At 39.2% G+C, this 60,948-nt stretch overlaps 8 protein-coding genes and 1 pseudogene across 9 annotated transcripts; 6 read left to right on the top strand and 3 right to left on the bottom strand.

Annotated features, from left to right (window-relative positions):
• The first annotated feature begins 279 nt into the window (after nt 1–279).
• Nucleotides 280–3,494, top strand: LOC121783879 (ethylene-responsive transcription factor RAP2-7-like). Its single transcript, XM_042182062.1, has 9 exons — nt 280–1,319; nt 1,607–1,632; nt 1,728–1,758; nt 1,841–1,928; nt 2,007–2,152; nt 2,329–2,420; nt 2,502–2,632; nt 2,738–2,827; nt 2,938–3,494. The coding sequence occupies exons 1-9, from the start codon at nt 823–825 to the stop codon at nt 3,160–3,162; spliced, it is 1,326 nt and encodes a 441-aa protein (XP_042037996.1). The 5' UTR covers nt 280–822; the 3' UTR covers nt 3,163–3,494.
• A 2,854-nt stretch (nt 3,495–6,348) lies between these two features.
• LOC121785368 (protein RETARDED ROOT GROWTH-LIKE-like) lies at nt 6,349–9,312 on the top strand. Its single transcript, XM_042183767.1, has 7 exons — nt 6,349–6,824; nt 6,916–7,027; nt 7,287–7,446; nt 8,037–8,185; nt 8,278–8,429; nt 8,803–8,917; nt 8,996–9,312. The coding sequence occupies exons 1-7, from the start codon at nt 6,472–6,474 to the stop codon at nt 9,131–9,133; spliced, it is 1,179 nt and encodes a 392-aa protein (XP_042039701.1). The 5' UTR covers nt 6,349–6,471; the 3' UTR covers nt 9,134–9,312.
• A 1,614-nt stretch (nt 9,313–10,926) lies between these two features.
• LOC121785225 (NADH dehydrogenase [ubiquinone] 1 alpha subcomplex subunit 8-B-like) lies at nt 10,927–13,753 on the top strand. 2 transcript variants are annotated; one of them, XM_042183610.1, is made up of 3 exons: nt 10,927–10,962; nt 11,962–12,150; nt 13,303–13,753. In XM_042183610.1, the coding sequence occupies exons 2-3, from the start codon at nt 11,963–11,965 to the stop codon at nt 13,430–13,432; spliced, it is 318 nt and encodes a 105-aa protein (XP_042039544.1). In that variant the 5' UTR covers nt 10,927–10,962; nt 11,962; the 3' UTR covers nt 13,433–13,753. The 2 variants fall into 2 exon arrangements, with proteins under 2 accessions (XP_042039544.1, XP_042039543.1); XM_042183609.1 differs by lacking the exon at nt 10,927–10,962 and adding an exon at nt 10,981–11,884.
• Nucleotides 13,754–14,932: 1,179 nt separating this feature from the next.
• Nucleotides 14,933–18,979, top strand: LOC121783889 (nuclear transcription factor Y subunit B-1-like). The gene is made up of 7 exons (XM_042182072.1): nt 14,933–15,045; nt 15,276–15,498; nt 17,763–17,892; nt 18,100–18,105; nt 18,186–18,269; nt 18,385–18,447; nt 18,677–18,979. The coding sequence occupies exons 2-6, from the start codon at nt 15,305–15,307 to the stop codon at nt 18,445–18,447; spliced, it is 477 nt and encodes a 158-aa protein (XP_042038006.1). The 5' UTR covers nt 14,933–15,045; nt 15,276–15,304; the 3' UTR covers nt 18,677–18,979.
• Nucleotides 18,980–20,174: 1,195 nt separating this feature from the next.
• LOC121784562 lies at nt 20,175–25,680 on the top strand. Its single transcript, XM_042182722.1, has 4 exons — nt 20,175–20,278; nt 20,541–21,527; nt 21,603–24,136; nt 25,395–25,680. Exons 2-3 carry the CDS (start codon nt 20,552–20,554, stop codon nt 24,122–24,124), a joined length of 3,498 nt encoding a protein of 1,165 aa, XP_042038656.1. The 5' UTR covers nt 20,175–20,278; nt 20,541–20,551; the 3' UTR covers nt 24,125–24,136; nt 25,395–25,680.
• Nucleotides 25,681–32,460: 6,780 nt separating this feature from the next.
• Nucleotides 32,461–34,794, top strand: LOC121783435 (desmethyl-deoxy-podophyllotoxin synthase-like). Its single transcript, XM_042181505.1, has 2 exons — nt 32,461–33,375; nt 34,035–34,794. Exons 1-2 carry the CDS (start codon nt 32,485–32,487, stop codon nt 34,650–34,652), a joined length of 1,509 nt encoding a protein of 502 aa, XP_042037439.1. The 5' UTR covers nt 32,461–32,484; the 3' UTR covers nt 34,653–34,794.
• A 379-nt stretch (nt 34,795–35,173) lies between these two features.
• On the bottom strand, nt 35,174–35,947 carry LOC121784451 (F-box protein CPR1-like). The gene has a single exon (XM_042182586.1). The coding sequence runs from the start codon at nt 35,945–35,947 to the stop codon at nt 35,174–35,176; it is 774 nt and encodes a 257-aa protein (XP_042038520.1).
• Nucleotides 35,948–40,945: 4,998 nt separating this feature from the next.
• LOC121783750 (F-box/kelch-repeat protein At3g06240-like) lies at nt 40,946–42,183 on the bottom strand. Its single transcript, XM_042181919.1, has one exon. The coding sequence runs from the start codon at nt 42,115–42,117 to the stop codon at nt 41,098–41,100; it is 1,020 nt and encodes a 339-aa protein (XP_042037853.1). The 5' UTR covers nt 42,118–42,183; the 3' UTR covers nt 40,946–41,097.
• Nucleotides 42,184–55,014: 12,831 nt separating this feature from the next.
• LOC121783747 lies at nt 55,015–58,714 on the bottom strand (annotated as a pseudogene).
• Nucleotides 58,715–60,948: the final 2,234 nt, after the last annotated feature.

Here is a 60,948-nt window from a genome sequence, read left to right as displayed (position 1 = left end):
TGGGTGTTGTGCTCTTGCCAGAGAGCAGACATGAATAGTACCGCCCGGGCCCACAACCGTGCCGCTGGCAAGAGCACGGTTGTGGATGCTCTAAGAATTTTCCAATGTGTGTGGTTATATGACATTTATGGGCCAACAGGTAAGAAGTGCAGCTGTCTTTGTACCAATCTCATTATGGTGTTACAACTTTTTCGAACTGTACTTATTTTCCGAAATAAACTTGTACTATATATTACGGCTATCATATGACTTTAATTGGGTGATTTAATAATGTCTTGTACCACCATCACTATTGCTTCAAGTTGCACAAGTTGTAGTGAATGCATATTGCTTCACTTCCCACTCCATTGCTTCACTTCCCACTCCATTGCTTTTACATTACCTATCAACCCTTATTCAATTCATCTTCTTCATCATGCATTCCTCTCTCTCTCTCTCTCTTAATTTTTTCCATAAAAGTAACCAACCAATCAACGCCCGCCAGTCTTAAAATGCAACTCCTCTGACCTCGTTTTTTCAAACACTTGAAAACCTCTCTCTCTCTCTCTCGATCTCGATATATATATATATAGTATACACACCTGTATCTAGCTTCTCTTTTGCTTATTGTGTTTCTTTGCTGATTTCTCTCTTCTTCTTCTTCTTTCTCTGGTAGAGATAAATTATATGTAAAGAAATGCATACACAGATTCCGTTTTCTCCTCTCTCTATTTCTCTCTCGCCATTCTTCATTTGAATTGCACAAATATCTGCAAATACACATAGCGAGTGTTTGTTGGTAGCTATTTTTTTTTTCGCGCACAAACACGCACTGGGGGTGAAATGTTGGATCTGAACGTTGACGCCGCCTCCTCCGGCGACGAGGTGGACTGCGGCAAAGCGGAGGCAGCAGCCGATTCGGTGGCGTCGACGACGACGACCTCCGCCACCAATAATGCCGCCGCCGACGAGGCCGATTGCAGCAGCTGGAGTCGCGACAAATCGGCGTCGACGCTCAATTTCGCAATCCTGAACAACGACGTGATCGAGATCGAGGACGACGCCGACAATGACGCCGGGAACGAGCTGCAGCTCTTTCCGATCGCCGATTCGCCGCCATCACGGTCGCCGGCGATGGTTAGGGCGAAGTATTGGCTGAATCTGTCTGTGCCGGAGGCCGGCGGGTTGGAATTGGGGGTGAATAAGGCGGCGAGTACTCCTGTGCAGCCGCCGCCGCCGCCGCAAGCGAAGAAGAGCAGGCGTGGGCCCCGCTCCCGGAGCTCGCAGTATCGAGGGGTTACCTTCTACCGTCGGACTGGAAGATGGGAATCGCATATTTGGTTCGTCTATATATATAATTATATATATATGCGCACACATATTGTATGCATGCCTATTTGGGGGAAATTCTATTTTTTGTAATGTTGATTTTTTTCAATTCTTTTCCGATTAAACCCTAGAGTGATGGTAGGCTATGATCAGGAAACTGGGGAATATATTTTGACCTTGTTGTTGATGAATTTGAGATCAATTGAATCTACAGATGAGATCAGTGATTGTATGAAGTTTGGTGGAGAATTTTGTTTATTTTGTGGCTCTTTTACTGAATTTTGGCCTTTTCTTGCAGGGATTGTGGCAAACAAGTATATTTGGGTAAGAACAATGAATGAGCTATTTTTTTGGCTTAGGTTTGCAAATATCAGTTTATGTATCTGTTTTAGTGATTGGTTTCTTGAATTTTACTTCAGGAGGGTTTGATACAGCACATGCTGCAGCTAGGTAAAAATCATGATTCATACTGAATTTTTGGATGTTTTCTTGATTAAGTTAGTGCTGATCGTATTTCGAAATGTTTATTCAGGGCGTATGATCGCGCTGCAATCAAGTTTCGTGGACTCGATGCTGACATCAATTTCACCACCAGTGATTATGATGAGGAGATGAAACAGGTTTGGACTTTGGAGGTGTATGGCCAACATTTGGATTCTTGTGATTCAGTTTGTGCTTATGAAGTTGGTGATTTGCAGATGAAGGGTTTGACGAAGGAAGAGTTTGTTCACATCCTGCGTCGCCAGAGCAATGGGTTCGCCCGGGGCAGCTCCAAGTACAGAGGCGTAACCCTACACAAATGCGGCCGTTGGGAGGCAAGGATGGGCCAATTCCTTGGAAAAAAGTAAGAGCCTTCTTGGATCTTCTCATTGCTTCATTACTAATCACAGTAGCTTGATTTACTTCCTTGTAGGCTTGTGGTCATGAATTCATACGGCATTAGGCCTCCGTGTTGTGCTAGGACGAGTTTCTCTCTGTTACCTTTCGTAATAAGCTTTCCGTTTCCTGTTGTGGATTCAGGGCTTATGATAAAGCAGCCATCAAATCTAATGGGAGAGAAGCCATCACAAACTTTGAGCTTAGTAACTATGAATTTAATTCTGGAAATGGAGGTATATGGCAAATCACTCTCTCTCATAACAAGAGATGAACTTTGGTTTCTTACTAAAGATTGATCTTTCTTGCATGGGCAGGTAACGGCAGCAGTCTTGATCTCAACCTCGGGATGTCTTTATCTTGCGAAGGTCAACAGGGGAACGAGGCTACCAGAAATCCACACTTTCCTGTTCAGTCGAGCGAATTGCCTGATGGGAAGAGGTTAAAGGTATATAGTCTAAATGAAAGCCTTCTATGAAGCTAGAACAGTTGGTTCCACCCCATCTTCGGATCTTTGATCATATCGAAATGATATCTTTGCGTAATTTTATAGGTCGAGCCGAGCTCTGCCCCTCAAGAACTAATGCAGATGTATCCTCCCATGTGGGCTTCCATCTATTCTGGTTCTGCCCCAAACAATAAGGTGAGTTTTGATTGTCAAACTTATGTAGCAACTTTTCAAGCTATCAGAAACTTTTATTTTGAGTTATGAAGCTTCTGATAAATAACAGTTAGAATTGTATTTTTTGACAGGAATTAGCTTCATTAGCAAGTGGTGAAGCTGTTCCTTTGCCTGGATATAGCTCAAACTGGCAATGGAAAATGCCGAGCCACGGTATGGCCACCCCTGTCCCCATGTCGGCTTCTTCTGCAGCATCATCAGGATTCTCTCCCGCGACTTCTCCGTACTTCACTTCAGCCGTGCCATTGACAAATCGTGCACAATTTCCTTCAACGGCTTTCCACAGCCTCCAGTGACCCTTGCAAGTCCCAATTACAACACTGAGAAGCATCATCAGTGACAGGAATGGAACGGCATCGTTTTAGTCCGTTTGAGATTTGGCTAGCAAAAGAAGCCATGCCAACCGGGGTTATTCGTCTCAGCAGCCATACACGTATAACAGAAGTAATAGATTGACCAAATTATATGATGTGTATATTTGGAACAATGCTCATTAGGATTCTGCAGAGTCTGAATATTGTGTAGATTCTTTACTTGAAAGAATAATTTGATTGCTATTCACAACCCATTATGAACTCTTCAAAGTTCAAAATATTGGATCAGCTCAAGACTTCATTGTTTTGTTCTAGTGATGACACCTACATACTGAAAAATGCAAGCAGTAGTGATATCTAAAGTAACTCTCATTCACAAAATGTTTGTACCTTGTTTTCAAGATTTTATTTTTCTTGAGACCACTACGTTAGGGTTTACTGTATTTTTGGACTAACAATAGATGTAATTTTCCCTTCACGTGTGGCAAATTTGAGGTATGAACAGAACTGGGATGAAGTCGGGGAGCCAAAAGGAGCCAGAGCACGCACTCGATCTAGCGGTGTGACATCACAACACACTCGACCGAGCGTGAAGGCGAGCCCCATGGTCGACCCTAGAACACACCACTCGACCGATTGGTGTGTCCGTGTGTACAGTTTAGCGAATTTCATTATAAGCTTATAAAAACAAAACATTACAATTTCATTATAACAGAATGAAGCACTGGATTTATGGCCACCAAATTAATAGAACTGCTCCTTACATCTTCATCAGCTAAACTGAGAGGTAGTCCAGTGACATATGCCATTTTCCGTTGAATCACTCTTTCTCTGCCATATTTACTATTTGATGCCAACACCAAACACATATCTGTAATATACATAACTATGTGCATATACATTTCCTCCCTCTCGCCCCAAACTCCAACCTCACCCATTTCTACAGGAAAAGAAAAGAAAACAGACGAAACACAAACCCTAACAGAAAGGTACAATGCCATTACCACGACTCCAAGAAGAAAAAAAAACACAAAACCTAATTTGTTCTTGCAAATTCCCTACCAGAAATGGAAAAACAGAGCTGCTTACTCCGAAAAGATTCTCAAAAACGCCGTGTGCAAGTCATCCACATTAAACAGCTACATAGTTGATAAAACACGTACACCGCACCACACACAGTACACACACATTTATTCACGAATAACCAGAATGAAATGCACAATAATGTAGGGTTTTGAGATTACGTTCAAAAAAAACAAAACGATACAAAACAAGTAAAATTGCAGGGAGATTTTACCCAAAGGGCAGGAAATGGCGGCACAAGGAGTGATGATTGAAAACCGCTTTAATGGAAAAAATGCTGTAGCTACAGAGCTCACAATTTTTATGATTGGCGCCCTGATACATACACCTACAAACACGGGTACGTGCGTGTGTGTGTGTCAATGTGTTTCAACTTTCAACTTATCAGTTCCATTGCGAAATCAGGTAGTTATATTTAGTTTGTTATAGTGGGAAAGCTAGTCAAATTTAATTCAACTCATCCGTTTGTTAGAGTGAAATAATTGGATTACTATTTTTATAACAGATGCGAACCTTCTGATTAGAGTGTCCACTATAAAGCGGACACCTCAATAGCCCCGCCCTAGTTTTTGTCCATATCCCCAGTTTTTTTTCCATAGCCCCAAAATTTTGTTTCCATCACTATGGTGGACACCTCCAATAGCCCCCAAATTTTATAATCAATTTTCATTTTATAAATGTTTCAAGTAATTATGAATAAATTTATCGGACTATACGTAATTAGAAGACGACGACTATACGTGAAGAAATTAAAATTAAACACTAAATTTTCGTCGTATTAAAGTACATGAAAATTTATAGCCCTGGTGTTGCACCTGTTGAATCAAAGCATTCCACGTGTCTCTCCACAAATTGTCCATTTCTGACCACAAAGTCTAGTGAGAGAAATTTTTAGTGATGAAGAGTTGGAATGGTGTGAAAATAATGAATAGAATGTGGTGTATTTATAAGTGAATTAAATTAAATTAAAAAAAAATTGGGCGTCCACCGGCGCGGCGGACACCACGCTACTATAGTCGCCCCGCCTATTCGCCGCGTCCGCCCCGGAGGAGGCGCGTCCTCACCCCAGAGTCGCCGAAGGCCCTTCCGCCGCCTACCGCCCCCATTTCCTTGTCCGCCCCGGGGCGGACGCCAACTCCACTATAATTCGCCTCGGGACCGCCCCAAACTGCGGCTATAGCCGCGGCTAACCATAGTGGACACCCTTACCGATCTCGAATAATTTCGAACAACTAAGGCCATCCACTACGCTGTTTCTATACCGTCCCTTAACTACTATTTGACCACTATTTGAGGGCCCCATTGTCCTTTTTTCCTCCATCCCTTAACTAAGGGACGGAATCTGCAACGCTCCGTTCCTTAATTACTATTAATTCAATTTCATTTTTTTATTTTTTTTCCCAACCCAATTCAATTAAAACAAACATACTTTATTAAAAAACACACTTTATTAAAAAACACACAACATAATTTAAAATACAAATTTAAAGAAAATTTAGATGATAAGAAGAATAGATGTGTAGTTGTGTGTGAAATGAGGATGAGTTTAGGAGTATTTATAGAGTAAAAAAATTAATTAAAAATAAAAAAAATAAAAAAAAAAACAAAAAAACGGTATTATTACCGTTAGAAAAAAAATTTTCTTTTATTTTTATTTTATTTTTTTAAAATTAGAATTTTTTTTTAAAAAATATTTATTGCGTCAGCATGTTACGACGCCCACTCGCGGGCCGGCGAGTGGGCGTCACGCACGACGCCCACTCGCGGGCCGGCGAGTGGGCGTCACGCACGACGCCTAGGCGCGTGGCGAGACAGCCCGTCTCTTGGCTCGACGGGACGCGACGCGGGATGGGGCGGCGAGCTGCAACGTGTCGCGCCGGGGTCCCGTCTCTCCGGGACGGGACGCGAGACGCCGGCGAGACCCGTAGTTGATGGTCTAATAACTCACTCGTCACTCCCACTCAATTTTTTTAAAATTTAATTATAAAAGTAAAATAATATGTATACATTTATTTATATTTATTGTTTATAATAATACTGGCCAAAATTATCATCATCACATTATAGCATAATCACCATTGAACCAATAATTAACCGTGAACCATAGCATAATCACCATTAAACCGTGAATTAAACCCTAAATCACAGCATAAGAGCGTTATATGATTCTAGAAGAAAAGAGCTCACCTCGCCCCAAATCGCGCAGAAATGAGGGTATTCACATTCACTTCCCGCAGCAGAGGTATGTTTACATTCCCCTCCACCGCCGCACCGCGGTGCTTCTCCGCGCTCTGCCGGAAACCTAATCCCGAGCTCAAAATTTCATCCTACATCATTCTTCACCGGGGCTCCGGCTCCGTCGAATTCGGCCGTTCCTCTCCCGCGGCGTCGTTTTTGAAGCTCAATTCCGGTTTCGCGGCGTCGAGATGCGTATCCTCGCTTTCGCATTCTGCTGCCGGAACACTGGAGACGGGCGACGCAGTCGTCCGAGTGGAGGAGGATGACGTTAGTGAGGCATCAAAGGCTTGTATTCCAGTTAGGGCTTACTTCTTCGCGACTAGGTTTGTGGAGATTTTAATTTAAGAATGGTGGATTAATTTCGTATTATAAATGAGTTTTTGTTAATTGTGTGTTGAAATGATTGTGTGGCAGTGTGGATTTGAAGGGCTTAGTGGAGCATAATAAGCAGAATTTTATTCCACCATCGTCTAGAATGACTAATTATGTGGTTCTGCGGTTTGGTGATTTGAAACCCGATCCTAATGTAAGCTCTCATCTAGTATTCGAGCTGTGTTTGCATTATTGGGTATCATAGTTGCGGGGATAATGCATTCTTTTGATTTTGTCACGACTGTGTAGCTGGAAAAGTCTTTTAGACCATGCATATGCTTTGAAAGATAATTTCTATTGACCGATACTTGTAATACTTGTGGAATGATTTTGGTGGATAAATTTGTTACTGATATTTGTACTGTATATCTTTAATTTGTAGATAATAAGTCGTTGAATGTTGCTGTTTTAAGGGTTTAGGTTATAGTTTAAGTGGAAACGATTGCTGCTTCGTCGTAGTTTTCCAGTATGGTTCAATTGTCCTATTCAATGTCCACGACCATGAAATTGATGGATATCTTAAAATTGTGGAAAGGCATGCTTCAGGATTGCTTCCTGAGATGAGAAAGGATGGTAAGCTCACCTGTAAGTTCTGTCTTGAATTTTAAATTGTATTCTAGCGATTGCCTAATTATTGTGTTGGTAATATATATTCCTTCCAACCTATGTTTAATGCTAATGCAGTACATAAACTGAGAAGGATCTGATTATCTAATTTATGAGTAAGGATTGAATGTTTCAACTTTGTAAGGACTACAAGCCTACAACCGTGGTTTTACATAGCAACGCAAAAAGATGTTTTAAAATATCATATTAACTAATAAAGAATTATCTTACTCTACAAACCGTACAGAATGTGAATAATGTGATAATCAGGGTTCTGCCAAGTTAAAAAAGTGATTTGAGAATTAAGTTAGTAGTTTTGGACTGTATGTTAGAGCTTAGAGGAATGTTACACTTAAATTACTTATTTTTTTTAGATGCCTGGTCCATTTTCTGCTGTTATAGTTTAAGTTCTATCATCTGTTGAAGTATGTATACTTCATTTGGTAGCGTCGATGTGCATATGTAGAAACTAGTGTTTCAGTTATAACACACTTTCAGTCTTCTCTCAACCCATTCCTCCTGGCTTACTAGTTTCTTTCTTCTCTCTGTGGATTCAGAATACGAGGTTCGGGAGAAACCTACTTTACATACATGGATGCAGGGGGGACTTGATTACATAACATTACAATACTTGAACACTGACGGAATCCGCACAATTGGCAGTGTTCTTGGCCAAAGTATTGCTCTTGACTATTATGTTCGCCAGGTCGGTTTTCTATCTACCTTCACAATCAAACTATAAGATCAGGCTATTTATGACAATCTATGTGTATATGCTCTTTCCAATTGTTCTTTTAGGTTGATGGAATTGTTGCTGAATTTACTGACATCAATCGAGGAATGGAAAAAACTGGAACTTTTACAATGCAACGCAAAAAGCTTTTTCAACTGGTTGGCAAGGCAAATTCAAATCTTGCTGATGTAATACTTAAACTCGGACTTTTCGAGAGGTATGATGTGAATATTAGTATTTTGTAATTGTTTGATTCAAGATGGATTGTTATACCTGGAATACTCGTATCTCTCTTCCTGTTGTACGCCATGAGATTTTTGTCTATTATGAAGCATAAATGACACACACACACATGTTAAATAACATAGCTAGCATGCTTGCTGGCCTGATTAGTAGCAGAATCGTAAAATTGGATAAAATGACACACACACACACACAAGTTTTGAGTTGGGAAGTTTATTTGATATTGATATTTCCTATATGTATCCGTAGAAGATTGTCTTTTTTGGACTAGTTAAATAATACGAGCCCGTCACTTCTTTCCTTATGCTCTAACTTGAAACTGAGATGAAGTTGTGTATCTGATCCAGATCAGATATCGCGTGGAAGGATGCCAAATATGCTCAGATTTGGGAGTACCTGAGGGATGAATTCGAATTGACTCAGAGATTTGCGAGCCTTGATTTTAAGTTGAAATTTGTCGAGGTATTACCTTTTACAATGCACCCAACGTTTCCATAGTAATGCTGGGACCAAATGATTCATTGTCTTCTTTACGTGCAGCATAACATTCGTTTCCTTCAAGAAATTCTCCAGAACAGAAAGTCAGATTTCCTCGAGTGGCTGATTATCATTCTGATTGGTGCTGAAATCCTCATATCTGTATATGACATCGCCCATAGGTCCGTTACAGCATTATAGAAGCTACCAGTCAGTTCGAATAATATGAGTTCGTGAATACTTGCAGATATGCTGTTTATACGAATCTGGATTTATAATTTTTCTTGCTCCGTGCAATTTTGATAACGGTCGCAGAATTTCTGATGTAAATTTTTACCATATTCTAGCTGTTTTGAGTTCTACAATTCTTTTATTTTGAATCTTTGAGTCTTGCAGTAGTATAGACAAATTCGTGTTTTTGGACTCCAAGTTAGGAAGATGATGCAAATTAATACTAGCATATGGCTATAATTCTCAAGTCTCAAATGTTTGGTTGAACTGTTACCTTTTTCCATGGCCCTCGAAATGCACCTAGACCTGACCCCTGAGTTGAAAAGGCTGCATCGTTGATTCGTGATCCCATCACATCTCGACAACCTAGAAATCACGGGTATTAAGAATAACGATTAATTCGACATTGAATACAATTTGTCTTGTTACAATGTGATTTCGCAGGCTAAAACACTCAATTTTTAACTAGGACTCAGTTACGGTCATATGAAGGTCATCGTAAAATATCGAAATATCTATACTAATCTAAAGTGCAAGTTTGATGAAAAGTCCTTAATACCCCTTTTTGGAGGGAAAATGGAAAGATAAGGTGTCTTCTATTCAAAAATAATTTTTTAAAGCAAAAACAATTGGACAAATAATAGTCCAATAAAATGCTAACTTCTTGAAGAAGTGTTAAAACACATTTAAATAGTGCACTACCATTAAATTTTTTTATAATTAAGTTATTAAATTTATATATTAATTAGCCTTATATTTGAGTTAAATTGGAATTGTGCTAGAAGTGTAGGTTGCCTTCCATTTATTTAGGTTAAAATTGAAATTTAATCATTTATTGCAATACTTTTTAATATAAAGAGTAGTGTAAATTCTCACATTATTCAAAACAAACAAGATGCATAAAATATTATCGTTATTTTAAGTGATAGTAGTAATTTACTTTTTATACGTATATGTGGCGGGAAGTAAGAAATTTATTCTTTCCAATATAAAAAATTCATTTAGTATTTGGAAATGTATATCAAGTTATGCTATGGTCTGAAATTAAAAGAAAGAAATAAACATTCAATTAAAATGTTATTATTGGATAATACAAATTTTCTAACTTGACTTCTCAAAAAGTTTTAAATTTATATGATTTAAATTATTCATATATTTAATGTGGATATGTTTAATATTCCATATATTTTTTTCAAATTAATTTTTTTATAAATTAAGCTATTAAATTTATATATTAATTTACCTTTTATTTGGATTAATGACTTGCATAGCACTTTGAATAAACATCTTTACTCACACATATTTTCTTTATTTGTATATCTTATTCTAATTAATTCATACTCTTTGATCATTAGTCACACATCTTATTTTTGTCATTAATTTTATTGTTTTTACTTTACTTAGATTATAAATTAAAATTGCATAAATGTTTCATTAACTGTGGAATAGTATATTCTTCATTTTTAGTGAGACAAGATAGGTACATTTATGTTTTTTTAAATCTCCATATTTCTTTCAATTCTTATTTTCTATATATTTATTATATTTTATATTCATTATTTGAAACTCTTATGTCCCGTGCATAGCTCGGATGTTAATACTAGTTCTGATAATGGATGAATTTAGCTATTGCATAATTATGGGCCTTAATTGACATCTAATATTTTCTTTCGTTGGGCCTAAATGGGCCAGTTTGATTATAACAAAGCCCAATTAAAGGGCCCAAATTTGAAAGATGTAAATAACCTTTAATCCATGATAATGAAATCGATAAATCGAACGCTTTTCGTCTGGAGAAGGTGAGTGATCTCACCATTTTTTCGGGGATTAATCTCTATTTAATTTCAGTTGAAGAACACATGGAACCTCTTTTATATACTCTACTTGTGTTTGGCTATTGGTGAATGTCCGTTAATTTTGGGTGTATTTTCAGCTAGCTAGGGCTGCATTGTGGCAAAAGTTTTTTGTTTACGGATTCTGATTGATGTATTTGATTTTTCTAGCTTCGTCTTACTTTCAATGTAGATCGAATGAGTTTATGAAGAAATGTAGCGTTTTGATCAATCTCAGTGATTGAAAAATAGGGATTTGAGGTTTGCAGGTTAAGGTTTGTTTTGTCTTGCAAAATGAAAAGCACCATGTTGCTATGTAGCTTGCAGAATTGTTAATTTCATTTGAAGGTTAGGGGAAATGTAAAATGTTGGATCAATTGAAATGGATATCTTGTTCACATATTGGAACTTGGAAGTAAGTATGAGATGACAATTTGGAATTCACGAATGCTCACTTTATTTTCCAATTTTTGTTTGGGCATTGGGATGGTATAAGAAGCATGGGGACGAAAATGAAATTATTATATGATATGGTTCGGGTACTTAAACTACATTGATTTTTAAAAAATGAAGATTCAATTAATCAAAAATACAGCTTTATTTCTGTTTAACATGTATAAAATCCATAGTTAATTAAGAAAATATGCGCTCATAATACATGATAATATTAAGCAAATAGTGTCTAGGGTTTAGATGCTATCAGCGTGCAGAGAAGGAAGTGGATGGCAGCGGCGAGAGAAGATGACAGAAGAAGAGAGTTTAGGATTGAGAGGGTGGTTTTGTATGAATGTGTGAATGGAAAGCAGGGGCTGCAGTTTTCTGAATAATTAGAGTTCCAGCATTATTCTTGGATGTATTTTTCTTTGTCCCGGGGTCGTCCCTGGAATGAGTACGTTGACTAGTCGTGAAAAGGCAGGTATATATTCATTGAGTTGAGTGCTGATAGTTTTGTAATTGTTGGTCTAGGATGGATAGCACCATGGATGCGTCAGGAGAACCAATCCCAACATCGTCGGTGTTGATGGCAGCTGCGAAGCATATAGGGACTAGGTGCCGTGGTGAGAACATAGCATTTTTGAAGTGCAAGAAGGATGATCCCAACCCTGAGAAATGCCTTGATAAAGGACGTCAAGTGACTGAATGCGTGCTTCACCTGTAAGTTAAAATCTGTGACTTGTAGAATGGTTGCAAGACAGACTCTTTCCAAGTCATGTTTGTTTGCTGCCAAATTATGATCTGGATTTGTTCAAGTGTCGTGTCTATGGAAAGTGTGTGCCTTGTCCTATCTTGTTAATGCATAGATGTCTTACTTGAAGTGAGCTATAATGCTATAAAACTTAGGGTGACCATTGGATTTATATTACTTTGGTTTCTGGTTCATAAATCTTGATGATTATGCTTCCTTGCCAGTCTGCATTGTGATTGGAATTGGATAGTCATTAATGTTATTATGTTAACTTGTTTGGTTGAAAACGGGCACTCTGCTGATAGTATAAAAACTAATCTTCTCACACCTCTTCCTGCTACCTTCTCATCAATCTTTTCCCTATATTTTTCTTAAACCACTTATCTCTATGCTCTTTCTCATCTGGTAGAGATTCTGTTTATATGTGTTCTGGGGCTTTCTTTGTGGCCCCTACATCGAAAGACAGTTATAGTAGAAACGCAATACGAAACCCATAATGACAAGTTAGAATTGACATTAAAGATTGAGCTAACACTGACTTTTGAATGCTGTTGTAGCACTACTAGAGGAAATATGTGCTTCTCAATCACCATTATTGATGCTTGATTTGTTTTCTTCCCGAATATGTGCTTCTCAATATGTCTTAAAGGTCTTACATGCTCTAGACTCTAGTATTGAGCAGGAACTCAAAAGTTATACAACAAGCTATCAGAATATAGAATTAGTTGGTCCAAATATTGATGGTTTATATGTGTAGCCTATCTTGACAGCCATTGTCCTATTCCAGTTTTGTCTTCTTCTGCGTTTCCATCATCATCGTCGTCATTATTGTTTTGTACTATGTCCCATTGTTAGGAAACTGCCCTGAAAAAATCAGAAAGGGAAACTTTTTCATGATGCAATGCTGTACAGGCTGGACAGAACTGAGTGGTTTTCCTGACAAACCTCACTACTTGTGAATAAAGTGTCAAGACTATTATTGAAGAAATCATATACTTAATCTCATTTCTTGTGAAATAGTTAGTTACCAGTTTCATCCATATATTTTTTACTGTTACCATCTTGAGGGCTCCTGATTGTGTGCTAATCAGCAGAAAATCTAACTATAAATGTGTTTGTAGGCTGAGAGATCTCCACCAGAACTGCAGCAAGGAAATGGATGCTTATGCCGGATGCATGTATTACCACACAAACGAATTCGAACTTTGTCGCAAGGAGCAGCAGGCGTTTGAGAAAGCATGCCCCTTCTGATAACCAGCAAGAACCTCCATCCTGTGAGTTTGTGATAATAAAATCGCCCTGCGGATTATCTGTCAAATGTACTTTAGATCGATCTTTTTCCCTTCTATATGGTGTTAGACAACTCTTTCTTATACCGTGGAATGCCATGCTCGGGGAAATCTTTTCGCCTTTATCTTCGTGTTCAACTTTATGTGCCCTATTTCATTGCTATTATTCTCATATAGTACCGTTTTGGGTATGAAAGATATAAACTCTGTTCAACTTGCTTGTATTAGTTGCTCAAATTTTCAATTATATATCAATATTGAGGATCTGTGGTTTATTGAATTATACCCAAGTATTGGTATATCAGACAAAATGTACATCTTTTTTTCCTCTTATATCTGAAGGGCCCTTTTCTCTATACATTTCCATCTTCATTAAAAATACTAACAATGTATACGAGTTAGAGATTCTGAAAATAATTTTCTTATATGCGTTGTACTCCTAATTTCGTCAAATCAAAATTACTAAATAAAGGGAATTAATAATCAATAAATCGGACTAACTCTGGATAAAAAAATAAGATGATTAAAAAAAATGATGGTAGTCCAATAAGATAAATTGTTTTTCTAAAATACTCTAGGATAGGTATAATTAACAAATTATACCAAGATTCTTGACTATTGTTATACTCTAGGATAGGTATAATTATCAAATTATACCAAAGCTCAAAAGTCAAGACTTATTATCCCAAAATAAGTAATGTGGTATCTACCAAATCAAATAAAAGCAAACAATATTCGTAAGACTCGATCTCGATCGTATTTTTCCATCGCAACAAATTATACAAAGTTTCTTGATTATCGTTCTTAGTTTAGGTTAAATATAATTAGCAAATTATACCAAAACTCAAAAGTCAAGACTAGCCAATAACACTATTATCCCGAAACAAAGTATCGTGTTGTATCTACCAAATCAAATAAAAGCAAACAATATTCATAAGACCCGATCTTATCTCTCTATCAAGACTAACCTATATATTCTTATCCCAGATAGAGTATCATGTCGTATCTGTTAAATTAAATAAAAACGAACAATCTTAATAAGACTCGGTCTCTATTCCATCAAAACGAACAATGACGTCAATGATGTAATAGTATTAAATTAACTTTTTTTCCACGCCTCAAATGTAACAATTTATTAAAATTGTGTTAGAATCAATTTATCATCTACCTCACACATTTTTTACCATATACATTATTTTGAACCTTTTTTCCAAAAATACACCACACAATCTATATGAACAGCAATCAGTACGTTAAACAAAATAACACTAAGTAAAATAAAATAGAATTTATATTGGATTAAAATAGTTACATGAAAGGGTCCAATAAAGTATTCATGTAAATTTACTGGACACAGTAAAAAATTAAATGAAACAGTAACCTCAGCAGTCAAAATCGTAGTAGTAACAAACACTGATTAATAAATATATTTATTTTTTACTGCCGCAGCAGTAATAAATAAGCCTCCTTCCTCAGCTCTCCGTCGTCCGATCTCTCTCTCTCCCCTCTCAGATTTCTCCCTCTTCGCCCAATCACACTTCTCCCTTTTCTCCCCGCCAAATACAAATCCTCGAGGTAAACTCACTGCTCCTGCTCCTAAATATCACATATATGTATATTCGTGTGAGAATTTCATACATATAAGCTTATGCGCACAAAAAATATGCGTTTTATTTGATCATCTATGAACGTTTCGGCATGAATTCCAGCTTATTTCTCCGGAGCATCGATTGCTTGTGCCTGTTTCGTAATTCCTCGATTTATTTATCGGTTTTAGTTCGGTTTCGTTTGGTGTGTGTTTCTAGGGTTTTTTTTCTCCTTTTTTGGAGGAAGAATGTCGGACGACAACGGCGGCGGCGGAGACCACAGCCCGCAGTCCAGCGTTCGGGAGCAGGACCGTTTTCTTCCGATTGCGAACATCGGCCGCATAATGAAGAAAGGTCTGCCGGCGAACGGGAAGATTGCTAAGGATGCTAAAGATACCGTTCAGGAGTGTGTTTCGGAGTTCATTAGCTTTGTTACCAGCGAGTATGAGCTCATTCCTTTTTCTGTTACGCTTGAATTTGATTTTTTTTTATTGAAGTTTCTGTTGTTTGATTTGAGTCTCTGCTGATTTTTGTGATGTTAAGCCTTTGCATTTGGTGTACGGTTGATTGAATTTGTGGTCTGTTTGAATTTGGTGTTGAGTGCTTTGAGTTGTTGCGGCATTGATTGGTTGAAAGTTAAAGCTGTCCTTGTTAAAGATATGAAATTAGGTTTTTCTCTACAGTCATGATGCTTTGTGCGTAAATTGTGCTATACGATATGTGAATCTACTTATTGTATGGGTGGATTGTTGCTTCATTTTACTGCTAGTGAAACTGATCCTTTGTTTGATTTTTTAAACTAAAATCTCAACTGATTAAAGAGTAGATCATAAAACTTGTACATGTCATAAGCCATTACCTACATAACAAAATTGGAGAAGCGAATAACATAAATGAAAGTGAAACCCTAGAAACGATGCGCTGTGAAACTCTAGTTGGGGAATCGCCTTTTCGAACACAAGGTGGAAATTGGATATGGCAATGGATCCTTTGTTTGATAATCAGTTATTATTTTCGAAAGGTGTGGTCTTGTTAATGTCAACATTTGTGTCTGTTATCAAATTCAATTTATTTATTTGACGCTCTGAGTTTGCCTCAAGAATGTGTACTTGGGGAGTGATTCCTGTAGAACTTGGAATACTTTGTCTCCACCCGATAGGTTTTAAGCATGGCCATTAGACATGTCAGTCGGAACTGCTATTGGCTACCACTTTTGAATTTTTAAAGGGTTTTGTTCACAGTAAGTTGGGATATGAATTGTACGTTTGATTATGAATGCTTCATTATGTGATCCTACTGGGTTTATGCATATGTATCTCTCGCATTTATTATGTGATTGTATGTTTACTTTTCTGTTATCTATCTGGATCTTTTCCCAAATAATACTTTTCGATGAAATTAAAGACAATAATGACTGAAAAATGCAGTGAATCACACGTATAAATAAAATGAGGAGTTATTTGTGATATCCAATTTGGGAGCTTTTTGTTTGTGTAAGTTGTTTTAAATCTTTGTGGATCTGTTTCCATAAACTTCAATCTCCCAAAGGGATTTATAAGGAAAAAAATTAGTCCTTTTAACAACTACTTAAGATTGCTTTCCAATAAAACATCCAGTATCATATTCTTTGAGTTGTTGCATAGAGCATTAGCGAAAGTGCCAATGTACATTCATTATTTGCGCCAGCACCTTTAAATTTTTGGCTACCTGGAGATTCTCATGTTTAATAATAATGATGATGCAAAGAATGATAATTTGAAACCTTTTTTACTAAAACCCTCGCATTCTCCAACACCTTATGCTGTTGCTAAGTCAGTTTATTGCACGTGTCATCATAAAGTTGTCGTTTTCTGGTTGCACGTTAGCAATGTTTCTCTTATCTTTCATACATTATGAGCAGCATTTCAAACTGCTTTACAATTGTCAAATGACTCAAATGTAAGCAAACTTCTATTCTTTGTTTGCACCTTCTGGCTGATGCATTCTGGATTTGGTTGCCAGGCAGCCACCATCATCTGGTCCAACTCACCACCTTGTCCTCATGTTAATGTTGTTCATCCTTTTCCACGATGTGTTAGTTTTCATTCAGTTTCCTTTCTTTCGTTCCTCTTCCAATCCGATTGAACTTTGTATTTCATTCTGATCAATTCAACAATGGTTGTGAAATGAGCAGTATGTTCATGCATAGCTAAAGCTTGAGTGTATATAAACATAGCTTACACCCTCGGTACTGCTGCTTGTATTTACCGGACTGGTTCATAGCTGACCCATTACAATTGGTTTTTCTCAATAGTAAATCCTCATTATTTGCACTTTTCAGTCGACCCACTAATCCCTTCTTTGTAAAGAGATTTAAGTAGTACTATGTTGATTGGTAAAATCCCTGTTCTGCACTGAAATTGTTTTGTCATAAATAATTTGAAGCTTCAAATTACTCTTATTGCTTATATTTTTGCTTGACATTTTACTTAGATTAGTACTCCGTATTAAATTTGTCAACTTATTATGGTATTTCTAATGTATATAAATGGCTAGCTAAGCTCCTTGTGCAAATATTTGCACAAAGGTATGATGAGATATAAGTGGCTCATAATTAGATTTATATGAGTGCCTCATAGTTGGTTGCAAGTGATATGTAACTGAAGATCTATTTTGATGAAACTTTTACTTTATCGAATAACATGTCAATTTTTCTGCTTCTTATAGAGCTAGTGATAAATGCCAGAAAGAGAAAAGAAAGACAATAAACGGGGATGATTTGTTGTGGGCTATGGCGACCTTAGGTTTTGAGGATTATATTACTCCACTGAAGGTCTACTTGGCTAGGTACAGAGAGGTATCTGAATCTCTCCTGTTTTTCAATCCCTATTCCATATACTTTGATTATTCCCTTTCTCCTTCAGTCCTGATATTTACTACACTTCCATAATCTGTTGGAAAACAAGATAAGAGTAATGATGCACGAGTCTTAACTAACCGTCTTTCCTTTTTGTTCCTTGTTTTTTGCCTTGGTTGATGATATGGAACGGCCTTGATGTTACAGTTAGAGGTAAGCAACGAAACAGTTTTTCGTTTCTTCTAAGCTGCTAATGTTTCATGATATCATTCTAAAGTGTGACCTATGGCCAGGGTGACACCAAGGGATCTGCTAGGGGTGCAGATGGAGCTCCTAAGAGAGAGACAGTCGGAACTCAGCTAGGTTCTGATGCACAGGTAACTTTCAAATTTCCTTAGATACCACCATTATTTATCTCTTACACTCATGAATTATGTCACTAAACACTAGTGCATTTTCCTCAACCTCTAAACCCATGGATGACTATGACAGTTTGCTCATCAAGACTCGTATGCTCAAGGCTTCGGCTACTCAAACTCCCAAATCGAATACTAAGTAAGTTTTCCTTCTCCAAACCAACCCCTCCTCATAAATAAATACAAGAAGACCTCTTTAGTCACATCTCATGTTTTGCATGTAAATATGTATGCATATATGTTTTGCTGATATGAAAAATGTCGATACTGAGCTAAAGATACAAACAGCATGTGTTTTCTATATATTTAGAAAGACCATACCTCCGGAAAGCACATATCACATAGTAATATCTGTATTTGTTGAACAGGAAGCATAATGTTGTTTGGTTCTCTAAAATCGCGAGATTGTTGCAAAGTAGAGCTCCCATTTTGCTGAGCCTGTCTCGGGATACAATGTCGAGCTGATATAGGTTCGACGTGGCTGGGATTTCTATAGGAAAATATATGTAAACGAAGTATAGTTTGTGCGATTATGCATGGCTGTTTCTGGTATTGTATATCAGGGAATGCTTCTGCAATCTCAATATTCTACTCTTTGTAATTGCTTTCGAGTATTTAAAAACATATTTGATGCTGCGAGTGATCTCAAAGGCATTAGGGTTTCATTTTTAGCTGCTTATGACTGCTTTTTGCGCGTGTGTTGTGTGCAGCTCGATCTTTAAGGTGTTGGTTTTTTAAGATGATCAATAATAGTTTCGTATTTACCTTGTGGTCGTAGTGACTTGAATTTCTGATCTTTTAACTAAGTGGATGCATCTTACCAATTAAGTTTGCCATCTTGAAAGTGTTTATATCACAAATCTGCCAACTCCTCTATGAGCATAAAGCTACTAATATTGATATGGGCAAAATATAGAATAATCATACTCCTCCAAGAGCATAATGCTAATAATATTGATATGGGCAATATATCTTTAAAATTAAGTTTGATTAAAAATATTGATATGGCAAAAATATCTTTAAAAATCAATATGTTTGGTTAAAAATATTGATCTGAGCAAAATATCAGAAAAAATATACTTATATATAAAAAAATAACGCTGATTAGTTGAAAATATCAACAACGTGCTACACAAAATGATCCATTTTCTCATCGAGGAATAATAATTGTGAGCAAGTTTCTAAATTATCAGATTTTTTTTTTATCAAAATTCATACTACTAGTTTTTTTCGGCAGTTTTACCCTATTAATTGATTTGAGCCTAAATTTGAATTTGAGATTACAACCAAAAAACAACATGGAAATTGAATTTGTCAATCTTAAATAAGTACTTATAATATCAACAAATTACTCCATATACTGAAATTTTCAGTCGCTTCCTTATGTGCCTAAGTTCAAGTAAACACATAGGATAGTGAATTTTTGGCTCAAATAATTTGCATTTTAAAATTATTAGTCATCCGCCAAAAAGATTAAATTATAAATTATAAAATAATGACATACTTGTATTTTATATAGACTTTGCAGTTGAGTACTATCATAGATTACATAAAATAAATATTGCAAAGAAAACAATATTTGCCTTATTTATACCATATATTTGTGCACATACAATTTGTACACAAAAAAATGAAAAATTAAAATAAGCAAACTTTTAAGTTTATTACAGAAAAAACGAAAAGTTTGGTTTTGGAAAAATTGACAAAGTTACCCTTGAAGATTATCTATTAAATCACCGTCGAATCCTCAACTGACACGCAATCAATTATCAGTGGCATAGATGACCGTTAGGTGAGTTTAGCACTGTACTTAACATACCAGTATTTACACCCCTCGTGCTGTAATTTTCGTATTTTTACATCAAATCTCAACTCATAGAATAGTTCTTATTGTCTCTTTCGCCACTCTCTCTCTCTCTCTCTAAAAACCCTCAAACAAATCCCGCTTGCTGAAGAAAACACAACTTGAGGTACTCTTCTTTTACTCTATCAGTGTTCTTGCTCGTTGATTTTCGCTATTTTTACCGCAAAATTCACATCTTGAATTTACTTATGCATCTCGCTGTTCTTGCCCAAAATTAGTTCTTTCAGCTGAATTTTTCTTGATTTTTTATGTATCTGTTAGATTTTATGCTCTATGGATTTGAGTTTAGTGTTGGGGTTTCGTTTAATTATTGGGATTTCATGTCAAGGTCAAGTCTTTAATTCTTGAATTATGAAATATTGATCCAGAAATCTTGATTATGGAAGATGAGCGAGGTGGTGGGGGTCATGATGGCGGCCCGGACCTGGGTTTGAGTGCTAAATTGGCTGTGGAAAACATGGGTAGTGAAACTCAGGCTGCAGAAGTTTTTGGGGACGAAGATGGTGAGGAAATAATGGTGGAGGTTGTGGGTTCGGATGTTTATGTAGATGGGATTAGTGGCAGCGGGGAGGGTGATGTAGAGATGGGAGAAGCCGGGGACTTGGAGGTTGGTGTGGTTGACAAAAACGAGGAATCAGCGAAGGTTTCAAGTGAAGGGGATGGGAAGAAGACGGGGGAGGAAAAGAAAGAAACTGCTGAAGGTGATTTGGGGGTTTCTAAGTCGAGGGATGAAAAACGTGGTGCTACTGAGAAAATAAACATCAATTTGAGAGATTTTGTTGGTGTTGAGATGAAAAAAGTTAGTGCATTGCTGGCAGGAGGGGTTAGTAGTGTCAAGGGCGAGGAGAGTTCAAGGATTAAAAAGCCGGGAGGGTCTTCATTAGTGGTTAGTGAGGTTCCTACAGAAGTTTCTATGGAGATTTGTGAAGAGGAGAATACAAAGGATGAAACGGTTGATAAGGAGAGTTCTGAGGAAGTGAGGCTTCGATCTTTAAAACGTCCCGTTGAAGCTATTTCTGATGAAAAATCTGACCCTGTTGCTGCGGATTCAGTGAAGTCTGAAGGGAAAACTGAAGAAACATGTCATGGTAATGATGGGGAAATTTTAGGCTCGGATGGTCAGAAAGATGGGGATATGCATCATGATGATTCGGGTGTGGAGGAAAAATCTATTGGTGAGAAAGATGTTTGTGCTGCTGAAAACACAAACTTGATTCCTAATGAGAGTGAAAATAGATCTGACAAAATTGGTGATGCTAAGGTTGAGCCGAAAGATCAAACTGATGATGTTTCTCATGCTGGTCCAGAATCTGTTCATGAGAAATCTTTTGAGAATCGGGCAGGAGAAACCGAAGGTGAGAAATTTGGTAATGTGCTGGATATTAAAGGTATATCATCAACTGCTAATATGCTAGTTTTATTTTGTGCAGGTAAGGATGATTTAGAATCACATAAAGCTCAAAACGACGTTTCCTCTGTTATACATACTGAACTTTCTGATGGTGGTGATACTACTGAAGCAAACAAAGGGAGAGGCCTCGATGTTGAAGTTAAAGACGAGGCCGAGGAAACCGTGCAAAGTAAGATGGGGGCAGAAACGGGCGACCAGAATGTTGTGATGTCTCGCGTGAAAGCTGTAGACGGGGTTGGATCCGGTGGAGAAGGCAAGGAGATTGATTCAGAAAATTTGGGGAAGTCGGTAGCTGGCCATGAAGATGCTAAAATTCCTTCAAAAGAAGATGTACACGGAGACGTTGTGGACGAGGGCATGGAGGTTGATTCAGAAATTTTAGAGGGATCCTCAACTAGGCACGGAGGTGCTGAAATTCCTGCCGAAGATGATTCTGCTGAGAATGTTCATCTTCCAGAAAAAGGTGCGAATGCAGAGGTTGAAACTGCTGATGTGATGGTGACTGAAGGGCTGGTAACAGAAATATCTAATCCCGAGGCTGAGAATACGATTGTGGTGCAAAATGAAGTGACTGATGTGGCAACTGATTCTGGTATTGCTGGGAGTGCAGAAATGCTTAGCGAATCTAATGGATTTCATATGATGGAGGCCCCGGGGGATCATATGTCCGAGGCAAAACCTATGGATGTCGATGATGGGCGGGAGGTCAATACAGAATTAGCACCCGAGGAACCCCTTTTGGAGAGTGATAAATCTAAGATATCAACTGAACCACTGTTCAATTATGCAGGCGCGTTGAGGATGAAGCAATTTGGTTACTTGATGCCCCCAGAAAAAGACGGTTGTTTTGCCCCATCAGATTTGGTCTGGGGTAAAGTCCGCAGCCATCCGTGGTGGCCGGGACAAATATTCGATTCAGCAGATGCCTCAGAGAAGGCTGTTAAGTATCACAAGAAAGACTCTTACTTGGTAGCGTATTTTGGCGATCAAACGTTTGCTTGGAACGATTCGTCTGCCTTGAAGTCTTTCAGGGCGTATTTTTCCCAGATTCAGAAGCAAAGCAATTCCGAATCATTCCATAATGCAGTCGGCTGCGCCTTGGAAGAGATCGAGAGACGAGTACAGCTAGGGTTGTCGTGCTCTTGCACACCCAAGGATGAGCATGCTAGGATTGAAACTCAGGTTGTGGAGAACACAGGGATACGTGAAGAATCAAGCCTGAGACGTGGCGTGGATCAGTCGAGCTGTGCATCTTGTTTTGAACCCAAGGAACTCATTGAGTTCATCAAAGGTGTGGCGCCACGTGCATCTTCTGGAGCTGATGGACTGGACCTTGTGATTGCTCGAGCGCAGCTATCTGCGTTTTGTTGTTTTAAGGGGTATCGTTCCCCTCCTGAATTGTTTCAGGAAAACCATTCCTCGCCTGAATTTCCTGCATCCAATGAATTGCTCGAGATAGATGACCTAATAGGTGACGGAACAGCTGCTTCCCGCAAACACAGACTGAAGGAAGGTGCTCAGTCGCGGAAAGAGAGAAGCTTGAATGACCTAATGGGCGACGGGGAATACTGGCCAGATGCTGAAGACGATTCAGTCCCTGGAAAGAAACGAAAAGCTCTCGATCCTCTAGCGGAAGGTTCAGACAAAAGGGTAGCAAAAGTGCCCACACCAACAAGTCAAGCTCCGAAGCCTTCCTTTAAAATTGGTGATTGTATACGTAGAGTAGCGAGCCAGCTAACGGCAGTCGATGGTTCTCCGAGCGTATACGAGCCTTCGGAAAAGCAAGGTGTGGTGGTTTCAGTGGAATCTTTATCGGTGGACGAGTTGCTATCTCGACTTGAGCTGGTGGCGCAAGATCCTAAGAGAAGGCCTAGCATCCAGCCCGATATCCGTGCTTTCTTCATGCGTTTTAGAAGCTCGATTGCTTTAAGCAGAAGAGGTAGAAAGAAAAGGTCCGAGCAGGCAGTCGGAGGATCTGGTGAGGAATTTGAATTTGATGATGTGAATGATTCCTATTGGACGGACAGGATCGTGCAAAATTACTCAGCTGAGCAACTGATGCACGAACGAATGAACGGATCTGGGAATCTCGAGCTAGTGACATTTGGTGCGGAGAAACCTGCAAAGCCGGGCCGCAGACCTTACTCTAGAAAGAGATTCTACCTTGGGAACTCGCCGACTTCAGCCCCCGAACCTGATGAGAGCGCCAAAAGGATCAAGCAAGAGACATCTCCAGCAGAGCTTATATTGAACTTTGAAGAAAGGAACCGTGTCCCTTCGGAAATCAATCTAAACAAAATGTTTAGACGTTTCGGGCCATTGATGGAGTCAGAGACGGAAGTTGACCACGAAGCCGGCTCTGCCAAAGTGATCTTTAAGCGGGGCTCGGACGCTGAAGTTGCTCGCAACAGTGCTGAAAAGTTCAGCATATTCGGACCAAATCTCGTTAATTACCAGATAGGCTACTCGCCCGTGATCTCTGTACGAATTTCACCAGTTACAATTTCCCTGCCGCAGGAAGAGGCAGCTATCGCGCTGTAGATTTGAAGTATGGTTAGTATCTCCTCATCACCAAAAATTCATCACAAAATGCTTCCTTTATTTGTCGCTTTACAGTTTCTATTTCCATGAATGCTGATTGCTATTTAATGGCGGGTAAGTTTTTATTACGATTGCTGAGACTTTGCCATGATTAAAGCTTACATCTTTTGCATCTATTTCAGAATTTTTGGCTTGTTTATGCATTAGCTATACCACTATACATTTTAGGGAGCGTATGTTAGATTGTTTTGGAGTCGAGATCAAATATTGAGCATTTTAAGGATTACATGATTTAGAGAGCGTGTGTAAACGGAGGGAGTATTATTATTGGCTGAGACTTTGCCATGAACAGAGCTTTTACCTCTTTGCCATGAACAGAGCTTTTACCTCTTTTGCATATATTTGGGAATTTTTGGCTTGTTTATGCATTAGATACAGTGTTGTCAAAATGTCGTTCGGGTCGCTCGGGTCGCCTGGGTCGAGACCATTACCGCCCCAACATGGGTGGGTTGATCGAGATACAGGGTCGCCGCTGGGTCGCCTGGGTCGCCCTAAACACATGCTATCTCTGATTTCTCAAATCTCTCACATGTTTTCTGACTCTCTCAATCACAATTCTCTATATATATGCATGCACCACATCAAACTTTTCAAACCTACTTTCTACACTTTAGAATTCGACCTCTTCACTCCTAAACAAATAAACAATTCAAAGATCTTTTGCTTCCACCCTTCATATATTCCTTTGTTTTGATATTTTCAGACAATGGTTTCAATTATTTATTGTGTTATGACTTATGAATTGTTTTGATATTTTGATCATTTCTATTTTCCATTTTATTTCTATTCACATGAATTGCGTCTATATTTATATTATTTGATATATTATAAACATTAGAGCAATATATTTATTTTATTTAATATTAAAAAGCAAAAAAATTAACCTAGCTTTGTGGGTCTCTCGACCCCGTCGACCCGCGACCCGAATTTTCACCTCATCGACCCGGTGCGCCCCTCGACCCTAACAACACTGATTAGATATACCGATATGCATTTAGGGAGTGTCTGTTAGATCGAGACTGAATGTGAAAACAAGGCTATTTGTAAACGGAGGGAGTATTATTTTAGGGTGCGATGGATTGATGAATGTATCTGTTTAAGCTATCGGCCAATTAGGATGATCTTTTCAGCAATGAATATCGTTTCGCCAAACTTTTATTTATTCCTCTCTCGTATATCCTTAGGATTGTTGTTGTTTTCTCATTTGCAGGCACTGTTTTATCAGAAACTGTGGCCGTCTAACTTTAATCCGAGGGATGCACGAGCACGAATCCCAGAAGAGAGGAGAAGCTGCGGATTGGAGTCGGGATCGGGTGGTGGAGAAGTCGTATTTTCTTCCCGGTATCGGTTGTCTATTTGCATTGTAGTAGGAGAGATGTTACTTTGTTGTATTCAAGGAAATATTTGAAGGTGGTTCTTTAATTTGTATCATCACATGCTACTCTGTTGAAGATCTTAGCGTTTAATTGCATTTAGATTGTCTTCTTTCACGTCAATTCACTACCTATTTACTGTCACTTCTCTGCATATTCATTCATATGATATCGGATAGTTGCGGACAAATTCAAACTTTATGGATTTTTTTCCGTCAATCTTCCCATTATTTAATTATTATTTTTGACTGATCAATTCGGAGGTGGATATGCGGCGTAGTAGAGCTGAGCTGCCGAAATCCCAAGCCTCGGATTATCCACCCCGTGAGTGTCGATTCCAGTGAAGACGGCGGCAGCCTCTTCGTCGCAGCTGAGCATGTTGCGCAGGACTCTCCTCTCCCGCAGCTCCTTCACGTCTTCAGCCCCATCGATGAGCGACTTCATCAAGTTGATGTACGACGTCACCTCCATTTCCGTTGGGCTGCCGGGGCTCAGCTCGTAGGCGACGAGGTTTTTCAGGCCCACACCGGGAGGTGGATTCTGGCGTAGAAGAAGTATCAATCGATTGTTCGTCGTAGAATTCTCGGATTTCGTCTTTGATTTGCAGAATTCCGTCGGGATTTGCAGAATTCCGTCGGGATTTATAAAATCATTATTCTATCATTAATTTTACAAATAACAAAAAAACCCAAATTCAATTTATAAAATCAAACTTCAATATTTATAGCTAGTAGTATTATTTATAAAATTAGTAACGCCACTAATAACTCTCGGTAATTTTTTTTGAAGTGATTGGAAAAATAACTAAATCGAAATTTAAATCTATATTATTTATAATAATAACAATGATTTTTAATGTATTGGAACGAAATTAAATGGATAAAATAAAAATAATACTAATGTGAGCTTAATCACACCCAAAATTGATCAAATAAATGCAAATTTGGAACTACACTTCATTGCGAGTAGAGAAGTATACAATACATAAAATACAAATAGCTAAAGAAATGCTACATGGCCAGCCTAGAACTTAAATGAGATTTACAATAAGAGCTTTGAATATTGAGAATCACATTGTACTATATACTCTAATTAAATATGGCGAAATGATTAAACATCTAATTATAAGACCATTATTTATTAAACATTTTTTTTCTATTGCAGCTAGAAAAGTCATGCATGGAAGAGACGAACATTTGATTATGAACTTCAATTGCACAGAGCCTTCGAAAATCATTATGTACAGAACGAGACCCATTCGCCTCCGGCCACCGTATCGGTATCGGCATCGGGATCGGGATCTATATGACTATGACGTATATAGCGTATAGTATCCCCGGTAAGTACCCCAAGATCGTTAATAATAGATCTATCCAAAATTCTATCTGCAAAAATAAAACATGATGAACGTGTTTGGTATAATGATTTTGTAAGTGTGTTGCAATTGCAATTGCAATTTCATGTAATTGAGCATAATATACTAATAGAATGAAAATTTACAATTTAAATTTAACTATCACAAATAGAAAAAGAGAAAAAAAAAGCTAAAACTAAATTTGGGGGAGAGCCGGGATGGATGTCAACCAAATATTTGAATTTTGAAATTTTTACCGAAAATCATGAATTTTAAAATTAACACTAAAAATCATAGTAGTAAAGTTTTCTACGGGTATAATTTGAATGAAATTATATGGAATATGACATTCAAATTTTTCTATAAACACGAGACTATAGTTAATTTTATTAATATTAAATAACTCAAGAACATCATCAAAATTATTCATATTATATATACAAAATCATCATTTTTTATTCATGCAAAAGTGAAGATGAGAGAGAAATACTCCGAGGCCGTATCTGAGGAAGACCCCAACCGGCGGCAGAAATATTGCCAGAATCACTTCGAGAAACGTCTCTGAACCCATCAATTTTTCTTGTTTTTTCCTTTCACAAAATCAAATGAACAAATTTTTTTTTAATTTTTTTAATTTTTTTTTCTTGTGAAAAGAGGTGAATTTGGACGGGAAGAAAAACAATGAATAAAAACTAGCCACAAAAAGAATAACAAATAAACAATATAAAAGAGAGGTGTCAATAAGTTGAGAGCTAATGCGTTCAAATCGGAACACGTCGAAATCCAGGTGGCTATACATACACTTCACATTACGAACTTCTATTAAATTAATTAACTCTTTTGGTGATACTCCCGTCCGCGAATATGAGTCTAGTTTTACCATTTTAGTCTGTCTGCAAATAGGAGTCCCGATTCACTTTTACCATAAATGGTAATAGGGTCTCACCTTCCACTAACTCATTCCACTCAAATTTCATTTAAAACTAATATATATAAGTGAAACCCTATTCCACTAACTTTTTTTCATTCACTTTTCTTAATATTTCTTAAAACATGTGCCACCAAGAAATGACCCTCCTAATGGCGGATTGAGGGAGTATATTTGTTAGGTACTGTACAATTTTGTTAGCTCGAAAAATTGGAAAAATGGAATTTTTCGCAAATTATCATGTAAGGAAAAAATTTAATCAATATAATTGCTAATACTTTTAATCAAATAATGATTTTGTTTAAACTCATCAGCTGCTATAATTTCCTGGCGGCATTTGCATTACTAATTTTTATTTAGGAGTAAAAATTCCATAGTCTTGATTATGCATTATCAATAATTAAAATTAATTAGTAGTTAATGTGAAAATCAAATCTATTGATTCAGCGTTGCAATATGATTGTTGTTGGTATATGATTCAGGGTTACAGGTTTTCTGTTCTCATTTAAAATAAAAATTATCTATCAAAGGATTAATTTGCTTGAAAATGAGTTAGTGGCTGAAAATAAATTTTCTTTTTAAGTAAAAATATATATTCTCTCGTGATAGTTGGGTCATTTCCTTTTCTGCATTCATTTTTAAAAAATAGAATATTCCATAAAAGTTAAAGTAAATTCATCATAAATAATAGTATCATAAATAATAGTACTATAGTAGTAGTACTATTCCATGATAACTACTATTTGTGATGAATTTGCTTTAATTTCATGGAATTTGTTAAATTCAACATTGTACTTTATTAATACACGTTTTATTTGTGCTATGTATAGATAATGTAGCTATGTCAACGGAGTGTGAAAATATACACGATGTTTAATTATTGTTTAATATCCTATGTATAGAATATTAAATATTGTTTATATTTCCACCGTTCATTGATAGCTACTTCAAACGTTAAGGTCTCCTTTAATATTTATATACACCACTCCACCAAAAATTCCATATATTTAACCCATATTATATCGAGACACACCAATTAAGATTAATTAAGCATGCAAAATTAAGTATACTTAAGTGAATTTATTTTCACTTATCAAATATTTATTTTCTTCGGGGTAGTTTTTTCTATCACTTCATATATCAAATCATTTAGTAAGATTTATTAAGCATGCAAACTTAAGTATACTTTCTTACGATAAAAGTGAATTTGTTTTTCCACTTATCAAATATTTATTTTCTTCGCTGGTTTTTCTGTAACTTCATTTATCAAATCATTTACTTTTTCTATCATAAGGGATAATCAATTACAAAAAAGAATTAGAATCTAATGAACTCGTTTGGTGATACCATTTCGAAAAATTGGAAAAATTGGATCGTTTGCAATTATCATGTAACGAAAAAAATTGATCAATATATTGCTAATACTTTTATTTAAATTATGATTTTGTACGACGACATCGTTAAACTCATCAGTCGCTATAATTTTCTGGGAGCCATATCATATACTCCTACAATTTTACCAAAATTTTCATCAATAATGAATTCAAATTTTATAATTTTTATTGTTAATTTTAAAAATTGTGTGACAAACAAGAATTTGATCATGCCAATTTCTCCTTTTTTTTAAAATTTTTTTTGCATCACTAATTATTATTTGTGTTATATGATGTAAACCTATGGCTTATATTAATTAAATTAATTAGTACTAGTAAATATGAAAATCGAATCTATTGATTCAGCGTTGCTATATGATTGTTGTTGCTATATGATTCAGGGCAACAGGTTTTCTTTTCTCATTTTAAAAAATCATCTATCAAAGGATTATTTTGCTTGAGAATAAATTTTCTTTAAGTCAAAGTATAGTATTTTTGATAAATTTGCAAAATTTATATGGAATTTGTTATATTCAACATTATACTTTATCAATGCGCGTTTTATTTGTGCTATGTATAGTTAATGTAACTATAATAACTATAATAGCTATTTCCATAGGATATAGTTAATAGGGGAGATATCCTATGTAGGGGTGGGTCGATACGAGATATCGTATCGAAAACGTTGTATCGTATATCGTATCAAAAATATCGATATGAAAGAATTTCATATCGTTATTGTATCGAAAGTTTCGATATATCGAACTTTCGATATGGATAATATCAATAGCGTTATCGTGTCGATATTTCGATATATCGTACCGAAATTCGATATATCGATATATCGTACCGAAATTCGATATATCGATATATCGTACCGAAATTCGATATATCGAATTTCGATACGATATATCGAAATATCGATATCATATCGAATACCTGTATATCGAAAATTATAATTTCAAAACTTAAAATTCACACAAAAATTAGTAAAACTTCAACACAATAAAATTAATAGTGTTCTTATCTCCATAATCAAAATACAACACAACCAAGTACAATTAAATGGATTTATATATATTTATAATTTTAAATTTTAATATGTATTGAATTTCAGTATGTTTCGATATATACGATATATATCGTATATTCGATATAAAACGATATATCGCGATATAAGGAAATTCATATCGTTATCGTTCGAAAACTTATGATACGGTATCGTATCGAAAATTATGATATATCGAAAATTCGATAATTTTTCGATATTTTTCAATACGATACGAACGATATATCATTTTTTCGATATTTTCCCCCAGCCCTAATCCTATGTATAGAATATTAAACATTGTTTATATTTTCACTGTTGATAACTACTCCACGTTCCATGTTAATAGAGTCATTTTTCTATTTAAGGAAATTCCAAGTTAATTGAGTCAACTCGATATTTTTCCCCAGCCCTAATCCTATGTATAGAATATTAAACATCGTTTATATTTTCACTGTTGATAACTACTCCACGTTCCATGTTAATAGAGTCATTTTTCTATTTAAGTAAGTTCCAAGTTAATTGAGTCAATTCCATTTTGGCAAAAAGTAATTCTCAATTTTACTTTATTCTCTCTTCATCTCTCATACTTTTTTCACCATCCATTTAACACACTATTCTTAAACTCCGTGCCGAAAAGAAATGCATCTATTAACAAGGAACGAAGGGAGTATAATACTAAATGTTGAGGTTGTACTATAAGATACTCTTTCCGTTCCATAATAATAGAGACATTTCTTTTCGGCACGGAGATTAAGAAAAATTGTATTAGGTGAGTTAAGTAAAAGAATAATAAAGTAGGAAATGAAAAAGGTAGAGAGATGAAGAGAGAATAAAGTAAGAGAGAGTAAAGTATGTGAGAAGAAATGTGTTGACTTTACTAAAAAAGGGAAATGACTCTATTACTTTAGAACAGACAAAAATGACAAAATGACTCTATTAATATGGAACAGAGGAGTACTAAACATCGTTTATATTTCCGCCGTTCATTATAGCTAGTACCTCAAATGTTAAGGTATCCTTTATATACACTACTCCACCAATAATTCCATATACTTTACCCATATTATATCAAGACACACAAAGACTAATCAAGCATGCACAATTCAGTATATTTTCTTATTATAAAAGTGAATTTATTTTTCTGTTCATCAAATATTTATTAACATTTGTGCCAAGAAAAAAACGACCAACCCTAATTAATGCTGTAAATATATTTGTTATACTCCATTAGGCCTAGCTACAAATATAGTCCAAATTGTCCAATACTCTCACTTGAACACTTCAAAGTGAAGTTGGCCTATTAATTAGATCAAATTTAAAGTCAAATAATGTTATAGTTCTTTAAATAATCCATTATACTAGTACTATTTGTTTCATTTTTCTACAAGAATTTATTCCGTCTGTCCTATATCTACTTTTTAGGAGTAACACAATTTTTAGGTAAAGTTGTTTCATTTGTAGTAATAATTTGATTATTTTAATAAGCAGAGAAAAGAGTAAAATAGTAGTAAAAGTTAATTTTAAAATAGAAAGTGACTACTTTGTTCGAGACAAACCGAAAAAAAGAAATAAATTACTCCCTTAGTCCTTCATTACGAATTTACGTCTCTCAATTTTCTATTTTGATCCGTCTCTGGTTAATTGTCTCCCTCCATTTTTAATATTTTTAATAATGAATCTCATATTCTACTAACCATAATAAAACTAATATATAAAAGTAGGACACATCTACCATTAATTTTTTAACTCACTTTTTCTTAAATTTCTTAAAACGTGGCAGATTAAAGTTGGACACATATTGAGAGACAGATGGAGTACTATTTTGAATGAGATGAAGAAAGTATATTTAGTTAAAAGAATTTTGAATAGGGATGTAATAAAAACAAACTCTAAATACTGTACAAACTCCAAAGTATGATCTGGACCGTTAGAAAATGTCAACATATGACAAATTAACAGTAACAAAAAATATCAACACAACAACAAAAAATGTCAACAAAAAAAAGTCTCAACGATAGATACTGTGTTGACAATTTTTTGTTGCTATTATTTTGTTATCTGTTGACATTTTCTAACGATTCAGATCATAGTTTATACAATATTTAGAATTTGCATTTTACCGATACCCATTTCAAATATCTATAAAAGACCCAATTCAAGAATCAAAATAAACCCAATTCCAAAAATATAAATCCCTTTTACAATTTGTAGCTAGCCCTAAATGGAGTTCAATACATCCTCCATCATCCTTCTTATTTCCACCTTGATGTTCGTGTTCGTGTTCATGTTCGTGCTATTCAGATCAAGCAAGTCAAACACAAATCTCCCTCCGGGCCCCCGCAAGTTGCCTATGATAGGCAACTTGCATCTCCTCGCGGGCTCCACCCCGCCCCACCAAACCCTCGCACACCTAGCCACCAAACACGGCCCCTTGATGCACCTAAAACTCGGCCAAGTCGACGCCGTCGTGGTCTCCTCTCCAGAAACCGCCAAGCAAATCTTCAAAACAAACGACGTCGCATTCGCCTCCCGCCCCTCCCTCCTCGCCACGGAGATCAACTGCTACGGCAACACCGACATCGCCTTCTCCCCCTACGGCGACTACTGGCGCCAGCTCCGGAAAATCTGCAAGCTCCGCCTCCTCACGGCGCGGCGCGTGCAGTCGTTCCGGCCAATTAGAGAGGCGGAAGTCTCAGATCTCTGCAAATTGATTGCTCTTCGCGAAAATTCAACGATCAGTCTGACAAAAATGGTCAGAACCACGAATCTTAATGTGATGATCATGGCGGCGTTTGGGGGAAAGAGGGGAGAAGTGGCGGAATTGAGAGATATGATTGAAGAAGCTCACGATTTTTTCACTTTCTTCAGCATTGTTGATGTGTTTCCTTCCTTGAAATTCCTGCGGTTGTTCAGCGGAATGAAGAGGAAGATCGAGGAGCATCACCGCCGGCTGGACAGGATAACGGGGAGTATTATTGAGGATAGACGGCGGCGAGAGCGAGATGGCGGCGGCGGTGATGAAGGTGATTTCCTTGGTGTTCTGCTAAATTTACAAGGTGATGGATCGCTTGAGATTCCGTTAACAACTGACAACATCAAAGCTGTTTTGCTGGTTAGTAGTAATTTGATTTTGGATACATTGTTTATGATTTATGAGTATTATTTTGATGGATTTATTTTGATAATCTACTAGGCATGTGATCAATATAAAACGTCCATGTATTATTTATGGTCAACATTAAGCATAAAAGTTACTCTATAATCATAAAAATTTGAATATTTTTCATTTTGGGATGTCCCATAAAAATAGCCCATTCAGCTTTTTGTCTATCTCCACTAATAATACTCCCTTCGTCTCTCTGTAGTAGATGCGTTTCTTTTCGGCGCACGGGATTTAAGAAAAATTGTTTTAAATGAGTAAAGTAAAAGTGGAATAAAATAGAAAGGAAAAAGACAAAGAGATAATGAGAGAATAAAGTAAAAGAGAGTAAAGTATTTTTTGCCTAAATAGCTCAACTACAATGTGACAATCTAAAAAGGAATATGACTCAGCTGCAGAGGGAGTACTATAATTACTTTTTTATTTCTATCTATTATTTAAAATATTTTATAGGATAGAGGAAGTGAATAATACTCTATTAAAATTGATTAATAGGGTATAATTATGCATCTTTTTCACTTTTCTTTATTTTATACTCCACAATTTTTCACTTCGATTCATTTTGAGAGACAACTAACTTAAAATCATTCATTACATGATAAACTAAACAGGATGGTGCTGGGATTGAGTCATCAACCACAACTGTGGAATGGGCATTGGCAGAAATGCTCAAGAACCCAAGGGTTCTGAACAAGGCACAAGACGAGGTAAGAGGCGTTTTCGATGGCCAAAACTATGTAGACGAAAGCCGCTTTGATGAGCTAAACTACCTCAAATTAATCATCAAAGAAACTCTCCGTTTGCACACGTCCGGGCCTCTCCTGCTCCCGAGGCAAAGCAGAGAGACCTGCGTGATTGGAAAATACCAAATTCCGGCCAAAACATGGGTTCTGGTGAACGCGTGGGCCATTGGAAGAGACCCCGAGCATTGGGAGGATGCAGAAGCCTTTAAGCCAGAAAGGTTTCTTGAAAAAAGTGTTGATTTCAATGGGAGCGCGTTGGAGTACATCCCTTTTGGCGCGGGCAGAAGGATTTGCCCGGGAGTCGGGTTTGGGATCGCGAACGTGGAACTAGAATTAGCGATGCTACTGTACCATTTCGATTGGATTCTGCCTCATGGAAAGGAGCCACAAGAATTGGATATGATGGAGAGCTCAGGGCTTTCAGGTCGGAGGAAATTCAGTCTTAATGTGATTCCTGTTATTAGGAGGCCTTTGCACTTGACATGATCGACAAAGCTCGTGCATCAGTCGAGCAAAATTACAAGTTCTATTTCGGGTTTTCTTTATCGATTGTTTTTCTATATTAAGAGAGTCGAATCATGATTAAATAAGTATAGTATGAGATAAATCAAAACCATCTCTAATAAAAGAATGTTGGTAGCCAAATTAGAAATCTAGTCATAGTTTGGGATATTAGTTAATCGCCCAATAATACTTAATAATTTATGCCATATTATTATCAACTTTTAATTAGATAAAACCAAATCATACAAGAGATAACAACTAAATATGCGCAACTCCATCAGATCCTAAACTAGTAAAATTAAATATGAAAATCAAACTAAACTAAATTAGGTCATAAAGATATTTCATACCAACAAAAAGAAAACAAAATTAAATCAAATCAAACCCTAATAACTTAAAAGTTAAATATGAATACCAAACCAAACCAAACCCTAATACTTAAACTAATCTTGAAATGAAAACATAAAGATATCTTGTACTACCAACCTAAACAAACCAAGAATCTACTCCCAAACTGGTAGCACCAAACTCTCAACGTAGCAACACGCTGGACCACAATCGACAATGTTGTCACGTGGATATAACTTCATCTCTCCCTTCTCAATCCCCCAAGCCATGTAAGTTGATTCCGGTTCCTTCAGATGAGGAAGACGATACGACACCCATGAATCATCCACCCCATATTCCTTCATCTCCCAAACTCTTCTCATTGCATCATCACACTTCATATCCCAGTACACTAATCTCAGGCACCCCTGTATCTCGGAATCCAAATCTACCGTCGGAAACAATCCATCCACAATCTCCGGAAGCTCTATCCTCCCAAACACCCCGCTCTTCAAGTCGAACGTCTCAATCCATCCACTTTCCACAATCCAATGCATCTTCCCATACACAAACACCCCAATCCAATTATTCAAATCAACACTCCCGTACTCCTCCATCGCTTTCCATGAATTCGTCTTGCTGCTGTAAATGCTACCCATCATTTTGCTCTCATCATTCTTCATACACAAAACAGCAAACACCTTGTGCGCATCACTCTCCCCATCCCAACCTATCCCGCCTTTTACGATACCATCGCAGCAGTCTAGCTCGGCCAATTGGACGGAGATTCTAGTGGCGGGGTTCCACAAAACGAGAGCCATCGGTTCATTATAAATGCAAACCAGCCCACTCGAATGGCCTACGATCTCACTACTATCGGTGAGATGGCCGTTGATCGGATCGTCGATGGGGAGAGGATTAACAGATGGATCATCCGCGTAGGATTGCATAGATCATCGCTTGAATTCGGAATCAAGGGAGAGAAAGATGACTTGACGAGGCTCAAAATTTGGGCGGCGGCTTGATATCTCGAGATGGTTTTTGATGAAGTGTTTGCTACCAATTAAACGGCGCCATGATTTCGAAACGCACCTGAATTTCAACAGCGATTTCACCGGAAGTCTCGATAGTATTGCTATCACGATTTCCTCAGGAAGATGGAGAGTATCCATCTGCGGCGGCGGCGGTGGTTTAATTTGCTCCCAACTTTTTTTGATGATTTATGATATTGATTTTAAAATTTTATAATACATTATTTTTATAAAAGGAAAATATTAGTAGTATTAATATTTATTTACTTTGAGGACAAGATACCAAATAATGAGAGTTTTATTGATTATGAGGTTGTCTAAAATCTTTCTTAATTCTTGATCCAAGGCTGCAGACGTCCAGTGTTGATTTCGTACATGTATAAGGGAATTTTGCTACTAATTTTTTTTCGCATTTATATATCTCGTCGGGTTTTTCTTATCTTATTATTCGGGACTTATTAGTTACTTTTATCTTCATCAACATATTCCCTCCATCCCAACTTAAAGGGAACATTTCTTTTATAGCATGAGATTTTATATAGTGTTGTTTTGTGAGTTTACCGTGTATAAAATAAGAGTGAGAAAAAGTAGAGTTAAGAAATGTGCATTTATGGGTGTCATCACAAAAGGAAAAAATGTGTCACTTAGTGTGAGAAGGAGAGAATATAATATAACTAGGGCTAGGGGAAAATACCGAAATACCATCCTTATCGTACTGAAAAAATATCGAAAATATCGAATTTTCGGTATATCGTAATTTTCGGTAAGATATGATAACTTATCGAAATTTTTCGGTAAGGTAGCGGTATGAATTTTCATATACCACGATATACCGCGACATACCAAAATTCAGTATATACCGTAAATTAAGGTATATACCATGAAATATAAATATAATTATATATAAAATACTATATTTTATATATCTTTAAATTATAAAATGTATGGTGAAATATAAATATAGATATGAAAAAAATATATTTAATATATTTTTTAAATAATAAAATATATATAATATTATAAAAACTCAAATATTCTATTTTTATTGATGTTGAAAGTCAGGTATACCGCAAAAGTATTGTATACCGAATTTCGGTACGGCAAACCGAAAATGAGGTACGGTATCGATATGACGAAAATAAGGTATACCGAAGTTCGGTATACCGAAATTTTTGGTAAGGTAGATGTATGATTTTTTCGCATACCGAATTTACAGTAAGGTACACGGTATGGTGGTTTCGGCAAGGTATACCGTACCTACCCATCCCTAAATATAACCATTTACGCTAGTTTGGTGTTAGAATCAATTAAAGATTTATTATTCATAAAAGAATTTATTACCAACCGAATCAAGTCCAACCATAGTTTAGGTTCTTAAAGTGACACTTCTTAGCCATTTATGCATTTTCTCAATAGCTAAAATGCCTAAACAAAGTAAATTAAAAAAGAGAGTAGTCATAAATGAAATATTGAGGCTGCACTCAAAGATTAGAACTCCCCTCCATTATGAGCAAACTCTGAATACAATTTCTAAGCTTTTTGGAAAAGTGGAAGGAATTCATCTTTCTGGAGTTATATTGCTGAAATGGAATTCTTATAATCGGAATGATTTCAATTTCATATTCTGTTTTATTTAGGTTGATTGTTGGATTAATAAATTACATGAAACTTTTGCAGAATTTCTTGGATTAAATTTGTGTATCAAGGACTCAACTAGAAAATTACGTTACACCACAAAGTATACAAATTGTAACAACAAAAATATACTCCATCCGTCCCACCACAAATGATCAACTTTCCATTTTAAGTTATCCCACCACAAGTGATCAAGCAGTCGTCCATTAATGCAGACCAATAAGTCACCATTGGCGAAAACTTTGAGTGGGAAAATAATATAAAGAGCTTCTGGGTCATATATACATGGTGTTTGGCCGAAGGTATATTCTATTATCCAAGAATTTGAATCTTTGCGATGATAATCTGCTAAATCGCATAACCATAGCCCAGCATCCAAAACACACAGATGTTGTGTGCCATACATACCAATGGAATATCCACGGTCACGAGGCGGAAGAGAAAAACTGGTAAATACCTCAGTTTCGAGATCAAAGCAACAAACCACGAACTTATCCTCCAAATCAGTTGCAAGCAGGGCCGTCCCGACAAAATCAGAGGCCCTGTGCAAAAATCTAAAATGAGGCCTACCACTATAGAAAAAAGGACAATGCATTTTAAAGCTATATGATAATTAAAAGAAAAAAGACAATGCATTTTAAAGAAATATACTATAGAAAAAAAAGACAAATTGATGCGTTTGCGCTGCTCCCAATCGCAATGGCCGACGATGGTAGGCGCTGCAGAAGCGATCAACGATGGCTCTGGTGAGCTGGTCCCTGTTGCGGCGTTTGTCGATGAGGAACACCGAACACGAACAGGCGGCTCCCAGGTCTACGATCGGGAAAAGAAACCGATCAGAATTGGAGTCACGGTGCTAGAAAAAAGGCCTGGGCGTTGCTATACAAGAGAAATAGCTTTGTTGGGCTGAAAAAATAGAAATACATGTATATGTGCTGAAATATTTCAGAGGCCCCTGAAAATTGGGGGCCCTGTGCGGTCGCACAGGCCACACGGGCCAAGGGACGGGCCTGGTTGCAAGCCGGTGAAGATTTCCATTATAATATAAAATATAATCAAGAAGGGAACTAGAATTGATGTTAGGTATTCTAGTTGCTGCGGCCGCCGGAATGCTTCTCCACATCCCTCCTCCTCCTGAAGTATATAAGTCACACGACCTAGATCGATCTACACATAAAATCTTATATTGCCCGCTTAATTTGCTTACTCCAAATCCAAATAGGCATCTACGTGTAGACTGGGGAGGAAGCTCGATATATTCACAAGTCATTGGATTGACTACGAAAAGATTATTAGGAAGATTATCCAATCCATCCCATAACAAAAGCAAACCATTAGCTGAATCAATTATAACACAGTTGTAATTAAGAGTTGCATATTGATCGTGAGGAGGTGGCAAGGCGAATCGGACAAGAGGCTGACAAGCCTCATCGCAGACTGCGTACCCCATCTTGTCTTGATGAGCAAAAGCCAGACATGGTTTTGGAGCATGCGATTGTATCAGATTGCGCCATGATTTACAAACACATTTGAACTTCACCATGCTTCTAATCGGAAGTTTCCCAAGAATCTCCCTCCATATTTCCTGCGGTAGATACAGCTCTTGCTTCATCATACTGCAAACTTTCTTCATTATAATGTGAGAATTAGGGTAGAAACGAGAGTTATAAATAAATATTTTATCCAAATTTTAAAACTGAATCTCTATTTCCATATTTGTAGTACGGGATTTAAAAATTGGTTTATTTCAAATTTTTTTTACAATTAACCCTTCAAATTATATATCCTTTAAAACCGACGTGTGGCGATTAGCACGTAAATAAAATGCTATTGTAAAACATGATGATTTGTGTTATTGATGAATAAGTTACTATAAAACTTGATCTTACCCTAATTAATTGTGTTCATTTATGTTTTATAAAAAAAATCCTTAGAAATTAAAATTTTTATACTCTTTATCCAAGATGACATATTTCTTAGTCGAGGCGAAACTTTAGGAGTTTTTGATCAATGTGTTAAATCTAAGAGAGAAAAGATGGGTGATCAATGTGTTAAGTATTTGTTAACTTTATATGAATGGGAACCTAAATTTTATGTGTACATCTTAGAATATATTGTTTGATTTTACCTTATTATTCATAATTTATAGTAATACCATAGAATGTTGATTTTTTTGGTGCTAAGATTTGATTTTGATTTTTATGCTTGTTATTATTGTTTAACTTTCCTTAAGCAGAAACCTACATTTGGTGTGCTCGTTTCCATAGAGGTGTTCATGTGTTAAAGACAATCTCGTCGGGTTTTTCTTATCTTCATTACTTTTATTGTATTCGGGACTTGTTACTTTTATCTTCATCGACATACTCCCTCCGTCCTACCCTAAGTGGAACATTTTATTTTCGGCATGAGATTTTATGTAGTGTTGTTTTGTGAGTTAAATGGAGAGGGGATAAAATAAGAGTGTGAAAAAAATTAGAGAGTGACATCACAAAGAGAAAAATGTACTTATTACATAGGAAGGACGGAGAAAGTATAATATAACCATTTATGCTAGTTTGGTGTTCGAATCAATAAAAGATTATTCTTAACGAATTTATTAGCAACTTAATCAAGCCCAACCATAGTTTAAGTTTGCTTAAAGTTACACTTCTTAGCCATTTATGCAGTGGTCACTCATTTTCTCAAAACCTAAGATGCTTAAACAAAGAAAATTAAAAAAAGGTAGTCATAAATGAAATATAGAGGCTGCACTCAAAGATTAGAACTCCCTTCCATGATGAGCAAAATATGAATTCAATTTTAAAGTTTTTTAGAAAAAGTGGAAGGAATTAATCTTTCATTGCTGAAATGGAATTCTTATAATCGGAATTATTTCAATTTCATTGTTTCTGTTTTATTTAGGATGGTTGTTGGATTAATAAATTACATGAAACATTTGCAGACAACAACGAAAATAAATCAAAATCAAATCACATCAAATCCTAACTAGTTATATAAAATATGAAAATCAATCCAAATCGTTACTATAGCGACAGATAAGTGACGGAAAAGAGTAAATAGTGAGTTTTTGTAATGATAAAGATATCTAATAGTCCTATTTCAATCCAATCATATCAAATTCAAATCAAATCATAACTACGCCTATTTCTCGCCCTAATTCATGCATGTAGAATCTCTAATCAAACAATACATATATAGAATGCATAAACAAAACTTAGTAAGCAAAAGAAGAATCTCCAAATTAGTATGAAATTAAATCATAAAGATATGTATCAACAAAAATAAATCAAATTCAAAAATCATATCATATCAAATTCAAATAAAATGTCTATCCCTGTTCATGCTTCTAAAACCTCTCTAATCAAAGATTGTTGGCTAAACAAAACAAAACAAAACAAAACAAAACTCATAAAACATAGTACTAAACAAATTGTTCAAGCATCGTTGTTATCGGAAACTGGTTGCACCAAACTCTCAACGTAGCAACACTCTGGACCACAACCGAAAATGTTGTCACGTGGATATAACTTCACCTCTCCCTTCTCAATCCCCCAAGCCATGTAAGTTGATTCCGGTTCTTTCACATGAGGAAGACGATACGACACCCATGAATCATCCACCCCATATTCCTTCATCTCCCAAAGTCTTCTCCTTGCATAATCACAATTCATATCACAGTACACCAAGTTCAGGCGCCCCTGTATTTCGGAATCCAAATCTACCGTCGGAAACCATCCATCGACAATCTCCGGAAGCTCTATCCTCCCAAACACCTCGCTCTTCAAGTCGAACGTCTCAATCCATCCACTCCCCACAATCCAATGCATCCTCCCACACACAAACTCCCCAATCCAATGATTCAAATCAACACTCCCGTACTCCTCTATCGCTTTCCATGAATTCGTCTCGCTGCTGTAAATGCTACCCATCATTTTGCTCTCATTATTCTTCATGGACAAAACAGCAAACACCTTGTACGCATCACTCTCCCCATCCCAACCTATCCCGCACTTTATGATACGATCGCAGCAGTCTAGTTCGGGCAATTGGACGGAGATTCTAGTGGCGGGGTTCCACAAAATGAGAGACATTGGTTCATTGAAAATGCAAACCAGCCCACCGGAATGGCCTATGATTTCACTACTAACGGTGAGATGATCGTTGATCGGATCGCAGATGGGGAGAGGATTAACAGATGGATCATCCCAGTAGGAGCGCACGGAGCATCGCTTGAATTCGAAATTAGGGCTTTTTGAAAGGGAGAGGAAGATGACTTGACGACGCTCAAAATTTGGGTGGCGGCTTGATATATCGAGATGGTGTTTGATGAATTGTTTGCTACCAATTAAACGGCGCCATGATTTCGAAACGCACCTGAATCTCAAGAGCGATTTCACCGGAAGTCTCGATAGTATTTCTGTCACGATTTCCTCGGGAAGATGGAGAGTCTCCATCTGCTGCTGCGGCGGTGGTGGTTTGCTCCTAATTTATTTTTTATGATTTTATTATTTATGATATCGATTAGAATTATTTATCTTTATTTTAAATTTTTATAATATGGCATGCGTTATTTTCCTATTTTGATAAATAGGAAAATCAATCAAATCAAGTAACGGAAAAGAGTCAGCCACTAAATAGCTAGTTTTTTTTTGTAGTGATAAATATATCTAAATCAAATTCAAATCAAATCATATCATATCAAATTCAAAGGATTGTAATTGGCTAAACAATTCAGAGAATGCATAAATAAAACTTACTATACTAAACAAAAGAAGAATCTACTCATAAAACTAATCAAAAGATTGGCAGCTAAACAAAACAAAACAAAACAAAAATCATGTACTCCAAACTAATCAAAATTAAATCATAAAGATATCTATCAACAAAAATAAATCAAATTCAAATTAAATGTCTATTCCTGTTCATGCATGTAAATCATTGTTGGCTAAACAAAACAAAACTCATAAAACATAGTACTAAACAAATGAAGAATGCACTATAACTTTCTAACCATATTGTTCAAGCATCGTTGTTGTCGGAAACTGGTTGCACCAAACTCTCAATCTACAAACGTTTATAATCACAATCGACAATGTTGACTCGTGGAGAACACGTCATTTTCCCCTTGTGAATCGTCCACGCCATGTGAGTCGATTCATTCACACGACGACTAATAAGACACGACGACAATACCACCCAAGACTCCTCCACCCCATACATCTCCATCTCCCAAACCGTTCTCACTGCATTATCATAAACCAAGCTCAGACACCCCTTTTTATCGTCATCCAATAGGATCCCCGGATTGATAACACCACCCGGAAACTCTATCCTCCCGAACACCTCACTCTTCAAGTCGAACGTCTCAATATATTCCTTGCTCACAATCCAGTGGATGGTCCCCCGCGCGCACACCCCAAGCCATTTAAACAAATCAAGGCTCCTGTGCTCGTGCTCGTGCTCTAGTGCTTTCCATGAATTCGTCTTGCTATTGTAAATGCCACCTATTCTTTTGATCCCATTCTCATTTCTTTTAGACAAAACAGCAAACACCTTGTACGACGCATCACTCTCCCCATCCCAACCGAATCCGCATTTTACGAGATAATCGCCGTCTAGTTTGGGTAATTGGATAGAGATTCTAGTAGCGGGGTTCCACAAGAAGAAAAATGTATCTGATGATTCCGCGAATTTCTGATGTTTGTAAATGCTAGTAGAGAATGAAAATGCAGATCACGACACAGAGATTTTACGTGGTTCGATTTACTGAAGTAAATCTACGTCCACGGGAAGAAGGGAGAGCAAGATTGTATTGCTTGATCTGTTTTCTACAGCTTACAAATACAAACTTGCTATTTGCTATATGGTGTTTTATCTCTAGAGAGCTTAACCTTTTCCTATCTGATCTAAGTTCTATTTATACAATGAACTAAGATCGTGGCTTGCATCACCACTAAGTCGTGGATGTCGTGTAGGTCATGGCCTAAGATCGTGGATGTAGTGTAGGTCATGGCCTACGATCGTGGCCTGAGTTGACATCACGTGGTAGTGGGTGTGTTGGACATCCTGTATGGGTCCACTAACTCCTTGTTCGGTCGAATACTGAGACCGAACTGCTTTGGTTGCCGATCTGAGAGTAGAGCTTGATGCCGACCTGAGAGCAGAGCTTGATGCCGACCTGAGAGCAGAGCTTGATTGGTTGGCTTTTACCGAGCTGTAGGCTGAGGCCGAACTCTTTGGTAATGCCGAACTCATACTCCTGCTTTGGTTGCCGATCTGAGAGTAGAGCTTGATGCCGACCTGAGAGCAGAGCTTGATAGGTTGGCTTTTACCGAGCTGTAGGCTGAGGCCGAACTCTTTGGTAATGCCGAACTCATACTCCTCCTTGGGCTTTGGGCTGATGGGCCGTCATTGCTGTTGGGCTTGTTTAGTACGCACCCCATCACTACCCCCCCCGAAAAGCGAAGTGAATCACTTCGGCGAAGCGAGTCACTTCGGCATTCTGGAAAAGGGTACGGGGGAGGCTGAAGTCAGGGGACGTGCCCTGCGCGTGACTGCATTAAATGCGGCATTAAATGCGACAGTAAAATCCGGCCGTCGAATCCTGAAAAGGTGGGATATGAAACGGTGCGATGATTTGAAATCTTTTCCAAATCTGATAAATACCGCCTTTCTTCATCATTTGAACACCTTTGCTATTGGCTTCTTCTGCACTCTCTATCTTTTGCGTGAAAAATTTCCCTCCGCTTTCAAAAATTTCCTCAGGATTTCTTCAAACTTTCAAAGAGTAAGAACCATGTCTGCTTCTTCTTCGTCTGAGTCTGGTAGCGGTAGAAAAGGGGGTAAGGGGTCTTCTAGCCGGAAAGAATCCGGGGAGAAGACCGTAGAGTATTTTCACAGTATCTTGAGTAAGGATACTGTGATATCCCTTTACGAAAAATACTCTTTTCCTGGGGGGAAGGCGGTGGTTCCCGACGATGATCATAGGGCTAACGATCCGCCGGAGGGTTATGCCACCGTTTACGAAGCCTGCTTAGAATGCGGGCTTCGTTTCCCTCTTCCCCCACCTTTTGTAGAGCTTCTTGATTTTTTTCAACTCCCTTTAGGTCAGGTGACTCCGAATTCTTGGAGGCACTTGTCGGCTTTTGCTGCCGAACTCCGTAGGTTAGATAAGGATCTGTCTCTGCGGGCAATCCTTAATTTTTTCCAATTTAAAAGGAAGGGATCTTGGTTTTACTTGATCCCCTTACAGCCTTTTAGGGCATTCTGCAAAACCAAGTGGCCGAAATGGCAAAACCGCTTCTTTTTTTATAATAGGACAGCGGCTCCGGGCTTCCCCTGGAGAGGGCCGGAGTCCGTGATTCCTCATCCTCGGTTAGAACCGTTGGCCGAGCTCGAGGGCGAGCTCAATAAGATTCCTATGATTAGGAAACAATACTCGGAAACTGAGCTCGTCAAGGGCGACCTCGTGTTCAATATCTCGTCTTCGGACGAAGAGGCCGAGGGTGAGGATTTCTCTTTACCTTTATGTTCTACTGCTTTAACGAAGAAAACTAACCTTGCTTTCTTGCTTTTTGGCAGTGTACATGCTGAACAAGGCTACCCGAAAATCTTCGGAGTCCAAGGAGCCGGAGAGGCCGAAAACCACCAGCTCGGCGTCTGATGCCGAGAGGACTCCGAAAAGGCAAAAAACCTCTTCGGATCCGAAGAAGCCGGAGTCGACTTCGGCAAAGGGGAGGGGGAAGGCCCAGAAGCCCCCGAGAGCGCCAGAGAAAGACGTGGTCTTGGCGCCTCCTTCGGAACATATCTGTGAGCCGTTTTTATGGCCCACGGACTTCGCCGAGGTGAATTCTCTTCTTGATTTTCTGGCCTTGCTTTTTTTTCTGTATTTTTTGTGGTCCCTTTGTTGACTTTTTTCTTTATTCATTTTCAGAGGAACGATATGCTCTCCAAGCTCGTCGCCGTCGAACTCTCCAAAGCGTCCAATGACTATGCTGAGATGCAGAGGAAGTTGGCGGCTGCTTGTCATCGGGCCGAACAGGCTGAGGCTAACTTTGAGAAGGCCAGAGCTGCTAGGATTTCGGCCCAGGATGAAGCTCAGTTTGCCAAAAACCAGCTCGTCATCCAGCGAGAGCAGACGAAACGGAGTGATGCTGCCGCCGTAGTTGCCCAGGGGGAGGCTCTCCGTGTTTACACGGAGAAACTCTTTTTGAGCAGCCAGTTCTCGGCTTTTGTCGGTAGTCTGGTAAGGCTAATTGCCGATAAGGGCGAGCAGGGGGCCGACGTCGTGCTGCCTCTGTACAGCCGAGAGATAGCAGCTCGGCTTCAGAATCTGCCGCTCCTTGAGGAGCTCGCTTCGTCCTCGGTCCTGCTTTCTGCAGACCGAGTCCGGAGTTGTCGAGCTGATCGGGACGAGAACCTGGAGGCTATCTTTGCCTCCGTGGGACCCGTTTCACCCGCTTCGACTTACAACGGAGAGGGTGAGGCCGAGCCGCTGGAGCAGGAGGTCGGCGATAAGCAGGCCGATCAGGAGGCGCAGCAGATCGGCTACGGTGGCGCCGAGCAGGCTGGGGAGAGCAAGGAGGCAGAGGCTGAAGCTGAAGCTGAAGCAGATAAGGAGAAGGAAGCTGAACCTCACCGAGAAGGCGGAGACGAAGCTAGCGAAGTATGATTTCGTCTCCCTTCTCTTAGTTTAGTTTCTTCCTTTATGTAAAATGGCCTTGAAGCCCTCCTTGTATAGAAAAAATTTTTTCTTATGAATGAAAAAATTCTTCTTTCTGCTCTTGTGTCTTCGTTTAGCCTTTCGTACTCTCTTACTCCTGCTGTGGTTTACTACCTGCTCGGTAAGCTGAAATGCCGAACTGACGTAGCTGCTTTGTATTCTTAACTCTCAAGGAGCTGGAGGTACTTCACTGGAAGCGGCTGTACTCTTCGGCTTTAGACGAAGCTGAGAAAAGAGCTATAGCTGACCAGATGAAGAATGACGAACTCTTGGCTCGTTCAATGAAGCTGGAGGCCGATAATAGGGACTTAGAGTCCGATAAGAATGATCTGGAGGCCGAGCTGAATACGACCATTGCTGAGAGGACTGCGTACGAGGATTACATCCGTGTGCGCGGGGGAATGACCATCTCTGAAGTTCAGGAACGAGTTGACGAACTGTGGGAGGAATATCATGTACTCCGGAGGAACAATGCGCTGGAGAGCTCGGCTTGCCAACAAGTTGTGACATCACTGCGGCGTTGGGCTTCTCGGTACAACATTGTTCTTTCTCGGCGCCCCTCCATAGAAAGATTCCTTCGGCATATCGTGCCAACAGATGCTCGCACTCCAGATCAAACCTCTGGTTCCCTTGTTCAAAATCCTACTCCAAGTCAACAACGAACTCCGGATCAGCCGGAAACGTCAAGACGAGAACGGGCTCAGGAGCAACCGGAATCGTCAAGACAGGGACGGACTGAAATTCGCCGAGGAGTTGTGACTATGAGTGAGCAAGATCGGCAAATGCTTCGTGAAGAGACTCTTCGCCGCCGAGGTGCTAGGGCTTCCCGGGCTCAGAGAAGAGGTGGCAGGTCGATTAGAGCATCTCGTCGACCTGCTTATTCTGCGGCTGCCTGGAACGCCCGAACTCAGCTTCACGAGGATTTTGTGAATAGATGGCTCAACTTTAGCAACCCTGGACAGTAGAATAGTCCTTTGTAATAGCGTAACGCCATCTCGTAGGGTAGCGGAGTTGTGTGCCGAACAAGATTTGAAAAATGAAATTTTGTTTTCGCTTCTAATACTGTATTTACAGCTTAGCGAAAAATTTCATCGTACTTGTCCTCGGTCTTATGAAGTAAACTTCTTTGACCGGACTTGGTCCTTGGTCTGATGAAATAAACATCTTTGACCGGACCCGTCTTTGGTCTGATGAAATAAACATCTTTGACCGGACTCGTCTTGGGTCTGATGAAATAAACATCTTTGACCGGACTCGTCTTTGGTCTGATGAAAGAAACATCTTTGACCGGACTCGTCTTTGGTCTGATGAAATAAACATCTTTGACCGGACTCGTCTTCGGTCTGATGAAATAAACATCTTTGACCGGACTCGTCTTTGGTCTGATGAAATAAACATCTTTGACCGGACTCGTCTTGGGTCTGATGAAATAAACATCTTTGACCGGACTCGTCTTTGGTCTGATGAAATAAACATCTTTGACCGGACTCGTCTTGGGTCTGATGAAATAAACATCTTTGACCGGACTCGTCTTTGGTCTGATGAAATAAACATCTTTGACCGGACTCGTCTTGGGTCTGATGAAAGAAACATCTTTGACCGGACTCGTCTTTGGTCTGATGAAATAAACATCTTTGACCGGACTCGTCTTCGGTCTGATGAAATAAACATCTTTGACCGGACTCGTCTTTGGTCTGATGAAATAAACATCTTTGACCGGACTCGTCTTGGGTCTGATGAAATAAACATCTTTGACCGGACTCGTCTTTGTGTTCTAATTTGGCGATTTTTGTTGCCGGGATCGAACTTTCCCTTGTCCTAATTCGGCGAGTTTTATCGCGTGGATCGGACTTTCCCAGTTAACCGAAGTGGTCTTATGCAGTAAACCTCTTTGACTAGACATGGTCGTCATCGGTCTTATGAGGTAAACTTCTTTGACCGAACTTGGTCGTCCTAATTCGGCGAGGTTTATCGCGTGGATCGGACTTTCCCTTATTGCAGTTCGTTTCAGACGAAGTGCTTATTTCTTAAGCCGAATTGTGGTCTTGTATCTTCCTTAGAAGCTTGGACTTCACAATCGTTGGCTTATTGCAGTTCGTTTCAGACGAACTGCTTGTTTAAGCTGAATTGTGGTCTTGTATCCTCTTCAGAAGCTTTGACTCACAATCGTGGGCTTGTTGCAGCTCGTTTCAGACGAACTGCTTGTTTAAGCTGAATTGTGGTCTTGTATCCTCTTTAGAAGCTTTGACTCACAATCGTTTAGCTTGTATATGTTCTAAGAAGGGGATCAGCCTTCGAAGAACAAGATACCTCAGTAACATTTGTAAGAGACGACACGCACATAGACAGACAAAACGCACAGAGAAAACGCACAGAGACAAACAAAGACCAAGCAAACCAAAGAAAGCACATTGACCGAACAGAACTCAAGACTGACTGACCGGACTATCTCTTACAAATGAAACTTTTTGAGGTTGGAAACGTACCATGTTCGGGGTACTTGTGCTCCTGACACGTGAGTCAATTTGTAAGACCCTTTGCCGAGGACTTCTGACACCCGATATGGACCTTCCCATGTGGGTTCGAGTTCGCCCAGCTTTTCTGCTCGGCTTACTTCGTTGTTTCTCAAGACGAGATCTCCCACTTGAAATTGCAGCTTCTTCACCCTTTGGTTGTAATACCGGGCTACTTGCTCCTTGTACTTGGCTGCTTTTATGCAGGCCAATTCTCTTCTTTCTTCGGCAAGATCTAGTTCGGCTCTCAGTCCGTCACCATTCATTTCTGAGGAGAAATTGAGTTCGGGGACTGGGTATGCCGATCTAAACCGGAATCACGGCTTCAATGCCGTACACCATTGAGTTCGGCTCCGGTGTGACTTCGGTCATTTCGCCTGCCTCTGACCCCGGCTGCTGTGATTGCTATGCTTGATGGTGCCGAACTGATTGCTCGGCACTTTTAAGCGCAATCTGCGAACACACTTGCTCTTTTTCGATCACCTCGGATGACCGCTATCCCTCCTTTGGTGGGGAAGGTGTTCGGCGAGGAAGCCTCTGATCGCTATGATCGGGCTTCTTTTCGTCTCCTCTAGATGAGCTGTCTAAAGACCGTTTTCGACGGTCTGCCTCATCGGCTCGGGAGAACTGGTCCGCAATGTCCCACATCTCTTGAGCTGTTTGCGGACTGCATTCCACGAGCTTTCTGTAGAGAGCTCCGGGCAGGATTCCATTTTGGAATGCCGAAATGACAAGTAGATCGTTGAGATCATCTACTTGTAGGCATTCCTTGTGGAATCTCGTCATGAAGTCGCTGATCTTTTCGTCGCGACCTTGACGTATAGAAAGCAGCTGAGCCGAAGTAATCCGGGCTTCCGCTTTCTGAAAGAACCTCCTGTGGAAGGCATCCATTAGATCTCGGTAGGATCTAATGCTGCCTTGAGGAAGGCTGTCGAACCACCTTCTGGCGTTCCCGATGAGCAGCTCGGGGAACAGCTTGCACATATGGACCTCATTGAGACCCTGGTTTGCCATATTATACTGATAGCGTCCCAGGAAGTCATGAGGATCCACCAATCCGTCATAAGTCATCGACGGAGTTCGGTAGTTTTGTGGAAGGGGAGTTCGGGTGATATCGTCCGAGAACGGAGTCCTCAATGCTCCGTACATGGCGAACCCGACATTTCTTCGGTATGGAGGAGATGGAGTTCTCCTGTGATTCCGGTACCGAGGATTCTTTCTCCTGGAAGACCTGACACTACTGCGGTAGTGACTGTCTCGTATGGAGGGAGAGGGAGAATCCGCCGTTTTCGCCTCCGGCTGCTTTTGGCTTTTTTGCAGGAAGGTTAAGAATTCCTCCTGCTTTTCAGCCAAAAACAGCTTGACAGCCTCGTTCAAATCGGGCTGCTGGGAAGACTCGGTGTGACGGCTTTTGGAGCGGCTAGTTCCTTCACCGTGAGAACAGGAGGTAGTCTCCCGAGGCTGTTTTTCAGACCTGCGAGCTGGACTAGCTTCCTCCTGGTTATCGCGAACGGTGTTACGGGTGTTACGTGATCTGGTACGCATTTTTGGGGTGGAAAAGGGTCAAAAATTCGCTTTATCACAAATTTTGTTCTCTGCTTCCCACAGACGGCGCCAGTGATGATTCCGCGAATTTCTGATGTTTGTAAATGCTAGTAGAGAATGAAAATGCAGATCACGACACAGAGATTTTACGTGGTTCGATTTACTGAAGTAAATCTACGTCCACGGGAAGAAGGGAGAGCAAGATTGTATTGCTTGATCTGTTTTCTACAGCTTACAAATACAAACTTGCTATTTGCTATATGGTGTTTTATCTCTAGAGAGCTTAACCTTTTCCTATCTGATCTAAGTTCTATTTATACAATGAACTAAGATCGTGGCTTGCATCACCACTAAGTCGTGGATGTCGTGTAGGTCATGGCCTAAGATCGTGGATGTAGTGTAGGTCATGGCCTACGATCGTGGCCTGAGTTGACACCACGTGGTAGTGGGTGTGTTGGACATCCTGTATGGGTCCACTAACTCCTTGTTCGGTCGAATACTGAGACCGAACTGCTTTGGTTGCCGATCTGAGAGTAGAGCTTGATGCCGACCTGAGAGCAGAGCTTGATGCCGACCTGAGAGCAGAGCTTGATTGGTTGGCTTTTACCGAGCTGTAGGCTGAGGCCGAACTCTTTGGTAATGCCGAACTCATACTCCTGCTTTGGTTGCCGATCTGAGAGTAGAGCTTGATGCCGACCTGAGAGCAGAGCTTGATAGGTTGGCTTTTACCGAGCTGTAGGCTGAGGCCGAACTCTTTGGTAATGCCGAACTCATACTCCTCCTTGGGCTTTGGGCTGATGGGCCGTCATTGCTGTTGGGCTTGTTTAGTACGCACCCCATCAGTATCAAAATTTTAAATCAAATGAAAGCTAACTACTTAAAAATTAAATATGAATACCAAACCAAATCCGAAATACTTATATATGAAATATGAAATTAAATTATAAATAAATATGAAACCAAACCAAACATGATTTCGAAACGCACCTTAAGAGCATCCACAATAGCGCCTAGCGCACCGCCTAGCCGAGCGCCGGCGCTAGGCAGTGCGCTAGGCGATCTATTGCAACCGCCTAGCGGATTTCGCGATAAAATACCGCCTAGCGCTCGGCGGTTCCGCGGAGCTAGGCGGTGCGCTAGGCGATCCGCTAGGCGCTATTGCAGCGTCCGGATCGCCTAGCGCACCGCCTAGCGCGAATTTTTATTATTTTTTTTATTCCGAAACACATATAACCCGTGGCAGCAGATGATTCCCGGGATACCAGCGGGGGGAGTCCGCCGGGGGCGTTTCCGGCGATGTCGGGGTGGGCACCCAGTGTCTAGATGCCGGGGTGGGCACCCGGAATGCAGATGATGCCCGGGGGTACCGGCGACGCAGGGACGCCGGGGGACGTCTATCGCTCCAGTGTTGATTTTTCGACTGGTTCGTCGCACACATCGACGCCAACGGAGGCTGCGCCTCCGGCCCAGTTTGACACTTTCTCCTTCGATGACTTGGGGATAGATCTTTCTGGTATTCCGGATGCTCCCGTTCAAACGGGGGGCGCAGGGCGGGGTCGGGGCGCCCCAAAGAAGAAAGGCAAGGGGAAAAGGGTCGGCGAGTCCTCGCAGCCGGGTGAGGACGACAACACGGTACGGAGGAGGTGGACGGACGCGGAGAACGTCGCGCTGTCCAAGGCGTGGGTGAGTGTTTGCGACGATCCTCTCGTTTCGAACAACCAGAGGATCGTCAACTTGTGGGGCAAGATAGCAGCAGCCTACCAGAGGTTTTGCCCGGAGGGGAGGCCACGCAATGGGGAGGATTGCCGGAAGGCGTGGGACCGAATCAGGGTTGCGGTCTCCCGATTTTCGGGCTTGTACACCAACGCCCTCCGCATGATGAGCAGTGGGCAAACTGAGGACGACTGCCGAAGGATAGCGGAGAAAGCCTTCCCCTGAATGGGGTGTACAAGGACTTCACCTACTGGAACTGCTATCTTGTGCTGAACGACTCCGAGAAGTTCCGAGTAGGTGTCGACTCTGGTTGGCCGAAGAAGCAACGGCTGAACTATTCCGGTGATTTCAGCGGCAGTAGCGGTGGTTCCCACGACCTCCCTAAGACGGCCCAGGAGGTCCCGACCCCTGGTTCGTTTGTTCGCCGTACTCGCCCGGTTGGGCACAGGCGGGCTCAACGGGAGGCGATGGGGGTCGCCGGGGGTTCACAGGAGGTCCAGTCGGCATCCCCCCTTGGCCAATCCACAGCGGATCTCAAATTCTTCGCGCGTCAACAAACGCGCGCTCAGATGGTCAAGACGATGGCCGAATGGCGGGCGGCGGTGGACCCCGTGGAGAAGAGTTTGCTTCAAACATTGCTCCTGAGCATGCAGAAGGATTTGGAGGCGGCGCGGAGGGAAGCTGCCGGGAGTAGAGGCGGCGGCGACGGAGGCGGAGGCGATGGTGGCGACAGCGACGGAGGAGACGACGACGGCGACGAGGAGTGAATTATTGTACTTTTTAAAAAATTATTGTATTTTTTTTATTTATTGTAATATTTTTAAATTATTGTACTTTTTAAATTTTTAATAGTATTATTAATGTTTCCCGTATATGTCTCGTAAATTAAATTCCGTATATTGTGTGATTGTTAATTATTTCATTTTATATAATTGGTATTAGTGATGTGGCTATTGATGTGGCTGAGCTATTTATGATGTGGCTAGGCTATGGCTGGGCTATTTATGATGTGGCAGGAGGATTTTTAGTGTTGATGATGTGACAGTGGCTAGGCTATGACTGGGCTATTGCTGGGCTATTCCTATTGTGGATGGCCTAAGCTCAAGAGCGATTTCACCAGTCGGCTGGTTGCTCCTAAACCCTAAAAAAAACGTGTTATGGTTTATAACATCGTTAAGAAAAACCATTTAAAAAAATTATTATTTTAAATAATAGAAATGTGTTAACGTTATTATGAATATGAGAGTCACATAAGATGGAGTACATTATTTGATTTTAACTTTATAATTTTTTCCATAGAAGGTTAGGTATGATTTTAACTCTAGAATATATTGTTTAATTTTTTTTAACCTTATTACTTATATTACCATAGAATGTTGATCTTTTTTGGTGGTAATATTTGATTTGATTTGAATGCTTGTTATTGGTTAACTTTCCTTAAGTAGAAACCTAAATTTGGTGTGCTCGTTTGCAGTATTGTGTTTTAAATTAAGAAATGTGTCAATTTCCAAACAGTCAAGTAGAGTGGAGTATTGCTATTTCATATAAAATGAATATTAATCTAAAAGAAATTTGGATTAGTTTTCATCTATAAAAATAGAAAAAAAAAACATTTTCAGTCTAGACAAAATGCATATGAATCACTCAAACAACCTTGTTTTTACACAACATTTCTCCTTTCCTTGAAGCTGCAAAAAACAAACATTTTGTAATTATAATCATGCTCAAACAAGAAAGTACTAGTAATTAAATGATCATGTTTGCATAACTTACATTTGATAACATTGTAAATTATTGTACATAAATCATTGTACATAAACCCCCTATATCATCTAAACAATGTAAATAGGAGTATTATTTTGATAACATTGTAAATTATTGTACCAAAAGTATTTTCATAAAATTATCAAATATTTGATATTGTTACAAAAGACATTATCATCAAAATAAATCATAGAAAAAATGTCCTAATGAGCTGTCCCATGCTAAGCTTCTTCTAAGAAAACTTGGTCTAGATTCTTCTGAATTATTCCACAATGAATTCATTACTATGTGATTTCGAGTTGACAATGCAAAAAAAAATGCATATTATTATAGGCAACGGTGTCGAACATTCCGGCATTATTAAGGATAATTATATCGGGGGAGTGATTAATTGCTAATTATAATTAATTTAAGGTCATATGATTTTAGAAATCTCGTGGTCTACAATTTACCGTGTGTAATTTTATTTTTATTTTTTAATATTAAAAAGATAATAGCTACTATCAAATTTAGGGTTTAGAAACACAATGTCAATACAGTGAAAAAATACATCAACACAAAGACATGACAATGTCAATACAATTTCATATTAACATTGTACAAACATTGTATTGACATATTATGTGCTATGTATTGATATAAAGCTGTTAACGAAATTTATGAAAATTTTAGAAAAAAAATTCAAATTTTGACATCGGAACATATGCAAGTGAAATCTTATTAGAATCCTTATGGAATTATCTTTAATTTGATATGCGTTGTGCAAAAAAATAATTTAAATCGAAAAAGTTATATTCATTTTAAAGTTATGAGATATTTTTCAAAAGTTAGTTACAACTAATTTGTTGTGAATTCACCTTAATATCTTGACGTTTTTTTTTTTATCATATTCACATTCTGAGGCTCATGATCTAGACCCTTGATTTGAATATCTAATAACTATTTTTTAATTATAATTAGGAATTAAGGATTGAGTTATCAATATAACACTAGACTAATTATCTATTACTACTATTCATAAAATATTTTCGTATACTAGTATTTTTCTAGTCTGTAAGTATCTTCTTATTATCTAAAAATTTTCCTATAACTTATTAAATCTAACATTAAGATAATTTAAAACAAGTAGTACATTTGAAAACTTAAATTTTCCAAATAATTTCACAGCATGGTGCTCAACAAGATCTTCTACCACTACCTAATCAGTAATCTGCACCAGAATCATCAACTATGTGCACAAAACGAACATTACAAATCATGTCCGAATCTTCACCCCTCAACCTAGCCGCAACTCTCTTACTCGCCACAACCTTCAACTCCTCCACATTCCTCACCATCTCCTCCGGCAACCCCTCCAAACCCGAGCACTGCTCGATCACCACCCTCCTGAGCTCTGCCACCGCGCCTTCCTCCACCACCACCCTCACCAGCGTACTCATACATTTCAAAACAAGCACCCGAAGCTTTCGAAACCCGTCACTCGCCACCACCATCTCCGCCCCCTCGAGCGCGCCGTCCATCTTGAGACACTCCAGCTTCTCGAGCCTCCCCAGCAACGGCATCGGATCCTCCCTCACACGCAGCCACTCCAGAGTCAGATGGGAGAGATTCGGAGGGAAGGCCGAGGGCATCGTAGGTATTTCACCGTGAATCTTGAGCCTCGTGAGGCAATGCATACTTCCTAAACCGTCCAAACTCAAGTTCTTGACATAATTCAACTTCAGATTCACAAGATTCTCCAGTCTCCCTAACAAGTGAAAAAGCCAGCTCGCATCGAAGATTCGAAACAGATTTATTCCCAATTCGGAGAGATTAGTCATCTTTGCTACTTCTCCGACGTCTGATTCGTTGAAATTCACATAGCTCAGCTTCTGCAGTAACTTCAAACTAGTTATCTCCGGGACCTTCCCGAAATAGAAAGAAGACGCGTAGAGCCGCCTCAGCCGCCTCATTTTCCCTAAAACATGTCGAGAGCCCCCTCATGTCGAGAATCTCGAGGTTGACAAGCCTAGGAAGCCACCTCGGAATCTCAGAGATTCCGGTATCTCTCACACTCAGATACCTCAACCCGAACAGTACACCTATTGGAGTCGGAAGCTGCTTCATCTCCACACACCCCTCGAAGTCGAGAATCCTCAGGAGCTGAAAGCTCATCCAGTAAGACGAAAACGCCCCCGCAAAGAGGTACGGCTGGGCCCCACGACGGACCACAAGGGACCGGATCTGTTTGTTTCCGTAAATTGAACCGTTGAATCTCCCCTGGCTGCAGTCCAGGACACGATGGCAGCGGTCCGATTTGTCTGAAGACTCCCTTTCAAATCTTATTTCATCTTCCGCAATTCTCACGGACATATCTCTGATCAGATCTTGAACAACGCAGCTTTTTATACGATCATCGAAGGATATGTCCTTGATTTCAACCAGACTGCGATCAGCCAGCTCTTCTAGAAACGCCGTCGCGGTCTCATCTCTTGTTTTTCCCGCTTCTTCGGGGATAATCCCTTCCGAAACCCACAGATCAACGAGCTTTCTGGCGCTGATCGTTGCGCCAGGCTCAAAGAAGCCGAGACAGAGGAAGCATGATTTTAACTCCGGAGACAGATATTGGTAGCTTAGATCGAGGATTGCTTGTATGGTACCATTGCCGCATCCTATTTCTTCTAGAACTTTCTCCCATTCAGAAATGGACCTATTCAGGAAAATAAACCAAACCAAATCAAAGCATACTTCAAAAACCATAAAAATTAACCATAAACATATAAAATAAATAAATAGTATATTCGTATTAGAACCTTTGTAGCTTCGTCAATAGGCCTCCTACCAAGGTGATTGCTAACGGAAGGCCGTTGCATTTGTTCAAGATTTGTCGGCCTATATCCGACAAATCTTCCAGATCCTTCCCCTCGGAGACAGTGTTGAGAAACAAGAGCCAGCTTTCGTCCGAGTCCAAACATTTCATGGTATGAATGTATCCATATTCCTCGTCATCCGAAAGCGGATTACGCATTGTAAGAAGAAACCTACATCCTTTAACTATCCCACCAAAAACTCAGTTTGATGAGTAAAACTAGCTCACATTAAAATGATTCGACAAACAAGAACATCGCTTAATTTGAACATCGAAATCAACTAAATCCAACTTCTCAAGCTTTTGGATACATGTTTCTATGAAAGAATGTCCCTTTTTTTCTTCTTTCAACCACATCAAATTGAACAGATATTTCATCCATTTTACTGTAAATTGAAACAGATATTGATAATTTTCGAAATCAAATTGAATATCACAGCACATAATTGAACGGAAACGTACCGTCACCGGGGAGAGCCGGTCCAAGCGCCTCAACCCAGTCCTCGTCGCCGCACATGTTGTCGAAAACTATGAAGTACTTTTTCCCCTCGAGGCGCTTGTAGAGCCGTTGCTGAAGCTCCGGCAATTCTAATCCATCCATAAGATTCAATTCCCACTCCATCGTCTCTGTTTTCTTCATCTGCACACAGAGCTCCTTCATTATGTCTCTTACCCTCACTTCCTTTGAAACCACCACCCACCCGCGCCGCTCAAATGCTTCACCCACCGCCGCGTGGTTGAACACGCTCCTCGCGAGGGCAGACTTCCCGCTTCCGCCGTCGCCTGTGATGGCGGAGATGATAAGGTCATCTCCCTCACATAGGATTGCCTTCTCGAGGAGGATTTCCACGTCTGTTTCCGTGCCCACCACCTGTTTGTCCTTTTGCCACTGAGGCAATCTTCGTGATTTATTACACGAATTTACTCCGTTGCCAGCCCTAAAAATTTACATGCCGTTTATATATTGAATCCCACGAACTCAATAAAAATACAAAACAAAAACTTAAAAATAACAATAATAACATAATTTTAGTAGTACTATTTTACTGACATTTATAGTACTATAATTAAATTATAAACCATGATTAACATTTATCACAAAAATTAAAATTAAAAGATTAAATACTATTTGGAATATAAAACCAAATGGTGTATTTTGACTAAGAAAACACAAAATAAACATGAAAGAGTAATTATAAAACTTAATGTGGATTTGGTTAATCCTACTTAATTATCTAAAAATCGGAAATAAAAATTACCAAAATTTAGTAGAAATTGAAAATGGGACACGAAATAAGACAAATTTGATAGCGAACCACATGTGCCAAAAAAATATAGTACTAATAAAATATTCCATTAATTTGAAAATATTCATCAATATATTAAGACACTATATAAAAAGTGATGCTTAATTTACAATCATACCAGTTGCCAAGATCTTGAATCCGGCAGCTCGAACGCCGGCCGTCGATCTCCCGGAGCCTCTTCTGGATCGAACCGACCGATCTCCTAAACTTTTTAAGCTGATACTTATGCTTGAGAGAAGCCGCCACGCTCGCAAGCGTCATTCTCCCTCTCTCCACCTTCAAAACAAACGCCTCGACGGCGTCGTCGGCGTCGTGCGCCGCCTCTCTTATCTCGGTTACCCAATCGCGGATCGCCACGTCGCTGACTTGCTTTTCCGATGCGTCTCGTAGGAATCGCTGCACCTCTATGAGCTCTTCTTTCAGCTGCCGGACCTCTCCGACTGCGCTGCCGCCTCGTAGAAAATCCGCCTTCTCCGTCAGCAAATCGCCCAGATTTAGCGCCGCCGTGTGAACCGCCGCCTCCGCTGCCATCTTTGTCGATGATTTTGGCCTCTTTGATTTGGATCAAGTTTGGTCAACTGGAGTTGGCTTATTCATTGAGTTTTTTTATATGCATTAAAGATGAGAGTTGACTTGACTTAGTATTCTACCTTCACCAAATTTGATCTTATTTTAGCCATGGGCACCACTCAAAAGTCAAAAATATAGGCTATGAGTGTTCAAATTGGAGCAAAAATCACAAAAAAAAAAATAGTAAAATTTCTTATCTATGCCCTAATTTTAGGTTAATTTTTCCTTCTTCGTCATTAAACAATCATAACTTCGAGACTAATTTTTCTTTTCTTTAGGAAACAACGGTGCATCAAAGTTGACGGTCCACGCTATATTGCAGCGAGATTTTAAATCTAAAAAGGAATAAATACTGCCTTCCTCTCATCTCATAGTGTAGACACAAATTTTAATGAATAAGTTAATAGATTATGAGTCTCATTTATATATATTATTTTTATAAAATAATGTGAGTGGAATGTGATGGGGTACGAACTAAACCCTAATGGCAAGCCCAATAACAGTGACGGCCCATCAGCCCAGAGCCCAAGAAAGAGTATCTGTTCGGCACCAAAGAGTTCGGCACGACCAAAGAGTTCGGACTCAGCCTACAGCTCGGTAAAAGCCGACCAGTCAAGCTCTCCTCTCAGATCGGCAAGAGCTGATCGGTAAAGTCCAGCAGTTCGGTCTCAGCATTCGACCGAACTAGGAGTTAGTGGACTCATGAAAGGCCTCCGCGACCTCCACTATACCCACGATCTATTTAGTGGTACGAAGCAGTTATTGAGCAGTTATTACTCACCCACGATCTTGTTAGTGGGGCTGCAAACCACGATCCTAGTTCAATGTATAAATAGGACTTAGATCAGATAGACAGGGTTAAGCTCTCTAGAGATAAAAAATCATATAGCAAGTCTGTGTTGTAAGCTGTAATCCCAGATCAAGCAATACAATCTTGCCCCCCCTTCTTCCCGTGGACGTAGATTTACTTCAGTAAATCGAACCACGTAAATTCTTGGTGTCGTAGTCTTTATTCTCTACCAGCATTTACTAACATCAGAAATTCGCGGATTCATCCTGAGCCGAGATCCTAGCAGCTCGGGCCCTCTTCAGCCCTATGATCACCGTCAGGTACCACCGCCTTCCCCCCAGGAAAAAAGTATTTTTCGGGTAGGGATGTCACAGTATCCTTACTCAAAATACTATGGAAATACTCTACGGTCTTCTCCCCGGACTCTTTCCGGCCAGAAGACCCCTTACCGCCTTTCCTACCGCTACCCGACTCCGAAGAAGAAGAAGAAGACATTTTTCTTACTTTTTGAACGTGAAGAAAGTCTGAAGAAGCTCTTGAAAGCGGAAGAAAATTTCTCGAGAAAGAGAGAGTATAGAAGACGCAACAGCAAAAGTGTTCAAATGAGGAAGAAAGAGCATATTTATCAGATTCGGGAAAGATTTCGAAATCGTTGCGCTGTTTCGAATCCCACCTTTTCAGGATTCAACGGCCGGATTTTACTGTCGCATTTAATGCAGGCACGCGCAAGGCACATCCCCTGACGTCAGCCTCCCCCTTACCGTTATCCAGAATGCCGAAGTGACTCACCTCGCCGAAGTGATTCACTTCGCTTTTCGGGGGGGGTAGTGATGGGGTACGAACTAAACCCTAATGGCAAGCCCAATAACAGTGACGGCCCATCAGCCCAGAGCCCAAGAAAGAGTATCTGTTCGGCACCAAAGAGTTCGGCACGACCAAAGAGTTCGGACTCAGCCTACAGCTCGGTAAAAGCCGACCAGTCAAGCTCTCCTCTCAGATCGGCAAGAGCTGATCGGTAAAGTCCAGCAGTTCGGTCTCAGCATTCGACCGAACTAGGAGTTAGTGGACTCATGAAAGGCCTCCGCGACCTCCACTATACCCACGATCTATTTAGTGGTACGAAGCAGTTATTGAGCAGTTATTACTCACCCACGATCTTGTTAGTGGGGCTGCAAACCACGATCCTAGTTCAATGTATAAATAGGACTTAGATCAGATAGACAGGGTTAAGCTCTCTAGAGATAAAAAATCATATAGCAAGTCTGTGTTGTAAGCTGTAATCCCAGATCAAGCAATACAATCTTGCCCCCCCTTCTTCCCGTGGACGTAGATTTACTTCAGTAAATCGAACCACGTAAATTCTTGGTGTCGTAGTCTTTATTCTCTACCAGCATTTACTAACATCAGAAATTCGCGGATCCATCACTGGCGCCGTCTGTGGGAAACAGAGAACAAAATTTGTGATAAAGCGAATTTTTGATCCATTTTTTCCACCCAAAAAATGCATACCAGA

Source organism: Salvia splendens, chromosome 21, assembly GCF_004379255.2.
Source record: "Salvia splendens isolate huo1 chromosome 21, SspV2, whole genome shotgun sequence".
Classification (NCBI taxonomy): domain Eukaryota; kingdom Viridiplantae; phylum Streptophyta; class Magnoliopsida; order Lamiales; family Lamiaceae; genus Salvia; species Salvia splendens.
Note: the sequence above shows the minus strand (reverse complement) of the source record. Positions and strands in the feature narration are given on the sequence as shown.

Bases quoted from the DNA above. Each gene is read 5' to 3' on its own strand.
- LOC121783750 (XM_042181919.1), bottom strand. From the start codon at position 42,117: ATGGAGACTCTCCATCTTCCCGAGGAAATCGTGACAGAAATACTATCG.
- LOC121784562 (XM_042182722.1), top strand. From the start codon at position 20,552: ATGGAAGATGAGCGAGGTGGTGGGGGTCATGATGGCGGCCCGGACCTG. The intron at 21,528-21,602 runs GTGAGAAATTTG...TATTTTGTGCAG, and splicing joins TCGGGCAGGAGAAACCGAAG to GTAAGGATGATTTAGAATCA.
- LOC121783879 (XM_042182062.1), top strand. From the start codon at position 823: ATGTTGGATCTGAACGTTGACGCCGCCTCCTCCGGCGACGAGGTGGAC. The intron at 1,929-2,006 runs GTTTGGACTTTG...GGTGATTTGCAG, and splicing joins ATGATGAGGAGATGAAACAG to ATGAAGGGTTTGACGAAGGA. The intron at 2,153-2,328 runs GTAAGAGCCTTC...TTGTGGATTCAG, and splicing joins GGCCAATTCCTTGGAAAAAA to GGCTTATGATAAAGCAGCCA.
- LOC121783435 (XM_042181505.1), top strand. From the start codon at position 32,485: ATGGAGTTCAATACATCCTCCATCATCCTTCTTATTTCCACCTTGATG. The intron at 33,376-34,034 runs GTTAGTAGTAAT...TAAACTAAACAG, and splicing joins ACATCAAAGCTGTTTTGCTG to GATGGTGCTGGGATTGAGTC.
- LOC121784451 (XM_042182586.1), bottom strand. From the start codon at position 35,947: ATGCAATCCTACGCGGATGATCCATCTGTTAATCCTCTCCCCATCGAC.
- LOC121783889 (XM_042182072.1), top strand. From the start codon at position 15,305: ATGTCGGACGACAACGGCGGCGGCGGAGACCACAGCCCGCAGTCCAGC. The intron at 15,499-17,762 runs GTATGAGCTCAT...TGCTTCTTATAG, and splicing joins ATTAGCTTTGTTACCAGCGA to AGCTAGTGATAAATGCCAGA. The intron at 18,270-18,384 runs GTAACTTTCAAA...TGACTATGACAG, and splicing joins AGCTAGGTTCTGATGCACAG to TTTGCTCATCAAGACTCGTA.
- LOC121785368 (XM_042183767.1), top strand. From the start codon at position 6,472: ATGAGGGTATTCACATTCACTTCCCGCAGCAGAGGTATGTTTACATTC. The intron at 8,186-8,277 runs GTCGGTTTTCTA...TTGTTCTTTTAG, and splicing joins TTGACTATTATGTTCGCCAG to GTTGATGGAATTGTTGCTGA. The intron at 8,918-8,995 runs GTATTACCTTTT...CTTTACGTGCAG, and splicing joins TTAAGTTGAAATTTGTCGAG to CATAACATTCGTTTCCTTCA.
- LOC121785225 (XM_042183609.1), top strand. From the start codon at position 11,847: ATGTATTTTTCTTTGTCCCGGGGTCGTCCCTGGAATGA. The intron at 11,885-11,961 runs GTACGTTGACTA...TTGTTGGTCTAG, and splicing joins CGGGGTCGTCCCTGGAATGA to GATGGATAGCACCATGGATG. The intron at 12,151-13,302 runs GTAAGTTAAAAT...ATGTGTTTGTAG, and splicing joins ACTGAATGCGTGCTTCACCT to GCTGAGAGATCTCCACCAGA.